The sequence below is a fragment of the Gossypium raimondii genome, chromosome 4 (assembly GCF_025698545.1).
Source record: "Gossypium raimondii isolate GPD5lz chromosome 4, ASM2569854v1, whole genome shotgun sequence".
In the NCBI taxonomy this organism is placed as follows: Eukaryota; Viridiplantae; Streptophyta; class Magnoliopsida; order Malvales; family Malvaceae; genus Gossypium; species Gossypium raimondii.
In genome coordinates this window covers 7,123,357-7,195,445 of record NC_068568.1, presented here as the reverse complement: position 1 = coordinate 7,195,445, position 72,089 = coordinate 7,123,357, and the positions used below count along the sequence as shown (strand labels likewise).

General features: G+C 32.9%; 1 protein-coding gene, 1 long non-coding RNA gene and 3 other non-coding genes across 5 annotated transcripts; 1 reads left to right on the top strand and 4 right to left on the bottom strand.

Annotated features, from left to right (window-relative positions):
• The first annotated feature begins 38,457 nt into the window (after positions 1–38,457).
• Positions 38,458–40,591, top strand: LOC105780987 (adenylate isopentenyltransferase). Its single transcript, XM_012605542.2, has one exon. It carries the CDS (start codon positions 39,099–39,101, stop codon positions 40,149–40,151), a length of 1,053 nt encoding a protein of 350 aa, XP_012460996.1. The 5' UTR covers positions 38,458–39,098; the 3' UTR covers positions 40,152–40,591.
• Positions 40,592–45,147: 4,556 nt separating this feature from the next.
• On the bottom strand, positions 45,148–45,989 carry LOC105781017 (uncharacterized). Its single transcript, XR_001129459.2, has 2 exons — positions 45,566–45,989; positions 45,148–45,343 (listed from the first exon to the last, which is right to left on the bottom strand). It is a non-coding gene; the product is annotated as an uncharacterized LOC105781017 (long non-coding RNA).
• A 902-nt stretch (positions 45,990–46,891) lies between these two features.
• Positions 46,892–47,016, bottom strand: LOC128040663 (small nucleolar RNA SNORD14). Its single transcript, XR_008195469.1, has one exon. It is a non-coding gene; the product is annotated as a small nucleolar RNA SNORD14 (small nucleolar RNA).
• Positions 47,017–47,115: 99 nt separating this feature from the next.
• Positions 47,116–47,240, bottom strand: LOC128040885 (small nucleolar RNA SNORD14). The gene has a single exon (XR_008195690.1). It is a non-coding gene; the product is annotated as a small nucleolar RNA SNORD14 (small nucleolar RNA).
• A 159-nt stretch (positions 47,241–47,399) lies between these two features.
• LOC128040873 (small nucleolar RNA SNORD14) lies at positions 47,400–47,523 on the bottom strand. Its single transcript, XR_008195679.1, has one exon. It is a non-coding gene; the product is annotated as a small nucleolar RNA SNORD14 (small nucleolar RNA).
• Between the last annotated feature and the right edge of the window lie 24,566 nt (positions 47,524–72,089).

The following is a 72,089-nucleotide window of genomic DNA, read 5'->3' as shown; positions in this document are numbered from 1 at the left end:
CTTCTCCTTTCCGGCATGGCCTTCGACAATGAGTAGATCGACCGACTCAGGTGAGTCTTTTCCTTCCCTTTTTACTTTATTTTCGTAGATAATAAATAAAAAATAAATACAATAAAACTTAGACGTAAAAAAATAAGCGGAAATCAAACGAATATCACCTTAAAAGTTCAGATTTTTTTGTATTCAATGTTTTCGAAAAAGAAGAACCCCCCTTTACAATACATTTAGATTGGGCCTTTATAGTTGATTTCTACATATTATTTTTACTATTTTCCTACTCTTTGATGCGTTTTTGCTTCTGCCTTTTTTCTCTTTGTTTGCAGGTGGCATGAAGGTCAATGACGGAAATTCTGGCTTTTTGCCATTTTGGTGCAAAGGAGGCAGAAGGGTGTCAGACGGTACTAGAGGCTAACATGGGATTAGGGTTTCAGTTTTTACTAAAACTGAGTTTAGTTTTTGGGCCAACGGGCTGCCTAGGGTTTTTAGTTTTTGGGTTTGGTAATTGTAAAATTGGGTTTAGGTTTAGTTGGGCTAGTAGTTTATTTTTTGGGGCTGTTTAATTATTTTGAAAATTGGGTTAGCTTTTGGTTCGGGCCCGGGCAAAAATGGCCTATTACAGCTATATTGCAAGTTTGATCTGTTGTTATATATGACATAACTCATATTGATTTGGTATTTAATGGTTAAATGGATGAATTGATGAGTGAATTTGTGATAGATCAATGTGCTTTTGTTTAGGTGTTTAAATTGTGGTGTCAATGAGGACACATTGGTTAGGCACTTAGGGTTAATGTTTTGGCATATGTTAGACTTGTTAAATGTGTTTTAAGGTATAAAATTGGTTAGTTTTGATACGTCTTGGTACCTAAGTTTTGGATGAAAATGTGTCTTGTTTTGTAAACTTTTTAAGGTATAAACGGCTTGGGACATGAGTTGTCACACGACACACGACCTACTCACATGATCATGTGCCTTATTTGTTTTTTAGTGCAGGTTGGTCCTCACGAGCACAGAGAGTTACACAGCCTGGTGACATGGGCGTGTAACCCTAGGCTACATGGTCACATGAGTTCCACGGCCTGGCCACACAGGTGTGTGACCTTATTTAAGACGGGCGCGGTTAGTTACATAGTTTGCGTACACGGGCGTGTGAAATAGCTACACGAGCATGTGGAGTAGTCACACAGCCATGTTCTGAGCCACACGGTTTGGGCTCTATCATACAGCCTGGCCACATGGTCGTGTGACCCCTGTTTTTAAATATTTTCAAATATTTCTATTTTACTTCAAAATGACCCATTATTGTTTTCAAATGATTTTTAGGGCCTTGTAAGCTTGATTTAATGTCCATAAATGTTACCTTGATTTATATGGCTTATTGAATGATATAAGATAATTTGCATAATTGTTTTTATTTGTAATTAAATGTTCAGAATGGTACTGTAATACTCTGTAACTCTAATCCGGTGACGGAGATAGGTTAAGGGTGGTACAAGTTGCTATCCAGATTGGCGTATGAGTTGGATGTCTGGTAGGGCATGTTAGTTGCTAACCAGATTGGTGTATGTGCTTGGTTTCTAGTAGGGCATGTTAGTTGCTAATCAGCTTGGTGCTATGGGTGATGCCATCGGTAGGGCATGTTAGTAGATAACTATGGCAAAGAGCCTTGATCTTGTGGGAAAACACGTATATGTTCGAAATAACGTGGACAAAGACACCGACAATGAGTTGTAAATATGAGATTTGATGTTAGCACAAGGAAGGGTGTGGGAAAAAGTAAGAAAATGTGAATCTGGATTTGTCACATGTAATGCATGTTATGTATATTTGTAGTAAGTTTTGATATCCCAAACAGAAAGATTGACTATGTAGTTGTATTGCATGATAAATATTAAGTCTTAATCTCAATTAATTTGTTTTGGGTGAAATGTATCTATTAGTTGTAGTGCTTGACGTATTTCATTCGCCAAAGGAGAGTCATACTCAGTAGGCGTATAAATGTCAGTCCACGGGTACGTCTGGGATGATAGAGTAAGTGAAGGTAGCTTTTGTGAAGTATCTATTCTGTTGATGTTAGCAAAATTGTTCTTTAGAAAAGTAGTCTTTTACTGTATTCGACAGATGATAGAGTTCGCCAGAGGATACTATCTGTCAGGGATAGGTATCCGCCATTGTTGTATGTAAGAGGGTAGAAGCCTAATTGTCTCTACGGGAAATTTGTTAACTTATTGTTACTTGTATATGTATATATACACCCAATTATTCCTGCTTATGGAATTTGTTTGGAAAGGGTTGAGCATTTTTATTGCTTGAGCTCATTTTGTTTTTTCGAACTTACTCGCTTTCTCTTCCTTTATTCTAGGTGGTACATCGGAGTAAAAGGGCTTGTTGTGAGTCTCGCCTATGTTTATTTTGTAACATGCATATATTTCATTTTAGGTGGGTGGCATGTAGCTCTGTTTAGTAACCAACATTTGTAATAATTTACATCTTTCGCCAAATCACTATTTTAAGAGAATGTTTACATACTCTTGAAGTGTAGGTTAAACCTTTGTGAATTATGGTTCATGAGATCATCTTTTAGTCATCTACGCCAAACTAATTTAAACGATATTTAACAGCCAATAATGCACTTGAAACTTTTGTGTGGGAAATAACTCACCTCATGTTTTATATAAACCTGTCGTCTTTTGTAAGGCTTCCACCGAAAATTCGCTTTCAATTATGTTTTATATTATATGGTGTTTCCTTGATTTGATTGTATTGTGATTTAAAAATTTAGGCTAACACCTAATTTCTATGAGTATATGTCGAAACCTCAATAAAAGTACAAACCAAGTTTAAGCCTATTTTTAGTGTAATGACCGTCGAACCCATAACCGCATCATGGTCGCCGACTAAGACCTCCACTTAGACTTTGACCTATGACCGTATCAAGCATTGTCACCCCAAAATCTGACTTCCATAGGATGGGTTTCTGAGGTAATGGTGCTATGTTGGCATGACATATGAAATGTATGGGTTCTTAATCGCGTTATCGCATCCTCGGCCCGTCAAATCTGTCTATAAACTTTCACGGTTTCACTCCTAAAACCCTAACCTTAATTCCTATGAAAAAAATCTAACCCTAACCCTAACAAAAATTTAAAAAAAAAAAAGGTCAATGAGAGAGTGTGTAAAAACGTTCCCAACAGGACGCACTTTCACACACTCTCTTCAAAACCAACCTATTTCGCTAATTAAAAAAACTGAAATAAAAAATTAATTAAAAAAACGAAATATACATCTAATTTAGCCCAAATTCTTAGACCAAACGACTAAAAGGGTGATAGCACATTTTTTTAATGTTAGCTTTTTTAGATTTTAAAATTAGTACTTTGTTGTAATATAACAAAATTCTAAGAATAAAAGGAAACAAATCAGCCTGTCGATTTTCACGAAAATGGGGGAAAGAAAATTGGATGACGAGAGTATATCTTTTTCTAAGTTAATTTCAACTCCATAATAATTACAGGATCACATCAGTACTCGATATATAATCATTGTTGTTTACCTAGAGCTTTGACAATAATCGGTTAAGAGGCAAGCCAAGAAAAAGAAAAAAAGCTTTAAGTTACGACTGTCCTCTTCTTCTTCTATTATTTGATTATTAAAAAATATATTGAAAGTTGGGACGCAGATTAGGATAAAATTATCTCAAATATGAAAACAAATCTTTGATGAAGAAATTGTTTTGAATATGCAAGAGTATAATACAAGAGAAAGCAGGGGAGTGTGGCTTGCAGTCAACAAAAGGTGATGGGAGATATATGATTGATTATATCCCGTCATAGCAAGTCTTCCTATGCTGGTTTATGTGAATGTAAATATATACAATAATTTTTATCTTGTACCCTCAGCACTTTAAAACTAGTATAATTCCCCTCTTCGCGTGGGATTTTCTGTCTTTTTCAATAAAAAAAAAGTATTTATCATATACAAAATAATGCTAACAAAAATTAATCTTAATAATGAATTCAAAATAATTATATAAGTGGAGTCTTAAGTTGTGGACTACAAGTGAGAGGTTGATTTTCTCTCAGAATAACTTAAGCTTAAATTGTTGTTGTACCAAAATGATTATGTAAGCCAATTGTATACACCTATGAATGCGGATGTACATCTTTTAATCCCTTTTTCTTTTATGAGATAAAACCTCTCCAATGTAAATATATAAGTTGTTTAATGTATGTATTAATTGTAACAGTCTGTTTTTAATAATGTTAGAAATGATAGTTTCAGAATCTCATTTTAATATTTGAGTCTGTAAATATTAAATTATTAACTTTAAATTAAATTGTGATACAAGAACTAAATTATAAAAGCGGTAAAATTAATCACTATAAAATTTTAATTAATCAAAGGACCAAATGAATAAATAGACCTTTATTACTTAGCCAAACGGTGGTGGATGACATCTTGCATCCACCAATTTAGTTAATTATCATTAATTTTATTAATTAAAGTTTAATTAAAATAATCCTAGTTAATTAAAGTTAAAATAAGTTAAATATAAACCAAACCAAGAAGTCATCTTCTTTATTCTTCTCCTCCACCGAATATCAAAGAAAGAAATAGGGTTGAAGCCTTCCAAACTTTCGGCCAATAGTTGAAATTATTTTGAAGTCATTTTCTTATAATTTTTATGTTTTTGAGGTCCCATGAGAATGAATTAGTTAGTCCGTGTATTAATTTATAAAACTGTTAAACTTTTTAAAAACTAAAAATGAGGAGTTCTTAATGAAATTGGTGTTAAATGGTTAGATTTTAAACTTAGTTATGAAAATGACTAGATTGTAAAGTGAAAATTGTTAGTTTAAATATAGGGACTAAAGTGTAAATATTTTGAAATTGGTATGAAATTTCTAAAATTATGGATAGTAGAGAGCCTTATTATGCTGTATTTGAGATCGGTTTTGAAATCAAGGCTTAAATTTGAAAGTTATGGCAATTTTGATTTTAGGGACTAAATTGAATAAAGTGTGAAACTTTAGAGAACATTCAAAAATGAAATTGAACCATCATATGCATGTAATAGGATATTATAAGGTATTTAGAATTGCTAAATTGAAATGAATTATAATATAGGTCGAGAATTGAATCAAATGAGGGAAAATAAAGGAAAAGGCAAATTACGAATTAGTCCTTGACGTTTTGTTTGTTGTTTTTTCTAGGTAAATTCACATGGTTTGTTGTGTTTAAATTTTTATGTATTTAAAATTAGAATATATATATTTGTTTAATTAAAATTTGATTTGTTTACGTTTTGATACAAAAGGTGATATTTGGATTGTTCATATATACATAAATTGTAAACCTTGGTTAATGTTGAATTTAGTATGTGAAAGTTCATATATATATATATATATATATATATATTGTATGTTTTGGAAATGTGGTAAGCCTTATATATGTCATTTGAATGATAATTTTAAATATGAAATGTTATGGTAAATAATGGTTTGGAATGACCAAAGATGATATGGAATAGATTGAACTTATAATAGTTGATTTGGTATATTGGTAGTCAATTAGAAATTATATTAGATTGCATGCTTGGAATTGGTTGAATTGAAATGTTAGATATGGTTTTGGTTTGGTTTTATGCAAGCATAAGTGTGCAATTAGGCACCAATTGGGTAAGTTGAAAAGTTGGCATGAAATAGGTACCAAAATGTAGATTTTTGACATTTTGGCTTAGAGGTGTCGATACTTTAGAAAAGGGTATTGGTACATTGGTGATTTTTCTTAAATGTTCAAACATCAAATTTAAAAATGGTATCGGCACTTTGATAAGGGTATCAATAATTTATGTCTAGTATTGATATATTTGTTTTAATTCAAATTATTTTGAAACATCAATGGCCAAAATGGTATCAGTACCTTTATGGGGTATCGATACCTATTCTGAAAACTTTGAAAATATTATAATTTGGTTATTTTTCATGCTCAAGTCTATAAAAGAGCTGTTGTAAGCTCGATTTAGGCTCTGATTTAATTGTATATCTTAATGTGATTGTGTTTAAGACGTGTTGGAATGCTTTAACGATTTATTTATGGTTTATTTCATGGTAGTTGCTCCAACAACAACTGTAGCATCCTATAACTTAGACCCGATGATCGGGTCAAGCGAAGGGTGTTACATTTAGTGGTATCAGAGCTACAGTTTATTCAATTCTAGGATTGAAACGTAGTGCATTTGAGTCTAGAAATACATGCTACAATACATGTCATAGTGTGATGCCTTCTGATCTATTTGATTGTGTTTTTCTTATAGATTACCGTGTCAGACGAATCAAACTATGTCGTATCTGATGAAGTGGAAAGTAATGTTCTTTCTCCCGATCAGGAAGCTGTTCTTAGTGTGTTCGTTTCGCAAAAGCTAGGGAATGAGATGAGAGATGCCTTCTTCTAAGTGTTAAACCAGTGGGTTATTCCATACTTGAGAGATACCCCTTTAGCTTCACAACCACAATTGCAACCTCTACCCTTGCTCGTGTCTTGCACGATACCTTTTTATCCTCAGAACCCTAAAATGATAAATGATCATTGGCCCCCGATGGAAAATTTCGATAAATGTGGGGCAGATTAATTTAAAGGTAAAAAGAAATATAGAAGTAATGAGAAAAAGTAAGATGGGTCCAAGATGCGAGATTCTAAAAAGAACAAAATAGCTAAGTTATTTTTTATACCTCCACCTAAAAAGTCAAGAGATCTCCAAAGTTACTTTTCCCTTTATTCTAGTATTCTAAGGAAATAAATGTTGGAATGTAGTATCTTGCGATTCTAGGCTACATCTGTGTTTAATGCAGGGAATATTCGCAATGTGAATAAAGCTGTTTGCAAACATTGTGGGAGAAATCACATAGGTGAGTGCAGGTTTGAAAGCAGGGCTTGTTTAAAATGAGGATCCAAAGAACATTTAGAAAGAGAATGCCTAAAAAGAGAAATGTCTAAATAGAGTTACCAAAGGCATCAAGCTACAATAGTGGCTAGTACATGTAGTGTTTGGAGCAGAAGCAAACTAGTTTGCAAATATTGTGGCAAAAATCATCGCAGAGAGTGTAGGATGAAGACGTGAGCTTGTTTTAGATGTAGTTCCATTGAACACTTTATGAGAGATTTTCCAACAAATTCAGGTATTACCAATGATCATATTGTTAAACCAATGCCAATTTCATAGAAGGGTAAAAGGCTAGAAACTTGTAATAATGTTGGAACTAGTTGAAGTGGAACCAGGGGCATGACCGTAAGATCTAAAGCTTGTATTCTTGCCAGATTTTTTGTGATATGAGCCAGAGAGGAGACTATAGCTTCTGATATGATTGTTGGTACATTTTCTTTTTCCATGTTACTGTACATGCTTTGATTAATTCTAGATAAATGCATTGTTGCATGTACTACTTTAATAACTGAAAAGAATATGTCAATAGAGTTAATTGAATATGATTTTAGAGTAAGAAACCTATTAGACTTGAAACCTATTAGACCAGTATGTCTTTGTTAATAAAATATATAAAAATTATCCACTGAGAATTCGAGATCATGAATTTCTTACCAATCTGATGTTGTTACTATTTGATGAGCTTAACATTATTCTCGGCAGAAATTGGTTAAACTTACTTGATGCTATAGTCGACTATAGACATAAAATAATATTGTATTGAGATTTTAGAATGGTGAATTAATTAGTGTTGAGATTGACAAATTTGATTGTTCTACCAATATCATATTAAGGATATCTGCCTAAATGCTAATAAAAAAAGTTATAAAAAGTATTTAGTCTACATTTTAGATATCTGAGTACCAGAATCAAAGATAGAACAAGTTTCCATAGTCAATGAGTTCACTAATGTATTTTTCGAAGAATTTTCAAGTTTATCACCTGAGAGAGAGATTGAATTTGTTATTGACATAGCATCTGGAACTACTCCAATCTCTATTGCACTGTACAAAATGACTCCAATTGAATTGAAAGAACTGGAAGCTTAGTTGCAATAACTATTAGGCCGTGGTTTCGTCCGACTGAGTGTATGACTTTGAGATACTCTAGTGTTATTTGTGAAAAAGAAAGAACGGACCTAAGATTGTGCAGTGACTACCGACAGTTGAATAATATGACCATAAAAAACCAGTACTCATTATCTCGTTTTGGCAACTTGTTTGATCAGTTGAAAGGAGCTACCATGTTTTCGAAGATCGACCTTCGATCAGGTTATTATTAGCCCAATGTTACGAGCCAGATGTACCCAAGACTACTTTCTGGACTCAATACAAACATTATGAGGTACTAGTAATACCATTTGGACTAATGAATGCCCCAACTTGTTTTATGGAATTGATAAACAAAACATTTTAGCAGTTCTAGACATATTTATTGTTATACTTATTGATGACATTCAGATTTACTCGAGGAATGAAACTAAAATGATCAACAATTGAGAATTGTGTTGTAGACATTACACGAGAAACAATTATATGTGAAATTCAACAAGTGTGAATTTAATCTTCGAGAAGTAAGATTTTTGGGACATGTAATATCAACTGATGATATTCATTTTGATTCGAATAAAATCTCAGTGGTTGTAAATTAGAAACCTCCAAAGAATGTTGTAGAAGTATGCAGTTTTCTGGGACCGGCCGAGTATTACAGACAATTTGTTAAAAGTTTCTCGATGATTACTTCATGGTTAAAGAAACTGTTATAAAAAATGTTAGTTTTGTTTGGTCAGAAAAGTTTCAATAAAGTTTCAATTAGTTGAAATCGATGTTAACAGAAGCTCTAGTATTGACTCAGCTTGAATCCGACAAAGAATTCGTTGTTTACAGTGATGCTTCGCTTAATGGATTAGGTTGTGTATTGATGCAAGACGAAAATTTAATAGCATGTGCTTCTCGACTGCTTAAACCACATGAGAAGAATTGTCCTACGCATGATCTGGAATTAGCTACTATAATGTTTGCTCTAAATATTTGGAAAATTTAATTATACAAGAAGAAAGGTCACATTTTCACTGATCTTAAAATCCTAAAGTATTTGTTGACATAGGAAAAGGTGAATCTAAGACATTGCAGATGACTAAAGTTGTTGAAAGATTATGATCTGATTAATGACTATCATCCGAGTAAAACTAATGTGGTAGCTGATGCATGAAGCCAAAAACCTTTGATTGCTTTGAAAGAAATAAACAATCATCTGACTTTGCAATGTGACGATTATATTCTAGCTGAGTTGAGAGCTAAATCGTATTCCTATAGAGATTTCAAGAATTTAAAAAAATGATTCTAAGTTGTAAGCAAAACAAAAACGTGTTGAAAATGGTTAGACTTATGAGTTCAGTGTTGATAATAACGGGAATTGGTGCCTTCGAAACTGTGTTTGCTCACAACAATACATATTCAATGCATCCAGGCAATAATAAAATGTATAATAATTTGAAGAAGTTATACTAATGGCTAGGAAAGAAAAGGAGATTAGCAGAATTGTACATATTTGAGATTGTCAAGTTACATGATGTGCCACTTTCTATCATTTCAAATCGAGAGCTAAGAGTTTCCTCCAAATGCTGGAGTAAGTTACACGAAGCTCTATGCAGGAAATTGAATTTCAGTACAACCTTTCATCCTTAGACTAATAAGCAATCAAAATGAATGATTCAGATATTAGAAGCTATGTTGTGATGTTATATAATTGAATTCAAAGGCAACTGGGAGAAATTTGTACCACTAGCTGAATTGTGTATAATAATAGTTAGCAATCAAGTATTAAGATGGCACCATACGAAGTATTATACAAACATAAATGCAGAACATTGCTATATTGGTTACAGTTGAGGATAATAAATTTAGTAGGGTAAATTTACTGTGTAAAACAATTGTTTTCGAGCAATCGAAGATGGTATTATATATCATTATAGCGTCATTGTCATCGAGCAACCCGAGGTGATGAATCTGTGTATCCATACCTAGTCTGTGTCTGGTTAATAGGGTTTATAATACAAGAATAGGTTAAATGGTAATGAAATGAAACATGATGGCAATATGAAAGATGATATCATTCAATTGAGTTGAAAACAAGCCCCGGGGGCCAAATATGTATGAAAGAGTTATCAGTCTTAGAAATGATTAAAGTGTTCAAGTAAAAAGGGACTTATGAACTAAATGCTAATAAATTGAATGTTATTCCAGAAGATAGTATGAATGCATGAAAAACTATTGTCTTTGTAGCACCCCTCGCTTGACCCGATTGTCAGGTTCGAGCTACGAAATGCTACAGTCCTTGCCAAAACAACTGTAACATCCCTCGTCCATCTTCTTCGCCAAGATCGACTTAAAAAATGCTACAGTACAAAACAAAATCATTACGAACAATTAATAGTCAAAATACAGTAATTTTGATCATATGAAGCATTCAATACTATTTTAAACCTTTTTCGAGTCTCGAACGAGCTTACATGAGCTCTAAGGTTGATTCAGGAGTGAACAAGGATCAAACTGCAACATTTTTAAAAGATTAGTACACTTATACAAAATAGGGGTCACACGGTTGTGTGCCTAGACCATGTAAGAAACTGATGATGTGTGGGACAACACCAAAATTTCATCAAAAGTCACTTGACAGTGTGGTTGGGCCATATAACTAACAAAGGCCGTGTGAAATCTAGATGATTAATTCTACAGTACTCACACGGGCGTGTGGCCAACCTGTGTGACAAATGAGAACTGTGTGATTCTAATGCTTCCTACCTACCAATGGACACACAACTGTGTTACCAATCCGTGTATAACACATGGCCGTGTGGTAGAAAAATATGCCATTTGGTGCCTACTTCATGCCAGACTAAATCAATAGCCCATTTGATGCCCCAATGCACAATTAAACCTACTCAAAACTTGCATAAGATCAACATAAAACATGCCAATTTACCACATTTTAAAGACATTCAATAATTATACCAATATGCCTCAAATGGCACCCAAATCAATCAAAATAACATGAATCAACTCCATATAGTTAATCCAACTCATGCCAATTTAGACTATATCCACTAATATGCACTATATGCAATCAAAACACCAAATTCCAACCACCTATAAATGGCAACATTACCAAAACCAACGATGTGCAAAGTTTAGCACCAATTCCACAATAATGACTCATACATACATTATACAATTTCCACATAAATACCATTTTCAAGATGCACTTAGGGGCATCATACAATCCACATTCAAAATTACCCATTGTCATATAGAGATTAAGGCAATAAGTCTGAAAATCAACATATACACACAACTACACCTATGTACAAGACATGTAGCCATTCAAGTTGAACCTATACAACCACCTAAGTACATGCCACATATAATCGAACCAAAATGGACAAAAGGATACCAAATCATAGAATAGGTAGTGTGAGCTCTAGTGTGATCCAATCAAACTGAACACAATCAACGATGTAGATAGAAGAAAAAATAAAACAACGGTAAGCATACTAATGTTTAGTAAGTCGTACGAAAATAAAATTAAATTACCTCGGCATTAAACAATTAAGCAATTGAAATTACAAAGATACAAGTATGAAATTTCCCTTGGCATCCTTGTGTAAATTCACACAACAAACCAATCAATTAGTTTCGTATCAAAACATGAACATTGAATTCATTCTATACATCATTATACTCTATCATTCCATTGTATACTTTTGAAACATACTAATCATAAAACTTTACCTTGAATTCTAATTTAATCTTTTTAATCATTACCTTTCTATTTAGTTTAACATTTTTTCCTAGAGAACTATAGTAAAGGAACCTCAGATACATAAAACTTCAATTGCTAACACGAGTTGTGAAATATATTGCTCAAACAAGTTGTAGATCAAGACCTTGAACATTACATGATGCTGCTCATATGAGCTATGGAGAATCTGCAACACATCCAAGATCTCAACCATCGATAAATCCCTCCAAACCAACACCTGTTAAATTTAAACCCTAATGGCATGATATTTGTATCTTAATCATGTACTAAGTTCACATGAACCTTAAATCAATTCTTGTATCCTTTCCATCATTATCAAAGTTCCATATCCATGACAATAATCCAGTTCACAATTCATATTCATTCCATATCGCCTAATTATTCTTTCTAGCCACATATATCATACTTTGCAATTTGTTCTTTTAATACGAACAATTACCATTTTACAACAACTAACAAGTCAATGATTAACACAATAATAGAAATATATTAAAAAATTAAATCTCACACAAACTTACCTAAACAACACAGTAACAACTACGATTTCGAGGACCACTCCGTAATTTTTCCTTTTCTACGTTTATCTTTCGGTTGATTTAATTCTTGACCTATATAATAATTCATTTCAAGAGTTTAGTTCCAATAACCTTAAAACCTCTTACACTATGCATATGAAACCTTAATTTCATTTTTCACAATTTCCCTAAATTTTTGTAGTTTAGTCAATTTCATCCCTAAAACGAAACAACCATAACTTTCACATTTAACCTTCATTTTTCAAAAATTTTTCAATTACACCCTTATACAGACCTCCAAATTCAATAATTATAGAAATTTTAAGCAAAATCCATATAATTTCCACTTTAGTCCCTAAACTCAAAAGTAACAAATATCACTTTACAAATTAGTCCCTATTTCATCTCTAAGCCTATAAACTAGCATATTAACACGAAAAGCTTCAAAATTCATCAATGGTAAAATTTTAAAACTTTAACAGCTTTGCAAAATAATACTCGGGCTAGCTAAATCAAAGCTCCAATGATTCCAAAAACATAAAAATTAACTGGGCAAAAATCGACTTACCAATTGAAGGACCAAGCTTGGATGTGAGCTAGGCCTTCTTCTCCCGTTTAGAATTGATTTTGGGGTTTGAAGAAGATGAATAAAATGTTTCCTCTCACTTTCTTTTAGATAAAAATCATATATTATTTTAACTAAATAAAATATAATAAAATTAAACATATTCACCCATTTTAAGGCCACAATCGTCCACTATATTTTATAATGGCTTAATTGTCTTTTGACTCCTTGAAGAATTACTAGTTACACCATTTTAGCACTTAAAAATCAAATGCGATTAACTTTTACCACTTCTATGATTTAGTCCTTATACCTTAATTATTAATCGTTCAATAAAAGTAAATATTAATAAATAATATTTATTGACTTGATCATCAGAATATGGGGTTCTAAAACCACTATTTTTGACACCACTGAAAACAGATTGTTACGACAACTACAGATAATAACATTCACATTAAAATATAAATCATGCAAAAACAACCATTACAAAACATAAGTTCATTATACAATCTTTCTCGGGTCTTATAGGATCTTATGAATGCTATAAAGTTAACCCAAAATTGTATTAGGACTAAATTACAACATTTCCAAATTTCAAAACGACATCACGATGTAAGGAGTTCCTAGTAGCAACGTGACCGTCTATTTTTCCTTGTTGAAATGACGAGGTTCCTCATCATGCTATGCTTCTATACCCAGATCTCGTTGCGACATCCATCGCTTGACGTCGTGATGTAAACTCTGTTTTTGGCACAAAATAGGCCTTTTGGTACCAATTTCAATCAACCAAACCATTTCATTCAACTGGTGCATTTGTGCACATTCAACCTGCATAAAATCATGTTCAATTACATGCCAAATATATTTCATTTATCCAAATGTAAACATCCATTCCAACAAATACACAATTTGACATCAAAACCAAACAATTCAACTAAATCAAGTTTAAGATAATTAACCATGCCATATAGCCTTTCAATAGCATAATTAATCATACCATTTTATCAACAAAGTTGTCTTTCAAATGTCACATTCAAATCATTATCATGTTATCAAAACATGCACTATAGCATATATGGACATTAGCTTTCCAAAATCAAACTTTAACCAAGTTCAAACAACTATCTAGCCCAAGTAAAATCATATAAGTATAACACTTATGTACATGTCACATAACCGAGCTTAAAATGAGAAAATTTCTATTGAATCAATAGTTGGATAGTGTGAATCTTCAAGCTAATTTGACTGACAAGTTCTTCAAACCAACAATAATCATAATAAATAAAATAACGTAACACAATATACCTAACATAGCATATTCACAACAAATAGGTGAGTTCGTCATAAATCAACTCACTTAACAATTCAACATTTAATATGAAGTTTAATTTAGTACCATTCACATAGAATTCACAATTCCATACCCTATACCTGGTCCGATCACTTAACCCGATCTATAAGATATTACAACTATTAAACATCAACATCATTCAATAACTCAACATAAATAATCAACCATTCCGTAATGCAATATAAATACAATTATTCAATAAAATTCAATCAATAACCCAGAAAAAAATCAACACTAATCTAAAACTTTAATGAAAAGATAGGTAAACAATGAAAACTGGGGTCACACAACCATGTGACAAGGCTAAGACCGTGTGGTTCTATAACATGGTTGTGTTGCCTAACTATGTAATAGACTAATGCCGTGTAATCTTGGGTCACACGGTTGTGTCACCAAGATGTGTAATAGACCGTGGTCGTGTGGATCAACTTGCACCTAAATTCAACAGTCCATATGGTTGTGCCCTGCACCCGTGTATGGCACACAGCCGCGTGGTAGGTTGTGTTACAGCCCATGTGCACCTAAACATGCCGTCTAAATTAAGCAATCACATATATGTTCACTTAGTCCACAAGCCTTGCAACATCAACTATTAAACCTATACAAAATGCATCAAATACATGCCAAAAGACACCATATAGCATTCAACCTAAGTGCCTAACCAGTATGCAATCATTGGTACCACAGTTCAACCATTAAGCATTAACTAAGCATAAATAAACCTAACATTTCATGTCTATTCAATCATCAAACCAACATAATTTTCTCATAACCATATGTTGGGAAATGTGATTATATCGTAATAAACATGTCATTGAATTCTATTTATTTGAACGATGAATAAATAAATAAAGTTAATTTCACATTTCAATATTATGTCTTTTACATTTATATCTTTTATATTTTGCATTCATAGTGCAATTGTGACAAACAAATATTAGCTCACTGATTGTCTAAAGCTCAAACTGAAGATAAATGGCATTGTAAAGAATGTTTGCATTACAAGAAAGACAACCTACTTCAGTAGATAATCTAAATGAGTCTATAATCCTGTAAAAAAATCAAAGTGAGCATTTGAATCAAATATTTAGAAGGATTATTATGTCGTCCAGAATTCCAATTGTGGAGATGGCTAATCTTGGTTACTGAAGCAATTGACTCAACGAGTAGAGACATAGATGTACTTGTTGGAAGAATGATACACTGGACTGGACCCAAGATGAATTAATTTTGAATCTTTTTATGAATTAATTCACTTGTGACGTTCATCATATGATTTACCTAAATCCTGAGTTAGTCACTGACCAAGCGTATGTAACTCATGTGATTTGATATAAGTAGAAGCTTATGCTCTAAAGATGATCAAGCCCATAGTTGGTATGTTGGGTACATGACTTGTGTATGGCATGGATTTACTAGCAATAGTAGAATTCATAGATCAATTAAAGAGTTAATGATATCCTCTCATTGGCATTGTGTGGATTGATAAAGATGGAATGTGGCCACGGGTTGCTCATACTTGAACAAGTAATTTATCACAGTCATTTATTGGCAGTGATCATATTAATCATTAAGAAGACATAATGTTGAAAATGAATAAACTAAGATTGTATTGAGTAAACGGATTTAACTCAAAGGAATCAAGGATACCATATGAGGGTAACATACACATGACGAGGCCATTAGACAAAGCATTTGGATGAAATGCTTTCATAAAGAGTATACAATAAGGAGTTTTCAATTATGGTACTTCTTTTGGACTGACTCCACGATTAAGTAATTGTGAATTATCGAAACGATGCTACTGGACATAATTGCAATCACTAGAGCCTAATTGTATATTTCTAATTGGTCCTTCTTCTAGCTCAACAAAAGCTCGATCGGACTACATTTCAATCAGAAGAAAAATATGACTTTGGAAATAATTTATTTGAGTTGATTTATTCGATGTGAAATTAAATTAGGTTATCGTAAAAAAATTTCAACTAGAGATTTTGATTAAAGAATTTTTTTTGAAAATTTAATTTGGAAAATCTAAGTAATTTTTAAAAAAATTAATTTTGATCATGTAAAATTAAATTAATCAAATCAATTAAAATTAATATGGTATTTTTGGAAGTTAATTTTTAAGTCAGACAATTGGATGTAATCTATGTTCTTGCTAGTTAATCATTGGACCACAAGGCGACATGGTTGATGGGTGTGAGAATGATTGTAGCAATGGAAAAAAAAATTTTCCAAGGTTTTAATACAAGACAAATGCATCATACTGCATTCTTGATATGTTGTTGAAATGAAAAATATTTTTTTAATACAAAGATAATAATTATTGAAATCTTTATTTTTTTTCAGTTCAAATATGTCTCCTACTCCTCTTATTAGCATTCTTACGTAGAATAAATTAAATAGGGATAACTTTCGAGAATGAAAATGGAACTTGCTGATAGTTCTCAGCTGTGAGAAACACAAATTTGTTCTTGACAAAACCTGCCCTCCTGTGGCTCAGCCCAAAGCTAGAAATCACTGGAGAGATTTTGACTCGATTGCTCGATGGTATATGTTAGTGAGCAAGAGTAGTGTGTTGCAAAATCAACACGAGAATTTTTGTATTGCCAAAGAGATCATGAAAAATTTGGAGGATTTGCTTGAAGGCCAATTTGTATTAGTTCGACAATCTGCTATTACAAATTTGATGAATTCTCAACAGAAAATCGACACTCCAGTCAAAGAACATATGCTTAAGCTTATGGGATTCTTTGCGGAAGCAGAGGGAAATGGGGCTAAATAGACATGAACACTCAAATTGAAATAGTGTTCAAATACTTAACCAAAGAGTTTGCTAGTTTTAGGGTCGCTTACAACTTGGGAAATAAGGAGCTTACCTTGACTCAGCTCATGAAGGAATTACAGTCCTATTAATTGATGTTGAATGGTGGTAAGCCAGTTCAAGAGAACCTAAGGCAAACTTACTTATGGGCCCCTCGTTCTCTATGGGGAAACAAAAAGCCAAGGGAAAGAAAAAACTGACTAAGTCTTTGGTTCTACCTTATGTGGATAGGAAGAAGGCTAAGAAGTCAAAAGATACTAAAAAGATCAAATTTTTCTTCTGTAACAGAAAAGGACATTTCAAATCAAACTGTAAGAAGTATTTAGATTACCTACCCGAAAAAAGTAGAGGTATGGAACCCTTTGTGGTTGAAGCTTGCTTAGTGGAAGAATCAATTGACAACTGGCTTATTGATTCTAGAGCCACTAACCATGTGTGTGTTTCTTTATAATGGTTCAGCGAAACAAGAAGTCTGCATGACAAGAGTCGCTCGTTGCGGATCAGAGATGGAAGCTATGTTTCAGCCGAAGCAGTGGGAGAAGTTATTTTACACTTTGGTAATTTTATGAAGATTGTTTAAAGAATGTGTTTTATGTATCTCATTATAAGAGGAATTTAATTTTTGTAGCATGCTTATTTTATGACAGTTATACCGTGACATTCAATAAAGGGATTTATATTCATAGAAATCATTCTTTAATCTGTAATGGATGGATGGAAAATAATATTTACTTTATCAAACCAAATAACTACTTGATGATTCAAACTAAAATAGTGAATAAAAATATTAAAACTTCTCACTCTAATGAAGGGTACCTACAACAATTAAGACTTGGTCATACTAACCAAGAAAGAATCACTATAATCGTGAAAGATAGTCCCTTAAGTATGCTTAAGGAAGTTAGTCTTCCACAATGTGAATCTTACTTGGAAGGTAAAATGGCTAAGAGGTTTTTTAATGCGAAAGATACAAGAGCGAACCAACCTTTAGAACTTGTGCACACTGATGTGTGTGGTCCCATGAGCATCAGTGCCCGAGGAAGTTACAATTATTACATGACTTTTAGCAATGACTATTCTCGATATGGATATGTGTATCTAATGCATTGCAAAAGCGCAACCTTTTATAAATTTTGAGAGTTTCGTGCAGAAGTGGTAAAGCAATTAGGTTTATCCATAAAGAATCTTCGGTCTGACCGAGGTGGGAAATATTTGTCCAATGAGTTCTTAGAATACCTCATAGGGAATGAGATTTTATCCCAATTAATTGAGCTGGGCACTCCACAATAGAATGCCATAGCTTAGAGAAGGAATAGAACCTTGTTTCACATGGTTCGTTCAATGTTAAGCTATTTACAACTTTCTACTTCCTTCTAGGATATGTGATACAAACGACTAGCTATATTCTGAATGATGTGCCAATCAAGTCTTCTTGTAAGACACTTTATGAAATGTGGCATGGAAAGAAAATCGTTCTAAATCAATTTAGAATATGAGGTTGTCCAGCACACATTCTGAATAAGGATGCAGAGAAGTTGGATCCATAGACAGAAATGTGCATGTTTGTAGGATATTCAAAAGGAACAAATGGATGATTATTCTATAGTCTGAAAGATAATACAATCAAAGTTTTTACTTATGCTACTTTCCTTAAGGAAAGCTACATGGATAAATTTAAACCTCTAAGTAAAGTGGTACTCGAGGAAATTCGAGAGTGGTAAAACAATTACCAAGTTCAATTCTCCAAAAAGTTGTATAAAAACCTACAAATGATCAAAAAATAGGGGAATCCGTCATAGTGGGAAAGTTTTTAAGAAACCAAACTTCTTCATCTATGATGGTAGTATTTATAATACGGAAGCCAATCATGAGGATGATGATCCACTCACTTACGAGGAGGTTATGCAGGACGTTGATTCCAAGATTTGGAAACAAGCCATGAATGTTGACATGGATTCTATGAAATCCAATACGATGTGGGAACTTGTAGACTTAGCAATTGGGATTAAATCTAAAGGGTGTAATTAGATCTACAAGAAGAAGATAAATGCAGAAGGGAAAGTGGAAACACACAAAGGTAGACTTGTGCGGAAAGGTTACACACAAAAAGAAGACATCAATTACGATGAGACCTTTTCTCCAGTAGCCACTCTCAAGTCTAACCACATACTCTTATCCATTATCATTACTCTCGACTATAAGATCTAGCAAATGGATGTCAAGAAAGCATACTTGAATTGCTATTTTGATGAGTTCATTTACATAGCTCAACCCACTAGCTATGTTGTTAAAGGAAAGGAGCGGAAAGTTTGAAAACTGCTAAGATCCATTTATGGACTTAATTAGGCATCTCGCACATGGAATAAAAGATTTGATCAAACAATCAAGAATTTTTGATTTGAGAAAAACATTGATGAACCTTGTGTTTATAAGCATATAAAGGACAAAAAGGTGGTGTTCCTCGTTTTGTATGTCGATGATAGTCTACTTATTGGAAATTATGTAAGAGAATTGTCATCGGTTAAACTGTGGTTAGATCAATAATTTAGCATGAAGGACTTGAGTGGAGCTAGTTATATTCTTGGAATTCAAATCCTTAGGGATCAAAAGAACAAAACGATAGCTCTATCTCAAGGTTCATACATCGATAAGGTGCTGGAACGTTTTGCAATAGTCGATGCAAAGCCAAACATTCATCTGACAGCATCAGGTTTTCATCTTTCTTTAGATGAATGTCCCAAGACGGCGGAAGAAATAGAGCATATAAGTAAGGTTTCATATGCTTCGAAAGTTGGAAGTCTTATGTATAAGGTGCTTTTCACACGTCCAGATATTTGTTTCGTAGTAGGAATAGTTAGTCGATATCAGGCGAATCCAAGTCTTACACATTGGCTAGTTGTAAAGCATATATTAAGGTATCTTCAAAGAACCAGGAATTATATGCTTGTGTATTCGAGGGGAGGACCTTACTTCAGTTGGATGCCCAGACTAAGACTTCCAAACCTGTAAAGATTCGAGGAAATCGATGTCGGGAAATGTATTTTTTTTAGGTCGTGGAGTCATAATATAGATATGTGTAGAACAAACTTTCATTGTTGACTCTACTATGGAGGCCTCATATGTGGCTGCTTCTGAGGCAACGAAAGAAGCAATATGGCTTTGAAAGTTCTTAACCAAAGTAGAAGTTATTACTAGTATGGAAAATTCTATAACACTGTATTGTGATAATAGTGTTGCAATAGTTAATACCAAGGAAATGAAAATTCACAAGAGAACGAAACACGTTGATTGAAAGTATAACTTGATACAATAAGCAGTAGCCAAAGGAATTGTAGATGTGATGAAAGTAACTTCTGAAAATAACCTTGCGGATCCATTTACTAAGGCTCTTGTAACTACGAGTTTTAATAAACACGTCGAGGATATGAGAATGCGAAACATGACACATTTACTTCACTAGTGCAAATGGGAGATTGTTGGGAAATGTGTCCATATTGTAGTAAACATGTAATTTTTTTCTATTTAGTTGAACTATGAATAAATAAATAAAGTTAATTTTAAATTTTACTATTATGTCTTTTATATTTTGCATGCATAGAGAAATTGTGACAAACAAATATTAGCTCATTGATTGTCTAAAGTTCAAACTGAAAAGAACATTTACATTGTGAGAAAGACATCCTACTTCAGTAGATAATCTAAATGAGTTCATAATCTTGTAAAAAAATCAAAGTGAGTATTTGATACACATACTGAAAAGGATTATTATGTCGTCTACAATTCTAATTGGGGAGATGGCTAGTCTTGGCTATTAGAGTAGTTGACTCCGTGAGTAGAGACATAGATGTATTCATTGGTAGAATGATGTATTGGACTAGACCTAGGATGAATTAATTTTAAATCTATTTGTTAATTAATTCACTTGTGACGTCATGGCGTGATTTACCTAAATCCCGAGTTAGTCACTAACCATGCGTATGCAACTCATGTACTTTGATATAAGTGGAGGCTTATGATCTAAAGATGATCGAGCCCATAGCCGGTATGGCGGGTACATGACTTGTGTATGGCACGACTTTACTAGCAACAGTGGAATTCATAGATCAATTAAAGAGTTAATGATATCCTCTCATTGGCATTGTACAGATTAATAAATATAGAACGTGGTCACGAGTTGCTCGTTCTCGAACAAGAAATTTATCACAGTCATTTGTTGACAGTGATCATATTAATCATTAAAAAGACACAATGATGACAATGAATAAAATAGGATTGTATCCAGTGAATGGATTTAACACACACATGACGAGGTCATTGGACAAAGCAGTTGGATGAATTAATTTCGTAAAGAGTACACAATAAGGAGTTTTCAATCATGGTACTTCTTGTGGACTGACTTCATAGTTAAGTAATTACAAATTATTGGAACGGTGCTTCTGGACATAATTGCAATTACTAGAGCCTAATTATATATGTCCGATTAGTCCTTCCGCTAGCTCAACAAAACCTCGATCGGGGCTGCATTTGAATAAGAAGAAAATTTTACGAATTTGAAAATTATTTAATTGAGTTGATTTATTCGATGTGGACTTAAATTAGGTTGTCGTGAGAATTGTCCAACTAAAGAATTTGATTAAAGAATTTTCTTGATAAAATTAATCTGGAAAATCTAAGTAATTTTTGGAAAAAATAATTTTGATCAAGTAAAATTAAATTAATCAAATCAATTAAAATTAATATGATATTTTTGGAAATTAATTTCCAAGTTATACAATTGTTACAATGAGTAATTGAACTTGAAAATCGGACCTCAGATCATAAATTGTGCTCGGGAGCCCAAAATCGATACCAATACCCAAAAATTGGTTGAAACGAGCCTGGTATTTGAAATTGGATTGGCGGTCCAATCGGTGGCTAGATCGGACCAGCAAAGTCGTCATTGACCTTAACAAATTGGCTCGAGGTGCCGTAAGGGTGTCACAAGTGCATCACCGGACACGACAGTGCTGGTGGCTCTGACGGTGGCGTCCTAGTGGCCGGTGGTGGTTGGTCATCAATGGTTGATGAGTGGAAGGGTTACACTCCTACTGGGACTAGAGAATTTAATTTCAAATTAATTATTCCAAAAATAATTTTATTTTAATAGTTTAATATTAAATTAAGTTTAATACTTATCTTAATAATATTTTATTAATTTATTATTAAATTGATTATCTTAATATTAAATTTAATTTAATATTTATCTTGATAAATATTATATTAATTAATATTAAAGTGATTAAGTTTAATCATAGTTTAACTCTCTAAACTCTCCTTATATAAAGAAAGTCTTGGGTCATTATTTACACACACTTGAATTCAAGAGAAAGTTGTAGAGAGAAAATTCTTTGAAGAGATTATTCCAGAAAATTCCTAGAGATATTTTTCTGATTTACAACTTGACCCAAAAGTTTAGTGAAATTTTAAAATTACCCCACTGGTCAAGTTGTAAATCAGAAAATTTTAAAATTCCAGAATTTTTTTTGATTCGAAGTGAGCCTACACTCGGCAGACATGAACTTGAGGATAGCAGAGAAGACTACTAGGACGAAGTGTTCATACTAGACGAATCGGAAAGGTACAATTTTGATTAAGTGTTTATTACTTTAGATATCACAACCAATATATTGTTTTGGAAAAATTTTTAAAACTCTTCGTTTTCCCTAAATTTATTTTTCGTTGCAGTTTCCAAACTCGTTTTTCCAACACCATATTCATCAAACCAAGTTCACCAACTAACCAAAAACATAAGCAACATTTCATAACCAAGATAACATGATAGATATCAAATAAGCTTATACCAATACAAGCCACCAAAAAACCATTAGATTACATGTTTATACAATTATTTCATATACCAAATGGCACAAAATATAACCAAAATACTTATAACATAGAATGCCAAAACTCTATTTACATGCCACTTATAACTGAGCCAAAATAAGTAAATAAATACCAAAAGAGTTGACAGATAGTGTGATCTCCAAATACGATCCAATCGACAGCTCGAATTCAACAATCTACAAGGAATAAAACAAAACGAGGTAAGCTTACTTGAAGCTTATTAAGGTCGTATAAATAAACATCACATACCTATCAATAAAACATACAATTCAAAGTTTACATATAACTAGTATTCCTTGCCATGTTTCACATTTCCCACCATACCAGATGGTTAGATATGAACATATAACATCATCAAAATCTCAAGCTAGCATATATTACATACCAAATCACAAACAACAAGTACATAAGCTTTCATGCCATCAGATTTCATTTCTATAGATTTTATTAACGGTTTTGCCCGAATAACTACAACAGATTAATTTGGATACACGAGGAACTAATGCTCACACAAGCTGACAATCGAGACATTAACCATTACACAATGCTGCTAACACAAGTTGACGAGAATATGAAACAAATGCTAGATTCTAGCCATCGGTATGGTATCCACCACCGATAAATAGTACCTAATAATATAACACTGGCACAAAGTGCCTGAAAACTATAACACCACTACAAAGTGCCTGATAAGTATAATCACCGGCACATAGGGCATGAAACACCGTAATGACATGTCATTTGTATCCTAATAATTCACTAAGCTCCCATGGACCTTAACTCGTATTCCATAATCTTTTCATGTTTATAACATTATACCATATACATTCCATAGGATAAAAAATTCAATTCAAACATATATAATTGTCATACTTTACAATTCAACCATTTATTTCCACTTTCAAAACTTACCTTAATTAACCATTCTAACTATACATATATGTACACATATTTAATTTGAATTCAAACCATTAATAAGTATAATAAACCTAATAGGAACTTACCTAAATAAAACAACTACTAACACCAAACCAAGGATTACTCGACGACTTTTTTTTTCCCGCGAGTATCAACCAGTTGAACCATTTCTTGATCTATATAACAATTTAACTCAATTAACCAATTCAAATACCTTAAAATATATAAATTCATGTATTTGACCCTTTAACGATATTTTACATTATTACCTTGAACTTTTACATTTTATTCAATTTAATCCTTAAATCGAAACTTACACAATTCTCACAATCAAACCAAATTCATGCTAGTTGAATTCTCTCCTACACATTTATAGCCCGAATTATAGAAATTTCGAAAGAATTTCATGCTAAATTTAATATTTTATCATTTTAGTACTTAAACTTAAAACTATCCAAAATTCTTTTACAAATTAGTAATATTTAACAACCAAGCTTATAAACCTATCATTTAACTTCAAGAACATCAAAATTCATCAATGGAAAATTTCAAAAAAATTAAGATTTTTACAAATTAGTCCCTGGGTTAGCTAGATTAAGTTATAGTGATCTCAAAAACATAAAACAATACTAAAAACAGGCTTGAAAAACATACCATGCAAGTGAATTGAAGCTTCACTGTAACATACCATGCAAGTGAATTGAAGCTTTACTGTAACTTAGCTTAAACATCTATGGAAGTATCAATTTTATCAAATGAAGAAGAAGATGATAACCATTTTCATCTTTTGTTTATGTTTTAATTATTAAATTATTGTTTTTCCCTTTTGCTTTAATTAAAATTTCATAACATATCATCCTTAAACCGTCCACTATAACTAAAATGGGATATTTACCTCAGAAAACCCTCCAATTAAGTTTTCATAAATATTTGGCACATATAAACTAATAGTGATTAACTTTTACAGCTTTTACGATTTAGTCATTTTTCCTTAATTAACTAACCAAACGTAAAAATTACCAAACCAAATTTTAATACACCACTCTAATAACCTTTTAAATATTAAATAAATAATATTTACCAACTCACTAGTTGGATTGCTGGTCCTGAACCACTATTTCTGACACCACTGAAAAACAGGTTGTTATGTTAAAATTGGTAGGGTTTCTTTGTATAGAATTAGAGGGAAGAATAGAAATGGTTAAAAATTTGGAAATATGGGTTTATGGGATACTTGTGAAAATAAACTTGTTTTGGCATTAAGAACTAAATTGAATAAAATGTAAAAGTTTAGGCGCTTGTGAAAATGTCAATCTGAAGTCATATACATTAAATGGATTATTATAAAGTATTTGGGCTAATAATTAAAATAAATTATTGTTTATATCAAGAGCCAATAGATAATTGTGGAAAAGAGAAATTGTTGATTAGTCTCTAACATTACGCTTTTTGTTGTTTAGCATGGTAAGTTCATATGGTAATATTTTTTTGCATGTTAATTATGTTTTATTGAATTCGATATATATTTTGATTGTTGAATCAAGCTTGTAACATACCATTTTCATTTCAATTTGAAATAATTAATTAGCCCGATGAACTTTAGTAAATAAACTCGAATACATGAGTAACTACACTATAGAGAGCATCGTAATGCTAAAAAAAGAGCACTAAAGTGATGAATATAGAGCATCAAAATGCTGATCAGAGAGCACCAAAGTGCTAAACCCGTACAAGTGCGCAAATAACCCTATTGGCATGCCAATCGTATCCTAATTGTTTACTAAGTTCATACAGGCAGTAATATTGTATTCATAACATTTGAATCCCTGTAGTGTTATCATATGCATATCATCCCATTATAAAAAAAATTCATATTCAATCGGGTAAATATAACACATATTACCATTTCTTTACAATTTAGTTCATGTCTCACCTTTTTGTACTAAAGCGTAACCAATTCAAATTTTCACTTAAACATAAACAAATTCATAATTCAAACATATTTACATTACTATTACATATAACTACACCATATGAACTTACCTACCAAAAGCGCAATAACAAGATGTAAAGGTCTAATCTCTAATTTTGCTTTTCCGCAACTATCTTCTAGTTAGTTCAATTCTCAATCTATATGATAATTTATTTCATTTTATCAATTTCAAATACTTTATAACATTCTATTTTATGCTTATGATAATTCAATTTTAATTTTTAATGTTTACTAAAGTTGTGTTTTATTTAATTTAGTCCTTAAAATCGAAATTGTTATAACTTTCAAATTTGAGCTTCGATTTTAAAATTGATCTCAATTACATCCTTCTACAACCTTATGTTATCTATATTTATAAAATTTAACATCAATTTCAAAATATTTACACTTTAGTCTCTAAGTTCAAAATTAGCAATTAAACTTTACAAACTAGTCCTTTTCATTTCTAAGCTTAAAATCTAACATATTAAAACCAAATTTATCAAGTATTCAACAATTATAACTTTTAGAAACTTTAACAATTTTACAAATTGGTACACGGGCTAGCTAAATCAAGCTCTCAATACCTAAAAAACATAAAAGTTACAAGAAAATGACTTTTATACTTACCAAATTAGAAGACCGAATGTTGAAAGGAAAACCCTGGCTTCTCTAGGGCTTTTTTGAAGTTTTAGTTGAAGGAAAAACAAGGATGGAAGATGACAAGTTTTAATTTTAGTTATATACCTTAATTAACTTATAAATAATCCTAATTATATTAATTAATCCTTAATTAATATACATTAAACATATTTGACAATTTTAGTGGATGATAGTTGGCTATCACCACTGTTTAGCTATTATAGAGTGGGGAAATCACTCAATTGGTCCTTTAATTAATTAAAAATCTATAGCGATTAATTTTTACTACTTTTACAATTTAGTCTTTATACATTAATTAACTATCCAAATAAAAAAAATTTGGACCAAACTTTCATTAAACTCTATAATAACCTAGTAAATATTCAATAATAATATTTGCAAACTCGCGTATCGAAAATGAGATTTTGAAATCACCATTTTTGACACCACTAACTTTCGAGTCGTTACAGTGTTAAAATGAATATGAGCTTAGACATATAAAATGATTGTAAATTTTCATGAACAGGCATGAGATAAATTATTTCTTGAACATATGCATTTGTATAAAATTGTTTATATTGTTTTTAATTTTATAATTACCATTGAGCGATTCACTCAGCGCATGATTTTGTTTTCTCCGTACGCAGGTAATTTAGATTCCTAGTAGATCGTGAGGAGGTCTTCTCGGTAGCCAGAAATCTACCCCGACTCTACAATTTTTTTGTATTTTTTCTGGTTTTGTTAATAGTTTGGAATGTACCTACCTAAGTTGAGTCAAGCTTGTTACTTACTATGTCTATATATATACTTGTGGATTTAATAGTAGATGTAAGTATTTAGCTAATTGAATGTGGCCTATAGATAGTTATAATTTTGGTTTTATCAACTTTCCATGTTTTATGTTAATGACCAAAAATAATAAGTTCAAGTATGTTTGAGGTGATTGAATCTTATTAACTAGTTAGCTTATGGTTGATAAGGTATGATGAGTTGTTGATTGAGGTTTTACTGTGATTTAAATTAACGTTAGCAATGGTATTTGAATTTTTTGTGCATAACATACATGTTTAGAATTGGTTTGGAAAGTACTAGGTTTTACCCAAAGGAAATTTTGCAGAAATAGTATGTGACATCGTAACGAGAAATGACCTATAATGTCACGGTGAGACAAGGAACTCCGTCATCTCAATGAGGCCAAAACAGTAAGTGGCATCATGACATCATGACATGACAAACTATTTAGAGACGTCAAAATGAGGGAGTAATAACATCATGAAATTAACCTTATAATTTGATTTTTTTACAATTCAATCTTGATTCGATCTTGGGTTAACTTATGAGCTTTCGTAAGCTTGTATAAAACTCGGGAATGATTATATATTGTTTTGCTTGCGAAACAAGCTTAGGGTTTAATTCCACTCAACTCAATCTAACTAATTCTAGAGCAAACCCTAAAATATTTGTTAATTAATTCCACATCCACTTGTTAATCTCTTTAAGGTTTTAGTTACACGTGGATCTAAATGTAAATATCTCTAATTTAATTTCAAATATTAACAATAAATATTTAAAAGAGTAAAATATAGAAGAGAATATTTGAAGCCAGAGATATATATTGCTCGCAGAAACATAAAATCCTGTAACAAATGTTGAACAATTGTTGATCGGATGCAAAGAACACAAATGATTGAAGAAATAAACTAAAATTGCAATTGAAATTGAAAGGAACAATTTTTTTACAGAAAAATCCTAAAATAAAACCCTAATCTCAAAAGTAAACTAAAATCAAGGGAAGAAGCCCCCTAATTAGATCCTGGCATTAATATTTATAGGATTTATGTTAGATGACTTTTTAAGACCTAATACAATTGACTAAAAATAGATGATTGAAGCTATACGAACAAAAACACCGTTGGCAGATTAAGTGGCCTTGTCGCAGCAGTGTCGCGACATCGAAGGCAAAATACTCTTTTCAACATTTAAGTTGGGTTTCGTGACATCACACAGCTGGTGATGCTCCTTAGGTGGTCTAAAGTTGGTGTTGCAACATCCAAGCTGGGTGTTGCAACATCGAGGATAGTCCACTAACTCCTTAGCTTGAATTGATGTCCTGCACACTTAGTTAGCATGTTACTCTTCCTTTAGGCTCGGATTGTCCCAAAAGATTATAAAACACTCAAAATTGCTCATTTTCTTAACTAAATACTAAAATATAAAATTAACTACAACGATACCAAATTAGTAGAAAAAGACGTTTGCCAAGTGTTAGAAAGGACATAATTTTCCACAACAAATTATGGTAGATCAGTGGCAGGTCCATAGTGCGAAGAAATATCCAGCAGAGTTGTGCTACTGATTGCACTATGAAGGCCAAATATGAGGTATGGAAACAGTTATGACACTATAAGAATACATGTATAGCTAAACACCAAAGAAACCACATGAAGTCAAAACACATTGATAGAAAATATAATAAGGGAGATGGTAATGATTGACAGGATAGTGGATGTGGTCAAAATATCACATATGAGGACAAACCCAATAGATTTGTTTGCCAAGAATTTGATAGCTAGAGATTTTTGAAAAACATGTAGAGAACATAGGAATGTGAAACATGACTCGTCTACTTTACTAGGACAAGTGAGAGATTGTTGGATCTGGTGCCCTGAGTTAATTAATTTTATCTATGTACACTTGTATTTTTTTGAACAAATTGGTCTAATAAAATTATCCATGAATTACATTAATATCCTTTGTATATTGTCCTCAATGGTTTTTGCACGCAAAGAAAAATGGAAGCAAATATTAGCTCACTAGTTATCTAATGTTTAACTAATACTAAACAATATTACGTGGTTAGATTTTAATACAAAAAGACAACTTGTATTAGTAGATGAACCTCAACATGTCCTAATTCTATTCAGAAATGAGCAAACCAATTGAAATTCTAATATGGCATCTATCAAGTCTAATTGGGGACATAATTTGTCTTAAGCATTAGAGTGGATGACTACCAAAAGGTAGATACATAGATGTGACTGATTGGACTGGCAGTACATTGAACAGGACCTAAGTAGAATAGATTTTAAATTCGTTTATAGATTTACTCACTTCTGATGCTCATAGTCTGGCATAGCTTAATCCTGAGTGAATGGTGGATAATGTATGCGTGACTCATATACTTTGATGTAAGTAAAAGCCTGAGTTCAAATGGATGAGGAACCGAAAGTTGGTGCTTTGGGTATATAACTTCTGCAATATGTAGCACCATTCACAATAGTGGAATTCATAGTCCAAGAAATAGGTAAATGGTATCCTCTAATTGGCATTACATTATAGATGAAAAAGTAAACATGGCCATGAGCCATTTGTCTTTGTGATGAATGACTTAATTACTATTTGATAGTATTTGACTATTCATGAAGGAAGATGTAATGATTATCGTGAGATAAAATAAGATCATATTGGGATAACAGATTTATACCAAAGAGATTAAAGATATCCTATAAAGGTAACACACTTATTAAAAGGCCATTTGGACAATCCCTGATTGAGTAGCTTTTATAATGATATGTAATTAGGGAGAGCTTAGTCACGATACTATAGTGGAATGACTTCGTGACTAAATGAGTTTATAATTAATAGGAAAAAAGTTGGAACTTAATTGTAAATCATTTGAACCTTAATTACATATGTCCAATTGCTCCTTCTGCTAGCTCGTTGAAACCATAAATGAATTGCATTTATAATCAAATGAACATAAATCAATAAAAATGATAAATTTAGATAAAATGGTTACATTCGAAATAAAAGTGCTTTTTCACTAAGTATAAAATGACCTAAGAATCAATTTAAGTTTTTTGAATTATTATTTAATTAAATAATTAAAGTTCAAAATTAAATTCAATTAATTGGTCATTGAGAATCGATTGAATATAAAATGAAATATATTTTTGATATTTTCTTTTATGGTAAAGTTGCATTGACTATAACGAATTAGAATTGGGTTGAGAAAATTATTTAATTGGTAAATTAATTTATTTAAATTAATTTTATAAATATTATTTATTTTTGAAATAGAGAAATGTGTACTAGGTTGGATTAAATTACAAAGTGTCGGGTTAAAAGTCTAAGAAGCACATATAATTGAACCTAATATAAAAGAGACCCAAGTGTTATTTGTATTCTACAAATTGAACAAACATTCTTTTCTCTCTCCCTATAAATAGATGGCATTGGTAGGGTTAAAAACATAAGTTACATACAATTTTGCGATATTGTTATTCCACCCAAAAATATTCAAAATCTATTTTCTAAGTATAAATTCAATTTTTGGGGAATAACAATTCTACTGATTTCTATAGAAAGAAATTTACTTTCCTATTGAAAGTAAGAAAATTATTTATGGTTTTGTGTTTGATACATGATTGTCCGTGCGCACACTTAAAGTGATTCCTAGTATGAGAATAGCAGAGAAGATCATTTAGTTGAAAGCTGGGAACATCTAGGATTCGTCTCGTACAAAGCACATTACTTTTCGTAAAAAATTTATTGCTATCAATATCACAAACCGGCTTAGTTTTCAAATTTTTAATTTTCCACTATGATAGAAAATTATTTTTAAATCAGATTTTTCCAACTATCCGTGCTTTCCAGTAAGCGTAGTTTCGAACTTCAAGCATAAGAAGGCGAGATGTAGAACAACCTTCCCTAGCTAGAATCTAGCTACACCATAGATCTCCACTAATTACTTTAAGTGGTAAGATCTGATACCGATTGAAATTAATAAACTGTTGGTAGTGATTAAACAACGTGTTTAGAATGAGTGACAGGGAAGTGGACACATCTCTAGCACCAAATCTAGAAATGGGAAAAACACACAAGACACACAAGAATTATTTACACAATTTGATTTCTTTACGTCTACAAAACCTATTTGTCACATCCTAAAAATCGGGTTAGAATAAATTATGTTAGTGACAGGAAGTTTTCTAGTTCTGACTTTTAAAGTTATGTTTGAATGATTATAGGAAAAAAAGAGTTACTAGCCTGGCAGTTAAGAGCTAGTGAGTTCACCTTTGAAACCCAAGTTTGAATCCCTTCCCTCGCATCATTGTTATTTGTGCAATTTTGCTCCAAACCCTAGTATGTGTTACACCCTATTTTAAAAATAAATGCTGTAAAAGTTTAAACAAGAGTGAGATTTGGCTTAGTGGTTAAGTAATGTAGTTCCTAGAGACCTGAGTTCAATTCCCCTCGTTTGAATTTCTTTTTCAGTTGAGCATTGAGCCATCCATATTCTAGCAAACTTGTTCAAATTTCAATATGACTCAAACACTGAAAATCTCAATATTTTATTTGATTTTTCAAAAATGCTATTTTTTTTAGAAAAAAGAGATTAAAACTAAATTGTTTTTGAGGTTTTCTTCTTCTTTTTTCTCTCTTTTTCCTTTCCTTACCGTCCCACATTCTCTCCCACTCTCTTTGCTCTCATATTTTCTTTCTCTTTCTTCTTCTTGTGCCTCCCAAATATTGTGTCTCTCGCCATTGTTGTGCTGTCGCTTTGCATATTATTTTTGCTGCCATTTTTCCAGCCACATCATTGATATCTTAAATCACTAAATTGGCCTCTTTTCTTCCTTAAAAATCTCCTTTGAGCCATCATAACCAGCCTCTTCTTGCTTCCATTAAACCTCTATTGTCGCCTCCTCTTATTCACTCGTGGTGTACCAATTTGTTTCATTTTCTTTCTCAATTCTTTTTCTTTTGCTTGTTGTTATTTTCTGTTGTTTTTACAACTATTTTATTACTATTTCCAGCCTCTAAACTCCATCCTCTCTACTTCCAAAAATCCTTCCTTGTGCAGATCCTACATCGATCCCTTTGTTGTCACCGTTGGAGGTGTTGTTGCCCTTGGAGCACTATTGCTTTGGCTATTTTTTTCCCTTCTTTTGTTGCCCCTTGCAGTACTGTTTTCTTCACTTTTTCCTTGTTTAAACAGCCCATCACCTTGTGATTTTAGTGTGCATTCAATTTTTGTTTAAATAGTCGTCAATGATTTAGTCTTTGGGAAGCGTAAGTGTTGTTTTTCATTTACATCTTGTGTCATTTTTCTCCTCTATTATGTTTTTGATGATTTTTATGTCAAAGGATCGAATTTAAACTCCTCGAGTCAGCAGTGACGACAAACCTAATTGCATTTTCGTTTAGTAGTGAAATAGTGTAAATTGATTTGTCGAAGTTGGATACAAAGTGCAGCTTATGTAGTAAATTGATTTGCCAAAATTCCTAAGGCTTACTCATACTCCATCATTACCCATCTGATGGATCAATTCTTTCACATCACAAGGCAACTAAGCTTGCTCGTGGCTTATCCTTTACCACTTATCTTAGCGGAGTATTAGAGCGACTACTTTGGCTCTAAAATCCTACTCCAATGGTAATAAAGGCTTTCTAACTTACTCAAGGAGGGTTGTTACTGAATAGTCCTATGACTGATTCTTCCTTATTGCAGACTACTACCTATTAGTAATAGTTGGCATCTATTCTCATCTTGGGACTACCAAAAGACGTTTCCTTCTCCCGATGCTAACAAGTGCCCTACCATCATTGGTGGGTTTGAACAGTTTCTTACCACTCATTAATCCTCATAACTTCCCATACTCCCCCTTTCAATTATAAATAACCTGGACATGGTGGAGAAGTACATAAACTTGCAAGTCTTTTGCTTGATCCGTCCTTAATTTATATTTCAACCCTTTCTCTTATCTTTCTTTTTCTCCTCTTACCTCTTCATTGGGGTGCAGTTTCCACTCATTATCCCAACTCTAAAAAATTTTAGAACTACTTTCCTCAACTTCTATTTTTCCTGGCCTAACAGCCTAATATTATATAAAGGGTTTTCTCATTACCCCAGGAAGTCCATTTTCCCTACCTTGTGGTCTCGGCGTGAATCGAGGGAAGGTCGACCATGCACTTCCACTAGCTATTTCATCATCTTATGGAGGAGAAATTCTAGTTTTGCTTCCAGTCAACCTAGAATGTGGAGAAAGCCTTTTTCAAGAGTTGGAGAGGTTTCTCCCTTGCACCCAATCCATTACGGCTCATTCTATAGCATGGAGGAGGGACTATATCAGCATCACTTATCTCTCTTTATCTTTCCTGCCAAAGGTTCACCTATCCCCTTACCAAACCTAGCATAATGGCCTTCCTTGTCAGGCTCTAACATTACAGCCTAGCATCTTCACTACTATGCTATTCTTCTAATACAAATCCTACACCTCTTCCGTAGGATTACTAATGCCATCATTGGGTTCTACATTCCCAAGGATCTGCGGCGGCGCTCTTACTTCTTGCTAAAGACTAGCCAAGAAGAAGCAAAGACATCTTCAACGTGGCTATCCACCCTAGCGGCTAATAGAGCTACACTTCTTTTGTATTTTTATCTAGTGAAATTTCCTTTCTCTAATACTTGTACTTTCATTCTATGCACTTATTTATAACTTTTTCCGTACTCAGTTGCTTATACTTCCTTGTATCCTTTTAAAATGTATTTATTGGTAATTTTTACCACCATAATTTCTCAATTATACTTCTACGTATATTTCTTACATTCAACTACTGGTACTTACATCTTTGTTCACCAATCTAAGTGCATACATCCACATATCACATATTTTATCTGAACCATATTGAGGACTTGAGGGACTTAGCCAAATCGATCGCCATATACATAAGGGTACTTATTTCCAATCTTTTAAGTCATCAAAGGACTGACTAAACATATGTTTTGATACCACCAAATTTATAACACCCTACACCCAACCCGTCCGACGGATCCGAGTATAGAGTGTCACAAACGAACCTATACTTAATTAAACTAACTTAACTACTATAAAGAAGACTAAAAATAAAACCAATCTAATAATGAAATTTAAAATAATAATTCATACATCTAAGGCCTTAAGCCACTGAACACTTAATTATCAAGTTTTTGTATTTAACCAAACTGTTTGGTTAGACCACTCTAAAAATCTTAATAACGACTAACTGTCCAAAAAATCCAAATTTTAGAGAGGTTATCTAGCTTCACTATTATTGATCATGAGGTGAAGCCTCTAATAGTACCCTCTTTCTATGTGCATGACTCTAATTGTCTATCATTCATGCGCTCAACAACATCTTGCTTGGTCCCTCCTCAAAGTCCCTGATCATCCCCACAAGTCCTACGAACATATAACAAACCCTTATAAGTTCTATTCAATTTAGTGAGTTCCTTTACTGTGCCATAATTTAACCCCTATTATACGAGGGTAACAAACATAAAATAAAATAAACTTAAGTTCACTCCTTGCTCGCTTGATATGAGTATTCTACATCAGGGTGGTGGATTTCACTCGAAAATTTGAGCTACTCGACTCACCGTTATACCTTACTTAGTTGTATGTTGGTCTACCATCTTATACCTTAGTAGTAGCACTCTCTTGTCTTCCCGCTGAAGGTTTATAAAGCCATACCCTCTTTGGTGGACTTTCATGGTTGGACCAGTCCTTGGTAGACTCCCTATTTCCTTACCATAGTCCCAAAAAACTTGTTGGCATTTCCATATCATGCTGACCTTTAGTAAGCCTCACCTCTTTGACGAACCCATAGATTATCGTTTTGACAACTATGTGAGTCTACACTGTTACTTACTTGTTTCCTTCCTATAGAGTTATCCTTGTGGCAATACACCCTCAATAGACTTCCCTCTAAGAGGAATGGTCTTGATAGACATTTTGTCCTCTAGACAGAATCCTTATCTTGGGACAACACTTCTCTACCCTCTTACGAGATTTGTTCCTCGTGTACTACTTTATTGAGCTCCTCCTTGGCAGCTCTTCATTTTGTATCCTTACTTGTGATCCACGAATATTTCCTTTCTTTATTTCATTCACCCACATAGGGGATATTTGTTGGTCTCTAACCTATATAAGTAGGCCAACTCTCGCATGTCCTATCTTCCTCTAAACCTTTGTCCTTGCCTTATTAACTTTTACTACTTTTGGAGGATTCTTCAAGGTCTGCTTGCAACTACTCACACTTTCCTTTGCGTTTTCTTCTACGTGCATGAGTTCCCTTACTTGGCACACAGGCCTATACTCTTCATTTGAGGTCCTAGCTTACTTTCTGCATTTATTGCCTGACGGGTTCTACGGGTTGTCATGGTCAAGTTATGGTCTTATACCCTTCTTGCATTATTTCTCACATCCCTGTAAACTCACCTCGTGTTTACTGTCCTGATAGATTACCTCTATTTTGTATTTACTATCTCGATAGACTACCTCTATTTTATGTTTACTGCCCTAGCGAACTATCTTTATTCCATGTTTATTGCCTTGACGAACTATCTCTATTCCGTGTTTACTGTCCCAACGGACTATCTCTATGGATGTCATGGAGTCTTTCATCCATGGTTTTACACCGATTCACCATCCTGGCACATTATCTTTTAATGCCTCGGAGTCTTTCATCCATGGTCTTACACTGATTCGCCATCTTGGTGCACTATCTTTTGATGCCATGGAGTCTTTCATCCATGGTCTTACACTGTATACCTTATGTCATGTATCATGCTGTCATGGCGTTTTTCATTCATGGTCTTACGCTACGTACCACATACCAAATTGTCATAACATCTTTCATCTTTGGTCTTACTCCATATATCATCGTCACAATGTTGCCTCGAAAGACCAGTCGGTATCGTCATCGTGGTAAATACCATTCCATGATTCATATTACTCAAATCCTCCTTCTATTACCTCCTTTACACCTCCTATCTTTGATGTTCAAACACCACAGTGTTCCCTCTGCAAGGCCCGGAGCTTCATCCAAAGCGGTAACTAATGTGTTCTCTCCTTATTTCCCTTCCTAACTCCGTCTAACTCCTTGAGGTTTCCCACAGTAATGCAATGCATGCTCATATCATCATATTTCATACTTGTGCAAACATGGCATGCTTAATAATGTAGACCATAATAACAAGTTTAGAGCTTGGAACTCATATGTATCCTTATTAATCCCACAACTTAGCTCCCTTGAACGCCAGAGCTTCCATTCCCCTAGAAGCTAAGCATTACAACCAAAAATCATGGGTTATACTCAATATTCTTAGTTTAAACTCATTTTCTAGAAACATGCAAAACCCTTAAAATGATTTTGAAGTCCATAGCTTTATTTCCTTAACTTCTATGTACACAGAAAGGCTTAGAATCTTACTAGCTTCCTAGTTTCCCTACTTCTCTAGCTCCTTCCTCATAAAGACTTCTCCATGAAGAAGTTTCCGTGTCTTCTCCTTCTTCGAACTACAAAGAAGATGATGATGAAGAGAAAATGAAACTAAGTCGAAAAGAAAATCATCCTTAGGAGTCATCTCCCAATTATTTATAGCCATTCTCGCTCTATCACCAACCTTAGGAGAACCGTCTATTGCTAATTATGATGTCTCCCACTAAGGAATTGACTAGTTCCATCTTAACCGAACCAGAATTGGATCTCAACCATGTCTGATTTGATTCTTAGCTTCCCCATTTCTCTCAATATAAGCTTCCAGCTTGCGGTCTATTTCATTTTAGTCCCTTACTTATTTTAAATTTTGGGTTTATTGGAAATCGAGTGTAAGTTTAATTATCGTAATATAATTTTTTTTAATGATTACTGTTTAGACCTGCTACTGTAGACGGTACTTTTAGATTTAATTCAACCTCCCTCGATTACAATCTTTAGAGTACCTCCAGTACCCTCGTTGTACATTTACTATATTACAATTTGACCCATATATTTGCAGACACCACTACTATGTTTCTATATCTTTTTGTTGCAATATATCCAATTTTTGCATGTTTGGCAGCCGTCATTTGTGCTGAGCTAACTATAGTGCAAATTTGTCTCTCTTTTGTTAATAAGATAAAAAAAAGGTTTACCTATCTCAGGGGTATAAATCCATAATAGGCATATAGAAATTATTATATGTCAAATAACATCAGAAGCATTGGTTTCAAAACAAGAGTGAAGCCAAAATATTTTTTGAAAGGGGGAATTAAGTTGTATATATTTTTATGATAGTCTTTTTGCTCTAAATCTCTCATTGGATCCTATTCTTTTGTTAGTAGAAACGAAAATTTAGTTGCTGATAGGATTGATGTGTATACTTGAAGAGGAAATGGTCTCCGGCCACCTGGGTGGTTAATTTCCCTGCTGATTGAATTCGAGTTTCAATGAAAAAATATGTATAGAAAATAATCCATTAACATTTCGTGTTTTTTTATTAGATACAAAAATATATAGCAGGATGAAACTAGCATTTGGAAGCAAACTCCATCTTAATCAGTTTGGTGAACAACCAAGTGATGAAATGTGTGTCTAAATAAAACTGCTAATAATAATAATAATAATTTGAAAGCTAATAGAATCTCTCTTAAATAATATTCTCTATCACTGGTACAATTATTATTAAGATGAAATCCAAATCTAAAATTTTACAGATAATATGGGAAATAAAAATATTAGGGAGGGAAAAGCGAAAGAAATCTAATTTAATTCTAATATAGATTTTAGCAACACTTCTGACTTTAATTTAATTCTAAATTTATAAGAACAATCTTATCAATGTGTGTTAGCTGCAAAATGTTCCCACCTGATTGCGGAATTAACACATGAAAAATCTCGCTCTCCTCTCTACCTGGCAAAGATTCCAGCACAATTCTATATTTTGGAGCTCGTGGGATTTTTTTAATTTTCTCTTCATTTGATACAATTCAGATTACAAGATTTGATATGCTTTGCTTATATTATCTTGACATTTTCTAATCCAAGTAGGAAATGATATATTTCCAGTGTAAATTCTTTAATTTTAGGATTATTAAAATAATTTTTATTTTTTGAAAAGAAATAAAGCGAATGCAATTGAGAGACTATAAAGCAATATAAATAGAGCGCTAGATTTGGGTATCGCAACCACACCAGCTCAAACTTATATAGAGTAATTCCAAAAGGGCCTTTGATTGGCACTTGAACAGCTCAAAATTTCATTTTTATAAACACTTCCAGCTTTTCCACCTGCTATTTATTATTAATCTTCTCTATCAGTTTTAACAACAATCTTCAATCCCATTCCTTTTTCTTCTTCTTCCTCCTCCTCCTCCTCCTCCTCCTCTTCGATTGTAAAAGGTTGATATTTTGTCACCTCATGAGGTGATGTAGATCAAACCCAGAATGCCGAAACACTGAAACTAATAAATTTACATATAGGCCAAAAGCCATTGCTTGAGAGTTTCTTTTTTCCTCTTTCTCTGTCTGTTGCGCTGTTTTTGTGTTATTGGTGGTTAAAGGTTGATATTTTGTCACCTCATGAGGTGATGTAGATCAAACCCAGAATGCCGAAACACTGAAACTAATAAATTTACATATAGGCCAAAAGCCATTGCTTGAGAGTTTCTCTTTTCCTCTTTCTCTGTCTGTTGCCCTGTTTTTGGGTTATTGGTGGTTAAATTTCAATAAAACTAAAGGTACACGCAGAAGGGTTTCCGTATTATACGTCCCTCAACAGCTCATCAAAACCCATAACCAGCCTGTCTTCCTCATGAAACCCACTTTCTCTTCATTTCACTCTCTCCATTCTCCGCTCTTTCATCCTCTTCTTTCCCTGCAACGGCGTCCACGGTGCCCACGCATGGACTCCTCTTCACCCCCTCACCATCACTCCAATCAAAACAAGACCAAAATTATCGTCACCATGGGTGCCACCGGCTGCGGAAAGTCCCGCCTCTCCGTCGACTTGGCCACCCATTTCCCTCACTCTCAAATCATAAACTCAGACAAAATGCAACTTTACAACGGCTTAGACATAACAACCAACAAAATCCCTCCCCACGAAAGGAAAGGGGTTCCTCACTTTCTGCTGGGGGACTTGGACACCATCGACGCCGACGTGTTGCCCTCGCAGTTCCGCTCGGCTGCGGGTTTAACCATTGCCAACATTGTTTCGCGTGGAAACTTACCGCTTCTTGTTGGTGGGTCCAACTCTTTTATTCATGCTCTCCTTGTGGAAACCTTTGACCCACAAGTGGACGTATTCACCGGGCCAGACTCGGTGACTCATCTCCTAAGGTATGATTGCTGCTTTCTTTGGGTTGACGTGGCTTGGTCGGTACTGTCCGACTATTTGTGTGAACGAGTGGATGAGATGCTGGAGTCGGGGATGCTGGAGGAGTTGGCTCAATTCTATGAACCAACAAAAGTAGGTGTCCGGGTCGGGTTAAGAAAAGCAATAGGAGTGTCCGAATTCGACGAATATTTTAGAAAGTACCCTCCATGGGAAAGCGAGGCAAACGGAAGGATACCAAAGGAAGGGTGCGATCAGGCACGGAAGGAAGCGTACGAGGAAGCAGTGAGACTGATCAAAGACAACACGTGTATATTGGCGAAGAGGCAGATAGGGAAGATTATGCGACTGAGAAAGGCAGGGTGGGACCTAAAGAGATTAGACGCAACCGCGACGTTTAGAGCGATGATGATGAAGAAGAAGAAAAACAAGTCGTCATCAGCAGCATCGTCGGACTTAGAATGGAGGGATATATGGGAAAGGGAAGTGATGGAACCAAGCGTGAAGGCCGTGAGGCGATTTCTGCAGTAGGTTTGTCCAGCTTTTTTCCAGCTAATTTTATTCTTTCTCTTTCTCTCTTTCATCTTTCTATATGCACACATAAACGTACGTTGGAACGGATTAGGCAGAGTCCAAATGGAAGGGAAATGGCGACCAATTTTGGACGAGTAGGCCGCCTTTGGTTCCACTTAGTGCCAATGGTGAGGCCGTTAGGTGCTGGGGGCTAAGAGCTATACCCCCCCCCCCCCAAAAAAAAAAAAACAACAAAATTTTGTAGGTAAACAGATTTTGTGAATTTTTTTTTAGTTGCTTTCTGCTAATGTTAGAGTGTAAGTAAAATGGAATGATATTTTGGCTCGTATGTTGTTATGATTAAGGAATGTGAGGAATTGGAAGAGACCAAACTGTTGAAATGGGAGACTATTTTATAATGGCTTCATTTTATCAGAATGGTACAAAAATGCCTTTTATTTGCTTGTTCCTTTAAAAATCCTATGCAAATGGTTGAGTCGCCAATTAAAATGTTGTATTGTCTCTCCAAGTCCACTGTTCATAGGCAGCAAAAAGAATGAACACATACTTTTTAACTTATGTCAATTTGGCCTTTCATACTTTATAGTTTTTGGTCATTATTGATTTCATGTAAACCTAATGTATCAACAGCTCTATTTGGAATCAAAAACCTATACCTAGGTTGCCACGTCGGATGACGTGAAATTTACATCCAGCAGTATGATTCTAATCAATGACCCACATTTTTAACCAAACCATAAGCATCAACCCAACTGCTTTAACCAAATAAAAAGAACCCTAAATAATCGCCACTTCAAGTAACTTGAATTGCGGAGATAATTGGTTTGCCAGAACTTGATTTCAGCTACTGTTTTCGTAATGTGTATAAGCAATCGAAGGAATGAATTAGGTCTAATTACAAATTTTCCAAAACTAAACATATATATAAATGTAGATCGAATTTTTATTCAACAAAAATAATTCAATTTCTGTCTTAAGTTTCAACAAAGGAGATAAATATATTATCCTATATTTTTACTCCATTTTCAGTTGGTAGCTCAAGAAATAGTTGTCAACTTGATCATTATATATATATATATATATATATATATATTATATCATCCAAAACATACCCAAAATATAATTTTCATTATCTAATTGCAGCCCTGGATCCTTGGAACACCAGAGCAATGGTCCTAATGCTCTGTAATCTATTTTTTTGACGAGAATACCTTATTTCCAGTTTTGTACTAATAAGAAAAAAAGGCCCCTTTCTCTCGTCGGCTGAGCTAAGCTTAACTAACTGCTGCCATAAAACTTTGGGAAGTCAATTCTGGTAATTAAATGTCTTTACATTCTTTAAAATGATGGAACGAATTGTCAATTTTCTGCCAGAGCCAGAAATTGCAGATACACACAGTTTCTATTACATTTATTTTGTAATTGAAGAGTGAGTCCATATCAACATACCAATTATTGATGGGTTGAATGGAAAGTTATCTATTACGGTAAGATTTCGAGTTTAAATTTTATCTTTCATTTATAAATTTATTAAATATCGAAACGAAAAAATGTGGGAGTCTTTTAATAAATTATAAGGCCATCTACCAAAAGTAAGCAGTGAGAAAGATGAGCTCTGGTTATTGACCAGATTTGGATGCTATTAGGTCCACCGTGCAGCTGCATCCAATTGCCTCAATAACATATGATATGTATGGGATTTAAAATAAGTAGGCAATTTGAGATTAGGTTCATCACATGCCACATTTATTGGGATTTAAAATAAGTAGGCAATTTGACAAACATTTCACTAAATATTAGATTATTACATATTTATAATGTTAATGAAAATTTTATATGTAAAAAGAATTGTATAAAAAATAGTAAATTTTAAGTGGAATGATAAAGATGAGATTTTAAGACTTTTGCATTTTAGTTCAAGTTTTACTTGTGTGAGTTTTTTTAAATTTATTCTATTTTATATAGAATATTACGGGTAGAGATGAACAAATGTCTAATAAAACTATTTTAACTGTCACTTCATACAAATCAAAACAAAAATATAAAATATAAAAATACGACATTTTAAAAAAATAATAATTTCTTAATTAAATTCTTCACACCAACTCAACCTTAAGATGACATCACCAGCCTAATTTCTTAAAGCCAGCTTATACAACCTTCGTCTTCGTGCACCATTTGGCTGCAGCCGAAATTAGAAAAGCAATTAAATTATGCAGCAGCAGCTTGGATTAGGATAATTATTGGCATGAACTCATAATTGCCTTATTTTTTTATCCCCTCCACTGCCTGACAACCAGATGTTCCATTAACCTATTATTTGCAAATATATATATACACTGTATCCGTATGCATGGTCTGCACGTAGAAGCCAGACATCATCTGTAACTTGATTAATCCCTGTTTTCAAATCCAATAAATTAAGGGTTAAGGGAATGTTTTGGTTATAACCAAACCACTTGAAGCTGGATTGCCTGAAACAGGACCTGCTGTATTAAACTTGAACATGCAATGCAACCCCATTTGCAGTCATTGTCTGAAAACTGGAACATGTATTTCCAAACACCCACTTTAACCACATACTCAGTAAAAGCCACCATCAACAGGTTTCAATCACATTCAATTCCTCCTTTTTTTCAGTTTTTGGTTCCCATATTTTTATAAATTAGTACACTCACTTGGTTCAAAAAGGGAAGTCCAATGGCCGAAAGTGGAAACCGACAGCACAGGAGGAAATGCTGTTGCAAAATAGCATATCGGGTCTTAATCATAGGGCTGAAGTTAGGACCTTAAATTACTCAACTGTGGATCTCAAGGGATGAAGAATTGAAGATTAATAATAGCTGTGCAGGAAATAGTTTATGTCACCCACCGCATTAGCTTTGTGAGAAGTGCTCTTTGTAATTAGGTAAAAGAAGTTCTCATTCATCTTTTGGCCTAACAAAGCGGATGGATTGACTTTAGCCTAATACTGTGCCATTCCTTTCATCATCTCTAATAATAGTAATGATTTCATGTTTAATTTACAACTCTTTTCCACAGTGCCAGTACCCTTTTTCTTAACCATATGAACGACAATTAGGAAAATAAGTGTTTTTTTGGTTGCTAACTGGCCGACAATGGCAAGGATTTATACCAGTGAACACCATGTTTAATTGTTTTTCTTCTGCTAGAAATGCCGAATATGTCGGTAAGAGTTTATCATACATACTATAAGCTTGTTAAAATGACGATATCATAAATCTTATATTATGATCATCAGCAACTTTTGTCGGTAGATTTCATGGATTATAAGGAACTATCATTATTATCTGTACATATTCAATATTGAACAAATATTTCAAGCAAATGTATATTTTTTTTATGCAATGTTATTATAATTGGAGCTTATAAATTTCCAAATTGGCATTATATTTATACAGTCAAAGTCACTTCCAGCTTTCAACTTGCATCATCCATATCTGCACTGAATTGCTTGGTCCATGTGCAATGTGAAGAAGAAAGTAAACATGACACTTGGGAATGAGCTCGGGAGAGAAAGGAATGCCACTAATTAAATTTTTGTAGGTGAATATAGAGGTCCCGACTTGATCAAATTAGTCCCTCTATTATTAAAAAGAATCAAATAAGGTTAGTATAGAGTTATCATTTATTGTTTAGCAAAATTAATATTTTTAAGGCTTTTATGGTTTTGTAAATGAAATTTTTGTTTAGAATTGATCTGCAATTAAACATAACAATTTTCAAGACATTTTTATACAGTAAATGTTAGCTCTAGTACAATTTGAATTTATTTGATTCTTTTAATAGTATAGGGCTAAATTGATCTATTTAATAATAAAGAGGCTAATTTAAAACTTTTCAAATACTTTAACCATATTTCTACGTCTCTAATTCTATTCAAATTCATTTATTTAAACCAAATTTGACGAAAAATTTCACTAATCCAAATTTGATTCGCTTTTAAGTCAAAATAATTTACATCTAAATTGAATCCAAAATATTTAAATTCGATCCTCTTAGATTAAATTCATTTTCTTTTAAGAAATTAATTTAAGAAATACTAATTATAACATAAGTTATTAGTATATATGGGAATATATTAAGGTATGAAGTATGCAGCTACAAATTAGTAAAATGAAAAATGAAGATTGGTGTATTATATATTGTGTTAGGTTATTATAAATCAAAATTTTAATCATAGTTGTAAATCAATCTTACTATTTTTATTTTAAATCAAGCCATTAGATTGAATAAATAGTGTAATACTCAATTTTAGCCAGGACTCACATATGGAAACATAATCTTCGAGGATATGCAATCTTAGATATGATATGCAATCCTCACTACACCAAAACAGGTTTTTAGCGGCGTTTTTTTATGCTTTTAAGCGCCGCTAAAAGTATTTGCGGCGTTTTTGAAAGCGCCGCAAAAAATGCCGCTGTTGTTAACGCCGCAAACGTTTGTGGCGTTTTTAGAAATAAACGCCGCTATAGATTAGGAGCTTTAGCGGCGCTTTTACACAAACGCCGCTATAGATCAAGACCTTTAGCGGCGCTTTTCCCACAAACGCCGCTATAGATCAGAACCTTTAGCGGCGCTTTTACACAAACGCCGCTATAGCTCAAGATCTTTAGCGACGCTTATCCCACAAAAGCCGCTATAGGTCGTGACTTTTAGCGGCACTTTTCCTACAAACGCCGCTAAAAACATATATTTAAAAAATAATTTTTTTTCAAATAATATTTATTTCTATGATAAATATTATATTATGTTTTAAAAATTTAAATTTTCTACGAAAATTTTAACTTTAAAACTAGATATAAAAATTAATGAATTTAGAATTTAGAATTTAAAATAATACATTAATAACACAATTAAAATCCAAAAGTTAGAACTCTTAAGTAAAATAAATATCATGCTTATAATGCTTATAATGCTTATTGAATTTAAATTTAGAATTTAAAATAATAAATTAATAACTGTACAAATGTTTAGAAAATATTAAAGAATCTTTCATATCATACTTATAACAGGGATGCTTTTACAAATATCATGCTCCATAATTAGTGTAAGAAGAGCAAATCCTTATATAGATGGCAAATCCACTTCTGTCAAAATGAGATCTACATTATGTGGTCTTCCTTTCAGCATCTCCCATGCCTTCAAGCCATCAGGAACAGTAGCAACTACTCAAAAAGAAAACCCATTTTCAGTCACAAATGTACAAGTTAATATTGCAAACAGTTTCTTATTTTAAGCAAGAATCAACAGGCAATTTTCCAGCCCCCCAAAAATGTAAAAATAATAAATTGAACCACAATCCATAATCAAATATTTGTTATTTACATTTAAGGGTCAAGCGAGCACTTATAGTACAAAAATAAAATATCAAGCTGAAGCCAACATACCCGATAGTGCACTTTGATTCTATCACCTTTGTGAGTTTGAAACTCGCATGATTTGGGCTTATGCTGTGAAAAAGTGAAGAAAAAAAAGACATAATAAGACAACAAGCAACAAAGAATGGCAATAAAAAAGGAAACAATTTCTAATATATCAACAGAGTTCGAGTGCTGCAATTTAAGTTTTAGCTACTAGTGTTCAACTTGTAAGTATTTAGCCGAATGAAAATTTCATTGAGGAGATGTGAAAAAAATGATAGCTGCTAAGTTACAAATAAAGCTTTAATCCTATATTCCTATTCCTAGATTAAAACTTTAACAATAACTTATAATCCTAACCATCCATCCATATCTCCAACAATCAATAAATAAGACTGAAACAATATAATATCATAGTAGCAGCTCCTGCATTACACAAGCATATATATAATACCAGCTGGGAGAAGCATGTAGTGGGAAATATGGAACAAAAACACTACCATGAAAAGAACGAAGATACTGATAACACAAAGAAATAGAACACTCAATGAGAAAAAAGGTGCAACAAAGCTAACATCGAATGTTAAATTTTAGATTTTCTTCCTTCCTTTTCCCTTTTTATCAGCACATTACAGGGTAAAGAAATGGACTGTTAGGAGAACATGAAACCAAAACATGCAAACATTCAAAAATTCCACATAGTGTTGGTAAAACATCATGTATAAATTATAAAGTAATATCACTTTTAAAAAAAAAAAAGCAAATTTTACCTCAAAATGGTTACATCAATTTGGTTTGGTAAGACTACCTCAGATAGTACCTTTGAGGAGTCCGTAACCCACATTGCATCAGGAGAAGGTTGAGGCAAGCACAAAACAGGGGTGCCCTCAGCATCAAGAGCAAACCTTACACCAACACCAAAGGGCCACCCATCTTGAGCTAGAGTTGAAAGGGCCCCTATAGAAGACAATTCCATTATGGTCCTAGAAACCTTGGCGGGAAATGGCTTGTGGCTGGTTTTGTTGGTGGGACTGAAACAGTGGAGAGCGATGAGCATAATTTGAAGGAGGGTTTGGATTTTGCTTGAAGGAATTTGGGTTTTGGAGGGAAGGGTGGAAGGGGAAAGTGTGTCGACATGACTAAGCAAACAAACATAATTAATCTTAATTATTATTCGGTTTTGGAGGGAAGGGTGGAAAATAAAAATCACTTCCCATCTAATGGAGTAGATTTAGCTGAATTCCCATCTCTCTTCATCATATACAAGTAAACAAAAGGAATTAAACATGTATTTCACTCAAATCAGGTTATCTTTGGTTTCGGTATTATATAAATCGACAAGTAAATTTTATAAGTTTCAGACATCCAAGGAAGGAATAAAGTAGCACAATCTCTCAAGCTTGGCGAAGGCAAAAGCTCTTAGGCGGCCACTGCGAATGTTTTTGAGAAACAAGCCTTTGAATTTGTCATCAGCAACACATATACATCAATTTAAAAACTCATTTTCACTGAAAATAGCTGGATTTCAATCACAAATTATATTTAAAAAGTGAAACAATTATAAAGATATAATAAAAGGTCTCAGACATCCAAGGAAGGATAAAAGCAGCACATACTCTCAAGCCCGGAGAAAAGCGAAAGCTCTCAGGTGGCCACTGCGAATGTTTTGAGAAACAAGCCCTACAACTTATCATCATAAACCCATACACATGAAATATATTATCATTTGACTCAATTTTATGAATATCGTTTATCAATGGAACTGAAAAAAAAAAGGGAAAAATATACAACCAGATTTCTGAGAAAATAATTTGATTTTCAAGCGCAAATAATGAAAAACAACTATATACAAGTCATAAAAGGTCTCAGACATCCAAGGAAGGAATGAAGCAGCACAAGCTCTCAAGCCTGGCGAAAGGCGAAAGCTCTTAGACGGCCACTGCTAATGTTTTGAGAAACAAGCCTTTGGATTATCATCATAAACCCATACACAACAAATATATTTTCCTTTGACTGAATTTTAAGAATATCGTTTATCAATTGAACTGAAAAAAAAAAAGGGAAAAAATGTACAACCAGATTTCTGAGGAAGTGACTGGGTTTTCAAGCACAAATAATGAAAACAACAATCATATAGAAGTCATAAAAGGTCTCAGACATCCAAGGAAGGAAGGAAGCAGCACAAGCTCTCAAGCCCGGCGAAAGGCGAAAGCCCAAAAATAAAAAACCTGGTAGAGTTCTCGAAAAACAGAGTCATCGTTGGCTTCGGTCAAGGACTGCAGCAAGAACCGAACATTAGCGGCTTTTTGGCTATAAACACTGCCAAAGCTCGCATATTTTATAATTTTTTATATGCAATTATCGTATATTGCATATCAATTTTAAACTAATAATCTTTACAATTTATTATGTCTCTTTTACAATTATATAAGACCTTATTTAATATATAAATTAAAAAATACTAATTAATCTAAACCTTAAACCCTAACTCAACCCTGAATCTCTAAACCCTAAATCACTAACTCTTAACCCCAAACCACTAACCTCTAAATCTTATTTAATATAGAAATTAAAAAACACTAATTAATCTAAATTATAAACCCTAACCCTAACCCGACCCCAAATCCCTAACCCCTAACCCCTAAACATTATTTAATATATAAATTAAAATACACTAATTAATCTAAACCCTAAATCCTAACCTAACACTAAATCTATAAACCTTAAATCCCTAACTCTTAATCTCTAACCCTTAACCCCTAACCCATAAACCTTAAATCACAACCCTTAAATCAGAATCCCTAACCCATAATCTCTAATTCCATAATTTATAAACCTTAAAATTGCAACTCTTAAACCAGCCCTAAATCCTAAATTAACCATATATATACCCTAAACCATATATATTAAACACTAAACTATAATGATAATTAAATTAAATATTTTAAAATTAATACTATCGTATCTTTTACAATTATATTTGAAATTATTTAATATATAAATTAAAAATCAATCAATCATGTACACAAAAAATTTTAAAATTATTTTAAATAATGGTATTTTAATTTCTTCATTTTTAACAAATATTTTTCTATGTTTTTTTAGTTCAAATTTATCCATTTTCAACAAATATTCAATTAAAAATAAATTAAATAGTAAATAGCAGATAAAATGTTTTTGCGGCGCTTTTTTAAAAACGCCGCTAAAGATCTGAGCATTAGCGGCGCTTTCTAAAAAACGCCGCTAAAGATATGAGCATTAGCGGTTCTTCTCAAAAACGCCGCTAAAGATCTGAGCATTAGCGGCGCTTTCTCAAAAACGCCGCTAAATATCTGAGCATTAGCGGCGCTTTTTTTAAAAACGCCGCTAAAGATCTAAAAGGTACAAAACGATGTCGTTGGGCTTAGACTTTTTGCGGCATTTTTCCAAAAAACGCCGCTAATGCTAATTTTTAGCGGCGCTTTACTGGAAACGCCGCTAATGCTCGATCTTTAGCGGCGTTTTACATAAAGCGCCGCTAATGCTCGATTTTTAGTGGCGTTTTTTGTCCAAACGCCGCTAAAAATGCCGCTAAAAGCATGTTTTGGTGTAGTGCCTAGATATGATATATGCAATCTTAGATATGATATGTAATCTTAGAAGATGTGATTTTGTAATCTTAGAGATTTAATTTGTAGATACCCTTTAATCTTCACCGTTGATGTAATTGATCTGTACCGTTAGATTTGGGGAGGCTCAGCTATAAATAGAGGCCTCTCCCTTCATTGTAAAAAAAAAAGGAGGATAGAGGAGGAATAAAAAAGAGAACGATTGGCAGTTTTTTTAAAGGTGGCTTACTATTTTTTTCTTTCGATTATTTTTTTTACTTATTTACGATTTTAAAAAAGGGAGAAGGTGATACCACTGCGAATTTTATTTATTTATTTTTATTTAGCCCCTCTGCCTTTTAATGTTTTTGTAATTAAGTTTTTTTTATTTTTTTAATTTACCCTTTTATTTATTTTTATTTCAATTGGTCTAATTTGAGCAGGCGTCGTTTAGAGGAGAAGGACAATTTCCTTTCCAGCCCTCTGCATTCTTTTGCGTTCAATATGGTCCTTGAGACTTCAATTATTTGCTGAATTTGCCTAGCTTTTTATCACATTTTAAAATTATTCATTTTTAGAATTAATTAATTTCAAAATATTTTCTTTTTCCTTTTTTTAGTTTATATATGTAATTATTATTTTATGATTTATATATTTATTACCTTATATATATGTACGTATATATATATTATACTTTCTATACATATTTTATAATTTCTATATATATATATATAATCATTATCTTTATGATCTATATATTTATTAACTTATATATATATGTACGTATATATGTATTATACTTTCTATCCATATTTTATAATTTCTATATGTATATTTTTCTTTATTCTCATGAATGTATTATATATATAAATATATTTTTATATAAATTTTTTTCATAATTTCAATGTATATATTATGTACTTTCTTTTCTTTATTTTTTATATGTTTGTTGATTTATGTTTTCATATTTTTTTATTTTGCTCATTTATTTGATACTTTGCATGTCATTGTTTTTTAAATTTTGTTTATTTATTTGTCTATCTTATTTCTATATAATTGTCGTATTTATTATTGTTATTTGTTATTGCGACATTTATACACGCATTCAATATAACATTGCATTTTTTTACTCAATTTTAAAATTTTCAAAATTGAGATAATGCTTGTATTTAGGATTTTCAAGGAAATTGAGCCCTAACGTATTGGGTTTCGATTTTCTTCATTAAGTCTAATAATCGAGCATTTCTCTTTAATCAAAAAATAAGAACTCATTATTGGGAATTCAACACGTTGTGTCCTAACGTATTGGATGCGACGCATTGATTTCTCGAAACGAAGATTTTTTCTAAAAAATAATGAAGGAAATATTCCGAGTTTGGGATTTTAAAGGAATTGTGCCCTAACGTATTGGACCGCGATTTCTTAAATCTTGAATAAATGGATATTCTTTTACATTTTTTTTATTGCACTAGTATTTTGCCCTAATTCATTTTTGGGGAAAATTACAATGTCGTGCCCTAACGTATTGGGTGTGGTATTTTCTTTCTCTGAAATGATAAGGGCCTTAATACGTAACATTTTTAAGTTTTGCTAAGGATTACGTTTTTTTAAATTTTCGACATTAAGACAGTAATTAATTAACTAGGTACCAATTTTTGGGCGTAATGAGGGTGCTAATCCTTTCTCATACGTAACCGACTCTCGGATCCATTTTTTCTAAAACTCGTAGACCAAAGCTATTTTTTAGGTGATCCAATCACACCTCAATAAAAGATTGGTGGCGACTCCCATTTATTTTGTTTTTTAAAGTCGACAACCTAAAACTTTTATTTTTCAAAAAATGGTTTCGACAAATAGTATCATTTTTTTGAATATTTTTATAAGCAAGTTTTCCTGTATTATTAGCCTAGTTTCCTCCTTTAAGCTAAACCATTCAATTGAATAATTCATTTAAATTTTAAATTGACAAATTGGATCTGAATAAATTGAGTGCCCAACTTGAATAATAGGAACCTTATTTGGACTTATATAACTGTACTTGAATAATGTAATTGTGAAATCCGACACTTAATAAATCGAAAATAATCTAAATTCAAATTTTAATCCAAGCCTAAATATACTCAAAATCCTAAAAAGAAGTTGGATTCAAATGGACTCTCAAACGCTCTCCATTGCTGGTGCTAATGATGACATATGAGAACTATTTGAGCCAAGAAGTGTAGGTGGCAGAGGTGCAAAGAAAGTGAATTTTAGGGAGGAAGAACCTCCCAGTGGTGGCCGAATAGAGGTGGACCGAACTGGAAGGACAAGGATGTCTTTCAGGGATAAAATCCTTAATCTCTCTCAAAGACAATATAAACGGTCAAGTGACAGGTGAAGCCGATGATATAGAGCTATTAGAGAGTGGTGTTATTAAGGAGATGGCAGACGAGGTGCCTTCTCTCAATTTTTTTGAGAAGATCCACTCCTTGTTCCAACGAAGCATGGAAAAGCAATAATTGTCAAACTCCTTGGGAGAAATATAAGGGTTAAATCCCTTTTGAATGAAGTTAGGTTCTGTAGAAATCCTTTTTACCATTGAGTACTCTCTTTCTAAAAATATTTCCCTTTTTACCATCACCAAATGTGACTCTGCCTTAATTCTTTTCTTGGAAATCTTTAAGGCAGCTCTTGTCCTTAATCATGTGCCTGAAACACTCATTATCGATAAACCATACATGCTCAGTAGTGGCCTTTAAGGATTGTTGTGCAACAATGAGAAACTTTTCATCCTTCCTTCTCCAAACAAGCTTCTTCTGCCTTCTATCAATTACAGCTCGAGTTGCAATAATAGATGCAACAGGTTGCTTTCCCCTTAGCTCCTTCAGAAACATGCAACACCTAGGTTTGATATGACCAGGGTACCACAAATAGTGACATACAATCTTATAGTTGTGCCTATAATGATTGCCTATGTGGACAATCTCTAGCTTTATGGAACACTCAACTTGATTAGTAGCTACATTGGCTTTAACAAATATTGTTAAATTCACCGTTTTGTCACCTTTGTCAACATACCCCATATCACTTTTTCTCTCTTTCCAACTATAAAAATCTCATCTAATTTTTCATTTCTTGATCCTGGCCTTTTCAAAACAAACTAAGCAACTACCAATTCCTTCAAAGTTGCTTCAAGTTTGCCGGTCTTTGCTAATAGTCCGATTTTCAATGGTACCGAAAAATACAGTTTCGGAACCCTATTTTCGTAAACCGGGTATGTAATTACAAATAGGAATATTTACGAAACTAATATAAAAATATATTGAAGGATGGTTGAGTAATTTTATCGATTTATTAGTTAATTAAAGCTCAAGGACTAAATTGTAAAAGTCCAATAGCTATTGAGTTTTAACTAACCAAATGCTTGAAGACCTAAATAGAAACTAATCAAAGGTTTAAAATGTTAATTAAAACATTTCTTTAAATACGTGGTGGTGGATGATGATGGTAATGTGTGATTAAAAGTTAAATTATGTTAAGTAAACCATGATTTAATTTATTAAACAAGGTTATTATCATTTAATTAAAGTATAAATAGGAAAAGATAGTGGAATTCTATCATCTTCTTTCCATTCACTACTTTCTACCACAGAAAAAGTTTGGACGAAGCTTTCAATCACTTGAATATCCGGTCATACAATTAGGTATGAATTTCAAGTAATTTTCTTGGAATTTTTACAGATTTGTGATCAAATGAGCTTAATTTAGTGTACCAATTTGATTAATTGTTAAAATTTTAGGGAGTTTCCGTTGTTGATAAATTGATAGATATTGAGCTCAAATTATGAAAAGGACTACATTGTAAAGTTAATCTCGTTTGTTTGTTAAGTTTGTAACATTAGGGACTAAGTTGAACAAATGTAAAACTTGTTATGAAATTATATTAGGAATAGAAAGTACAAGGTCTTTAATGAAAGTATGTGAAATCGAGTTTTAATCCGAAGCTAGGAATTGAAAGATATGTTTATCTTGAGTGCATGGACTAAATTGAATAAAATGTAAAATATGTGAGAAATAGATAAATATGTTTAATTTATGCTCATGCATCTTATAAAATTGTTTGATAATGTTTGGTATTTGATATATAAAATATTTGTATAGATTAAGAATTTGATCAAATGGAGCTAATAAAACAAAAGAAAAATTATGGATTAGTCCTCAAGAATCCAATTGTCTTGTATTTTGAATAGGTAAGTTCATACTGGAACTTACTATCTTATCTTGTGTCATAAGTATTTCTTTTTCTTACTTGAGATATATATATATGTTTGAGTATAATTTGAAACGCTAATGAATTTGGCATACATGGCTAGTAATTGATTGAATTAAAATGATATGTGATAATGTACTATTATGAGAAAGTACGTGGTATAAATGTGAAAACCTGAATGATTATAGGGTATGGAAATGTAAATGTGATCATTTACAGGGTATGATATCTAAATATGGGTAGTTACAAGGTATAAACATGTAAAAATGATTGTTTACAAGGAATGGTAATGATATATATATAATTGATGTCTATGTGAACTTAGTAAAAGGTTTGGATATGATTGGCATGCCAGTATGGTCATATGTGCACTTGTAAAGGATATGTGATTGTATAGAGATTATTACAGGTTATATCGAGATCCAGCATCTGTTGCGGACCATCGAGTATTTATGTCTCTGTAGAGACTTTGGTGTGGTGGAGGGATGTATTTGAAAATGTTTATACGTTTGATGCCTACAAGCTTTGCATTTCGTTGCATTAGTGTGGTGTAGTTTAAGCTCTTACGAGCTATCTGGTGTGGTGTAGTTCACCCATATATCCGAGTTTGTTTTACTAGGGTTCCACCGGTGAAACATTATAATTGAATTTGGAAACTTGAAAATGTAATGAAATAGATTTGATAAACCAATTTGATATGAAATTCACTTGAAATTGATATAAACTTATTGATTAATGATAGAATATGACACTTAAATGAATTATGTGAAATTGGTTTAAACTTATGGATTGACGATAGAATATGACATTGAATGAGTTATGTGAAATTGGTATAAATTGGTAATGTTTTAAGTTTTTCTTATAATGTTTGATGTTCATTAATACTTATGCTCACATTGTTGTTATTTTAAATGCTATGTCCTAGTAAAATTTCTGCCAAAACTATGGTAGTTATTATGCTCACCTTTGAGCAAGGTAAGTAGGTAATTTTCCATTTAAACTTACTAAGCATTAAAAATGCTTACTTTAATTGTTTCTCCTACTTGTAGATCGTCCACTTGCAGAACTTTCAAAGTCAGATCTTTGTGGACATCACACTTTAGTCGAATCAGTAGAAATTTTTCATTTTGGTTCTTAAGTTTATGGCATATATATAGGGTCATTGTGTTTTGTAATGATCATCATTAATTGTGATTTCCTATGTTGTGTTAATGGCTAAGGCTATGTTATTTCGTAAGTTTCATATATGGTCTAGTACAAGTCTAATTTGATCATATCAATGTCTTTTGAATCCTTGATATTAAAGCTTACATGGACCTTATATGTTTGAACTTGGAAATATGGTAATTTGATAGGTTAAGATTGGTAAATAGCTTGAATGAGTTAGATTTTGTTCATATTATTGGTGCCAATTGAGCATGTATTTTAAATGTGATATAAACTCAATTTGGTATGGTTTGGTTTAATTTGATGAATGGGTGAAATTGGTATAGGCGTGAAATGTTGTCTTGTTGCTTTTGGAAAGGGCATAAGAATGTGAAAATGTGATTGATAAGGCGAAACCAAATAAGGGATTGAACTAGTAGGCAAAGTCGCGACACCAACCTCAACATCACGACATTGAACTCTTGAAGTCGCAACACCATCCCTTGGATGTCACGATGCCAACCCTTAAAGTCGCAACATCAAACCCTGAGGTCGTGATGTCGAATCGGTATAGTTTGAAAACTTTACAAGTTAGTCCTCAAGTAGTGAAGCTTGCTTATTGTCTTGAAGGTCGTGACATCGACATCAACCTGAAAAGTTTTTAAACATTAAATTTTAGTCTTCCGAGGGCCTTAGCTTATCAAAAGAGCTTTCATAAGCTCGTATAAACCCTGACTCAAAATAATGTTATGATATAATGGTATAAAAATCCTGTCAATAAATTTAATTTTTTGTATTAGAGGAAATTGTGATGTGTTTAGATGAAGTTGCTCCGGCAATGAGTGTAGCATCATGTAGCTCAAACTCAATGATCGAGTTAGGCAAATGGTGTTAGAGTCTTGTCACTTGAGGGAGAATCTTTCTCCTAGATCTTCATTGCAAGTGTTTGGTTTTCCTATTTTAACATGGAATTTTCTTTAGTTAATTCCTCATTTATTTTGCATACTTGATCTCATTTATCTAGCATTGTCTTGTAAAATATATAGTGGAATTGGCATCGACATTGTAGTAGATGTCTAAGTTAGTCGCAATTGCTAGGGAAACTTGAGAGGTACAAGCTACAGAGTTGCTAAGATGCTCCTCATCATCTTTTGTTCCATAAAATGAGTCATCATCACTCTAAATTACATAAAGGGGCATATTCTTCTTCTTTTTCAACGTATTAGAATATTCAACTAGAATATGTTCAAATCCTTAGTACTCATAACATTTTATGCATTTCCTTTTCTCCTTACATGCTTCTTTACTAGTTTCTACTACCTTCCTTTTACCCTTGTTAGAGTTATAATTGGCATAAAAAATCATGCTTTTCCTCATTAGCTTCTTAAATGCCCTGATAAAGTTCTTGGTAAGAAAAGCTAATAACTCTTGTAGATCCTTCACAGTAGTTTCACCTTTAGTTATAATTGGAGATGCAACTTGCAATGCAATGTTCTTGTCTGCTTTGCCTTTACTTTTATTAGTCCCTTCAAGATTCATCTTAAAGGTTTATGTCGCGAACATATATATATCCACAATTTGAGCTAAATCATACATAACCTAACTTATACATCATGCATACCATTCCATTATACAAGCCAAGTCATTCATCAACTTGACTTATTCAACTACTCTATTTCTATAGTCTTTAGCATCTCAATTTCTTACAAGTTCATAATCACTTATAAACTAACATTGAACAAAGCCCAAACCATACATTAATAGGTCACATACAAAATTCAATACTTAACTTCAAACATACTTAAATATACTACATAATTATCCACTCAAATATGAGTATATGCACAACAAGTGAACTTATATACATGCCACAACATTAGACTCAAAGGTGATGATCTACAAGGAAAGAAAAAAACTAGAGTAAGCATTTAGAATGCTTAATAAGTTCAAATGGAAATCACTATGCTTACATTATTATTTCATAAGCATTTAACCTGCCATAATTTGGCATAAGGATAACTATAATATGGAACTCAAAACATCAATAAGTGAGCATAAGTATCCATATGTATTTGATAACATAAGTAGTTCAAAGATATCATTTCATATCACCAACACATAAATTATCTCAAAGGCATGTTCCATTACTAATCCTTAAGAACAAAATAATTTCACATAGTACATTTTCAATGCCACCACACATTTTAATCCATACATTGTACCAAACTTTCACATAATTCAATTCAATGACATATTCCATTATTTAAATTTAGAACTATATCAAATACATTTAATACATTTACAACTCAATCCAATAAATAATAATTCAATTTGAATATTAAGTTCAATATATCACATTTACAAATTTCCAGTTTTGTTCATACCGATTTGCCCGATGAGCCATAGTAAACAGACTTGGATACATGGGTAAACTACACTGCATCAGTTGCTCATCCGAGCTGAGTAAAAATATATCAGGTTACCTGTCCGAACTAAACCTATATCATGACACATCAGGTTACTCGTCTGAGCTAAACCTGTGTCACATAATACTTGAGAATCCACAACGAATATTGGATCTCGTTAACATCTGTAATATATCCCGCACAAGCGCAGGCAATACCCTATTGGAATGTAACCAGTGAGGGTTTGAAGGCTTCAATGGGGATTCTGTTCGTAGGGATAAGCTGTATACAAATGAGAGGAAAGTTAGGGACTTATGGGACCCTAATCGTAAGACTTGGAAAGAGGATAGAGTTATCGAGTTATGTGGTTGTATGTTGAGGGATCAAATATGTAATATCCCCACTTCTCATAATGGCATTAAATATGGTAGAATCTGGTTTCATAAGACGCATGGGATTTACACGTCGAAGTCAGCTTACTCCTGGTCTTTACTTCAGAGAATTGGGTTCGGTCCCCATAGAATTTTTTGGAAAATAATCTAGAAATTGAACATGCTCCCCAAGATCAAAGTTTTTAGTTGGAGACTTGGCTATGATTTATTGCCCACTTATGACAACATTGCTCGTATCAGGCAAAATTTTTCCAATACTTGTCCCAGATGTAATAACAGTGAAGAAACGATCATCCATGTAATGAAAGATTGCCCTGTGTCTCGTGAGATCCTTACTCTTGGCGACTTAAATAATAAATTGTTGGAAGGGAATTATGATCGTTGCACCGACTGGCTAGAAAATTTCCTTTGCGTGTTGGATGCCAAAACTGCTGCTGATTTCTTCACCCTCCTTTGAAATATCTGGATAATAAGAATAATTTGGTTTTTAATGAAAAAGGGGGTGCGGCTGGAAAGGTTTAGGAAAAGGGAAAAACCCTTACTGATGATTTCAAAATATACAAAATCCCAGATCCACGTGTTATCCCTCTTATTTCAACAAATAAAAAATGGATGAAACTACTGATCGGCTATGTTAAAATTAACTTAGATGCGACTATTTCAAACGGTGGCGTGGGGTATGGTATCATTCCCAGAGATTCAGATGGTTTTGTTATAGGGGGATGTTATGGCTTTAAATACAAATAGCTGGACGCAAACTGGGCAGAAATGAAAGCTTTTGTAGAGAGTTTGAAGCTAGCAGCTACTTTGAACGTACCAAACATTATCTTCGAATATGACCGTGCAAATTTGGTTAATAAAGTCAACAAGCAAAATGATGATTTGACTATTCTTGGTCAGTGCGTTAGAAGGGAATGCAGGGGCTTTAATAATTTTGATTCGGTCCAAATGAAATGAGTTAACTGAAACAGCAACCAAGTGGCAGATTTGCTTTGTAATTTGGCTATTAAAAAAAGATGTAATTTGTTTTTTAAAATGGATTATCCTTTGGAAATCCATAACATTGTAATTCAAAATGCTATTAATTGAGTTTGGACCCTTTGGGTTGTTTTTATAAAAAAAAAAAGGCCCTATTGGCATGTCAATTTTATCTTAATCATTTACTTAAGTTCACACGAGCATTAATTTTCTCATTTTTCAATATTAGCCCTGTAATTGTTTTCATTTACATGACACACCCTAAAAAATGGGTCACATTTTATGTTTCCATATCCTGAAATCATTCTTATTTACATTCATACCCTATTTTATTACATAATAACCAATCACCACATAATATTTCAAAGTCAGTCCCTATCTTGCCAAATATGTCAAATTCCATAGTATTTCATCTATATAGAAACATTCATATATTAAATTAAACACACGTATACACATATAATAAAAAGAGGGATAGTAAGTTCCATACAAACCTACCTATTCAAATCACGAAATATGTTGATTCTTCAAGGACTAATCAACAATTTTAGCTTTTCCTCGATTAACTCAGCTTTGATCCAATTCTTGATCTATACAGTTATTTTATATAACCAATAAATACTAAAAATTTTCAAATTATGACATAATGTGAATGTACCTATGTGAACTAACTTTTTTGGTATCCCTAAAATTTTACATTTTATTCAATTTAGTCCCTGAACTCGTGATAGTCATAACTTTCAATTCCTAGCTTCAAATAAAAATACGATTTCTTATATTCTCATTAGGGACCTTATTCATTCTGTTTCTAATATAATTTCATGACAAAATTCACATTTATTCAATTTGGTCCCTAATGTAATAAAGTTAACAAACAAGCTAAATTAACTTTACAGTCTAGTCCTTTTCATAAACCAAGCTTAAAATCTATCACTTCCAAGCCTAATTCTACAAGAAATCAATAATGAAACCTTTCAAAAACTTTAACAGTTTTATAAAATGGTGCATAGGCTAGCTAAATCAAGCTCTCATGACCTCAAATCTATAAAAAAATTAAGAAAAAGGACCTAAATACCTTGATTTCTCCTTGGTTAAATGTTTGGATGCTTGGAAGGGTTTTCTTTTTGTTTTGAACAATAGTAGGAAGTGAAGGCTTATGGAATATAACAAACTTCCACTAATTTTACTTTATATACCTTAATTAGTTTTAGTTTAATTTAATCAATCTTGATTTATTAGTTAATTAAGTTATAATTAACTTAACTCAATCACACTTAAATCTAAGTGGAGTGTGTTATCATCATGCATTACCCTTATTAGAAAATGGTCTATTTACCACTTTATACATTGATTAATTGTTTAAGTCTCCAAGCCATTTATCAATTAAAAAATCTATCGCAATTAGACTTTTACAATTTAGTCCTTAAACACAAGTAGAAATTAATTAGGATAAATTTCTAGACCAATCTTTAATATATTTTTATATTATCTCTGTAAATATTCATATTTAATATTTATAGGCTCAGTTTATAGAAATGGTGTTCCGAAATCATATTTTTTGGTACCATTAAAGGTTATGTCGTTACATAGGATCTATTATACTTGGGTCTTGTCCAATGTATTGTCAGTCCAATTAGTCACATCTATGTCTCTATCTTCTAGGAGTCATCCACTCCTATGCCCAAGGGGCAAAGCATCTCCCCAATTGGACTTGATAGACGGCATATTAGTCTTTCAATTGATTTTCTCATTTTCGATTAAACTAAAGACATGTTTAGGTTCTCAATTAATATAAGTTGTCTTTTCATATTACAATCTGACAATACCGCTTAGTATTAGTTAAACATTAAACAACTAGTGAACTAATATTTGCTTCCATTTTACTTTGCATGCAAAAATCATTAAGTATAATATAGAAAAGATATTAATAGTAACTTTTCCTTTACCTTTGACCGTGGCGTGCAATTCATCTCCAAACGTTACTTGTCCGTGAATATTCTCGTCCAACTCTTGAAATAAGTCTTTTCAGCCACACATATGATTGTTGGCACAATTTTCAAGATACTAAATATTTTTACTTCATTTTTCACTTTCTTTATAACCGAGGAATACACTAGATTCCACATTTTCTTCTTCTTTAGTTGTTGCTATATGATTTCTCTCCTCCACCTTGAGAGTTGTTCTATACTCATAACTAAAATGGTCATATTTATTGCAAGTATAAAATTGTATCTGAGATTTATTTCCTTGTTGAAATTTACCTCTTCCTCGACCTCAGCCTTGGCCTACAACTCCTCGTCCAGGACTTGATGTCTAATGTTCTTCACTTGTTTGGCCTCTACCATATGATTGATTACCTCATCCACGTGTTCCTCATCCTCCTCTATTTCTGCCTCTATATCCTCCACAGTATCCTTCATGATTGCTGTACCTTGTCCAAAATTATCGTTAGCTCCACTTTCATTGAAAGACAACTTGCTTTGCAAGACTTGATCCAAATTTCTAGTACCATTATTTGGTTCATTTTATGCTCATGGGCTTTAAGGGAACCCACAAGTCCATCAGTTGATATTTGTGACAAATCTTTTGATTCTTAGATGACAACAACCACATAATCAAATTTGCGTGTCAATGGCACAATATTTTTTCCATTACTTTGACATCATCAAATGTTTCTCCATCCCTTTTCATTTCATTTACCATCGCTTTAACTCGGGTGACATAATCATCAACACTTTCTGAATGTTTCATTTTCAACATCTCAAATTCAGCTCTAAGGGTTTGTAAATGTACCCTTTTGGCCTTTTCTGCTCCTTGAAGGGATTTTTACAAAACTCCCCACGCTTCCTTTGATGTCTTCGCATCTGAAATTTTTTCAAAGGTTGATTCATGAACACCTTGAAAAATAAAGAACAACGCCCTCTTATCCTTTTTACGAGCTTCTTTCAATACTCTTTTTTCTTTGTTTGTCAAAGTCACTTCGGCAACTGCATTTTTGGGCTCGACATATCCTTCTTTAACAACGTCCCAACAATCTTGAGAACCAAGCAAAGCCTTCATCTGGATGCTCCAATTGTCATAATTTATCTTTGCTAATTCCGGGATCTGCAGTTGAATCATATTTTCCATTGTGACGTTGACACGAACCTAGCTTGGATACCACTTGTTAGAAGCGTAATGAAAAAATAATAGCTCAAATACTAATTTTATTACACATAAATAACACACAATGCAAATATTTTTGTTTCTCTATACTAGCTACTGCTAGTTTTTTTTCACTACTCACTCACAACACAACTCTCACTCTTTTTAGTTTTTTTTCTTTTTCCTTCTCAACACTCATTTTTTCTTCTTGTTTTTTTCTCAACACACAAACATATTTCAGCAGCTACTATATTTATAGACTTATTAAACCGATTTAACTTTATCAAGCCTTGTCATCTAAGATTATTCAACTGCTGCCATCATTATCCTTATCATTGATTTTTCATAATTCTTCCAGAAAGTTATCATTATCATCATTTTAGTCCTACTGCCACATTAATAATTTTTCAAGCTGCAAACCAATTTTGACAGCTTGCTATCCACCTTGCAAGTTAAACTTTTTGTTGCCTCATTTACATACTTAATACTTAAGAAACCATTAGTAAGTTGCACGTTACTAAGCCATTTTATCTACATGTTTAGTCGACTTTCAAAGTCGGTTTGATCTATAACAGAATGGGGGAGTTTTTACTCACTACCCAACATTCATAAACTGAAGTGACCATGTTTTACAAGCACAACGAGGAACAATGAGGTTTGTCCTTTCATGCCTCCTTTAATTTTATTTAATTACTTGATGCTTGTTTGCTATCACCTGGAACACGTGTAAAGATATTTTCCTTTTTTAATACAAACTCACTCATTATTAGTGCTCAAATTAGAGGGGTTATAAATAAATAAGGCACTTAGGGTTAAAAATATAGAGTTAATATTTGATCATATTATGAATTAGAGAAAGTTATCTCAATAAAAATAAGGTTAAATTATTAAAATAGTCACTTTTGTTTGCCACAGGTTATACTTTAGTCTGTTATGTTTAAAATGTTATATTTTAATCACCTACGTTATCATGTTGTAACATTTTAGTCACTGAACGTTAATTGTCGTTAAGGGTGTAAGGTAAGCTGACGTGACATGTTAAATCATCATTTCAAACAAAAATTTAAGGTTAAATTATACAATTGGTCCATATACTTTTTTCGTTTTGAGCAATTTAATTTTTTCTTTTATGTTTTTTGAACTTTCCTTTTTTTTCCATTCTCTTCTTCTTCTCCCTCTATTTTCCTCCTTTTTCCATTTCTTTTAACGTAGTTTTTCTATGTTTTCATTTTTAAAACTAGTCCTTATACTTTTATTTTTTTGAACAATTTAATTTTTTCTTTTATTTCTTTATTTTCCTTTTCCTCTTCTCCTTTATTTTTCTCTCTTTTATATTCTTCACACTTGAAACATAATCTTTACCCACCAAATAAACCAAGTCATTGTTTCTTTTACATGATTCTTAAATTGAATTTCACTTGAAAACTAAATATCAATCATTCTTAATCAAATCTTGATTTGAATATAACCTAATTTTAAAACTAAAATTGGATATAACTAATCAATATAAAAACCAAATCCTTAATCAAATCTAAACATAAATTGAATTCTTTATCCAAAACAATTTTTTTCTGTTTCCAAACTTTTATGAAATCGTGTAGATTATTTCTTTCCTTTTTTTAATTTTTTGACGAATAAAATTAAGCAATCAATAAAATTGATCTAAACCTTCCTGGATATTCCCAAGCAAGCTTGATTGAAAGCCAAGCATAGATGAATCGAAGAGAGAAAGGGAGCATGGAACCAAACTGATTTGGGTAAATTTGAAGGTAAGTTTCGTATGGTGGTCGTTTTAGTCATTGAAAATGTAAAGCTCGATTGAAGAATCCGTGAAACAACATAGTTTGGCGAGAATGTTGTAGGTAAGTAAATAAGGTGGTCATGGGGGTCGGTTTGGAGGTTAAGGGAACGGGCTCGGAAAACTTTGTTGAGGATGGACTACCATAAGTCACGACTGGCAAGGCCTTCGAGTGAGGCGAGCTTATGGACTAGGCCATTGATATATCCAAATTGGTTCGTTAAAGCGATGATAGACAATGAGGGTTTGTAATTGTGGGGTGAGAATATGTGAAACAAGTTTTATTTAGTTCAGCTTTCGCCTTTTCTTTTTTCATAAACATAAAAAAAGCTTTAACAAATGGAAAACATAGAAAAATGTTAGAATTAAGTGACCCGAATCCTTTTTTAAATCAAATACAGTGGTAAATAAAATAAAAGTAAAATCCCTATAGAATTATAGTTCCTTTATTTTATTTTTAGAATAAGGTTTTTTAAACCTTATTAAACTCCATCTATTTGAAATTGATTAGAATAAGGTGTTTCAATCTTACTAGAATATGGTTTTACAAGCCTATAAATAGACATAGTCTACTCCTATTGTAATTATTCAAATTTGACAGTGAATTTTCTTCTCCTCTGCCTGTAGTTTTTTTCCCGAAAGGGTTTCCACGTAAAATTTGTATGTTCTTTATTTTTATTTTTATTTTCTTTATGATATATTGTTATTACCGACATTCTATTTTTACAAATTGGTATCAGAGCTTCCAGGTTGTTCATCTCAATCACGGTAATGGCGTCTTTCAAGTATGAAATTTCGCTGTTGGATCGCAACACCAGATTTGCATTGTGGCAGATAAAGATGCAAGCATTTCTTACATAGATGGACTTAGAGGAAGCCCTGCTAGGGGTAGATAAGATGCCTTCAACATTGACAGAGAAAGAGATGAAGCGCAAGGACCGAAAGGCGTTAACACAGTTACATCTACATCTGTCTAACGAAATTTTGTAGGATGTGATGAAGGAGAAGACCACCACTGGATTATGGAAGAGGTTGGAACAAATATGTATGTCAAAAACTCTAACTAGTAAGCTACATATGAAGTAGCGTCTTTATGCTCATCATTTGGAGGAATGTGTGTCTGTGCACGAACACTTGATAGTGTTTAAAGAAATTCTCTCAAATTTGGAGGCCATGGAGGTTCAATATGATAAGGAAGATCTAGGGTTGATTCTACTTTGTTCGTTGCCCCCGTCTTATTTAACCTTTAGAGATAATATTTTATATAGCCGCGAGTCTCTCACAGTTGATGAGGTTTATGATTCTTTAACCTTGTATGATAAGATGAAGTATCTTGTGGTTAAAACCGACTCTTAAAGAGAGGGTCTCATTATTTGTGGGAGACAAGATCGGAATACTGATGATGATCGTGGAAAGACACAAGAACAGAATCCTCGCGATAAATCTAAGGGTAGATCGAAGTCTTCAAACAAAGGTAAAACTTGTAACTTCTGTAAGAAGAAAGGGCACATTAAATCTGAGTGTTATAAACTACAGAACAAGATCAAAAGGGAGGCTGCGAATCAAAATGGAAAACAACCAAAAAATTATGGTAAGGCTGATGTTGTAGAAGACTACAGTGATAGTGAACTTCTAGTTGCTTCTGTCAACAATTTTAAAGTGAGCGAGGAGTGGATCTTTGATTCAGGCTGCACCTTCCACATCAGTCCCAGTCGGGATTTGTTTACAACTTACGAAATAGTGTCTAAATGTGTTATTTTGATGGGAAATAATGCTTCATGTAGAATTGCAGGTGTTGGAACAATTAAAGTTAAGATGTTTGATGGAGTTGTCAGAACACTTAGTGACGTACGACATGTTCCAAAATTGAAGAGAAATTTAATTTCATTGAGTACTCTTGATTCAAAAGGGTACAAATACACAGCTAAAAGTGGGGTTTTGAAGATTTCCAAAGGTTCCCTCGTTGTGATGAAAGGGTAGAGAAAGACTGCCAAGTTATATGTTTTGTAGGTTATACTGTTACTGGTGATGTAGCTATCGCATCCTCTTCCTTGTCAGATGATGATATTACTAAACTTTGGCATATGCGCCTAAGGCATTTGAGTGAGAATGGCACGGCAGAATTGAGCAAAAGAGGACTTCTTAATGGGCAAGGAATTTGCAAACTGAAGTCCTGTGAGTACTGCGTTTTTGGAAAGTAAAAGAGAGTTCTGATCTGTGGGGGCCATCTAGAGTGCTTTCAAGAGGTGGAAATAATTATATGCTAACTTTTATTGACGATTTTTCCAGAAAAGTGTGGGTGTTCTTCCTGAAGTAGAAAAGCGATGTGTTTTTCGCATTTAAGTCTTGGGAAACCATGATTGAAAAATAGACGAGAAAGCAAATAAAATACCTCCGTACAAACAATGGCTTAGAGTTCTATTCTGATGAGTTTATTAAATTGTGCAAGTTAGAAGGGATCGTGAGACACTTGACAATTCGTCATACTCCACAACAAAACGGCATTGCAGAACGAATGAACAGAATGATCATGGAGAAAGTTCGATGTATGTTGTCAAATTCCAACTTACCCAAGTCATTTTGGGCCAAAGCAGCCTCTACTGCATATTTTTTGATCAACCGATCTCCATCCATTGCCATTGAGAAAAATACTCCATAAGAGGTATGGTCTGGTAATCCTGCTGACTATTCTGATTTAAAGATCTTTGGTTGTCCTGCGTATGCTCATTTTGATAATGGAAAATTGGATCTGAGATCTATTAAATGTGTTTTTCTTGGTTATAAAGCTGGCGTAAAAGGTTATAAGTTATGGTGCCCTGAAAATAGAACTAGAAGATAAATTAAACCTCCAAAGAAGTATGCCAAGGCTGATCTAGTTGCTTATGCTTTAAATGTGGCTGAAGATATAGATGCAAACCAAGAGCCATCTAATTATTCTGAGGCGGTTAATTGTGAAGACTCAGAAAAGTGGATGTTTGCTATGTAAAAGGAGATGGAATCACTACACAAAAATAAAACATGGGATCTTGTGAAACTTCCTAAAGGTAAAAAGGTTGTTCGTTGTAAATGGGTGTTTAAGAAGAAAGAGGGGACTCCAAGAGTTGAAGAACGCAGATATAAAGCAAGGCTTGTTGCAAAGGGCAACATTCAAATTCCAGGAGTGAACTTCACAAATGTGTTCTCTCCAATTGTGAAGCATAGTTCGATTCGAGCTTTGCTTGGTATTGTGGCCATGCATGATTTGGAGCTTGAGCAGTTAGATGTAAAAACTGCATTTTTGCATGGAGAACTTGAAGAGGATATTTACATGCAACAACCAGAAGGTTTTACAATCTCAAAAAAAGAGGACTATGTTTGCTTGCTAAAAAAGTTCTTTTACGGTTTGAAACAGTCACCAAGACAGTGGTACAAGAGGTTTGATTCCTTTATAACTTCTCATGATTTTAAAAGAAGTAGCTTTGACAGATGTGTTTACTTTAAGAAAAATAGTGATGGTTTTTTTGTGTATCTACTCCTTTATGTTGATGACATGTTGATAGCAGCAAAAGATAAAGGAGAGATAAGAAAGGTCAATGCCCAACTAAGTGAAGAATTTGAGATGAAAGATTTGGAACCAGCAAAGAAGATATTTGGTATAGAGATTCTCAGAGATAGAAAAGTAAGTAAATTGTACCTAAGTAAGAAGGGGTACATTGAGAAAGTTCTTTGCAGATTCAATATGCAAAATGCTAAGCCTGTTAGTACTCCTTTAGCAGTCCATCTCAGACTCTCATCGGTTTTGTCTCCACAATCAGATGATGAGATTGAGTACATGTTACATGTTCTATACTCTAGTGCAATGGGATCTCTCATGTATGCCATGGTTTGTTCACGTTCGGATTTATCATATGCAGTTAGTGTAGTTAGCAGATACACGGCGAATCCCGGTAAAGAACATTGGAAAGCAGTTCAGTGGGTTTTAAGATACTTACGAGGTACTACCAATGTTTGCTTATAGTTTGGAAGAATTAGAGATGGAGTCATTGGGTATGTTGATGCTGATTTTGCTAAAGACCTTGATAGAAGAATATCTCTCACAGGTTATGTCTTTACAATCGGAGGTTGTGCTATCAGTTGGAAAGCCACTTTGGAAACTACAGACGCTTTGTCTACCACTGAAGCTGAGTACATGGCGATTATTGAGGCTTGTAAAGAAGCTATTTGGTTGAAGGGACTCTTTAGTGAACTCAATGAAGACCTTCAAATTAATACAGTATTTTGTAACAGTCAGATTGCCATCTTCCTTACAAAAGATCAAATGTTTAATAAGAGAACAGAACACATTAATGTTCGGTATCATTTTGTTCGTGATATTATTCATCGTGGTGATATTGTTGTGAGCAAAATTAGTACTCATGAAAATCCTGCAGATATGATGACTAAGTCACTTCCTATAACCTAGTTTGAGCATTGCTTAGACTTGGTTGGTGTTCATTGTTGAAGTTAAACCCTTAAGAGGTTTTATGGAAGAGGTGGAGAACTTGTTCGTTGAGAGTTCGCGATGAAGAACTTGTTTATTAAGAATTCATGTCAAGGTGGAGATTGTTAGAATTAAGTGACCCGAATCCTTATTTAAATCAAATACAGTGGTAAAATAAGATAAAAGTAAAATCCCTATAGAATTATACTTCTTTTATTTTATTTTTAGAATAAGGTTTTTTAAACCTTATTAAACTCCATCTATTCGAAATTGATTAGAATAAGGTGTTTCAATCTTACTAGAATATGGTTTTCCAAGCCTATAAATAGACATAGTCTACTCCTCTTGTAATTATTCGAATTCGACATAGTGAATTTTCTTCTCCTCTACCTGTAACAACCTAAAATAGGGTTTAGTCGGAACAGTGGTTTTGAGACCACAAACTCGAAGTAGAAATATTTAATTTATGATTGTTTTAGAGTCTATGGTATGTTTGGGTGATGGTGTGCAAATTTTGTTAAGTAATTTTTATCGATAAAGTGCCCAATTTTATTATTGGGATTAAATTGTATTAATTGCAAAATATGAGCTCTAGAACATAAGTACTTGTTTTAAATGGGGGTTTAAATTAGAGGTCTTTAAATGGCAAATAGACCATCATATTTTGTTATGGACAAAACTAGTCATGGAAGCGTAAAAATTGAAGGTTTAGTAAAAAGGGCATTTTTGTCATTTGGGTGTTTTAAGGCATAAAAGACAAAATTGAAGCCCAAAAATCTACTCATTCTCTTCTCCATGTTGCCGAAATTTTCAAAAATCCATGGCTAGGGTTTCAAGATTTTTCAAAGTTTAATTGTAAGTGCATTTGAGTCCCGCTTTTAATGTTCTTTTTATTTTTTAGATCCTAGAAACTTAACCTTTCTATTTTTACCATTTACTTGCATGAAAAATGAAGTTTAAAATTTGACCCATGCTAGATATTTTTGCATTTTTATGTTTAATGGTAGAATAAGGGTGCACGAGGTTAGAAGAACGATTTTTGCTAAGTGATTTTCGTTGAAAATGGTTAAAACGGGTTAATTAGTAAAAATTGTAAATGCTCCTAAAAGTGTGAAATAATAATAATTTGAGGTTGCTTTAGAAGAGAAAAAGGTTCGGCTGACCTTGAATGTTATGAAAATTGAATAAAAATCATATTACGAGCCTAAGGGCAAAATTGTAATTATGTAAAAGTTTAGGGGCAAAATTGTAAATTTTTCATCGTATGATTTTTGTATTAAAATGAGTAATATGAGTGATAATTAAGTGAAATGTGACATTTTAGATCAAAGAAATTGAGATTTGGACCAAGTACAGGGAAATGTCAATCAAAATGATCGATTCGCGTTGAGGTAAGTTCATATGGTTAGTCTATAGTGATTGATTATTAAATTTGAATTGAGATGACGTATTATTTTATATATATTTGTTATCTAATCATGACTTTATGCAAGTATGAGATTAGATTGAAGGATCAATAGTGAGAAATGCAGGGTCAAGTGCATTCATATTACAACTCGTGATGAATTGACGGAAAGGACCATGGTTGGACCATGGCAGTGAGTGTGACAATGTAAGACCATGTCTAGGACATGGCATCAGCACAGACCGAGGAGTGCTAGTGTAAGATGATGTCTGGGACATGGCATCAGCACGGACAGAGGAGAGTCAATGTAAGACCATGTCTGGGACATGGCATCGGCTCGAGATGAGTGCCAGTGTAAGACCATGTCTGGGACATGGCATCGACACCGATATGTGATCCCATGTAAGACCATGTCTGGGACATGGTATCGGCTCGAGATGAGTGCTAGCTTAAGACCATGTCTGGGACATGGCATTGACACCGATATGTGATCCCATGTAAGACCATATTTGGGATATGGCATTGGCGTCCTACCAGGAGTACGAGATATCCCGAACATCCCTAATATTACAAGTAATTCAACGGGAAATTCAAGGAGTATGATCAAGATATGTAAGAGTAGGATATGTGAGTATCATGACTAGGCACAGGTATGTACACGAGACTCATAAATAATGTGCTCAGATTATGATACATTATTGATAAGGATGCAAACGAGTAAGATGTGTCTATGATCACTTGATTGTTATGTGCCAAGATATAATATGCTTTGGTGTAAGTGTGTATAAATGAAAGTGAACACAAAGAATTAATGAATGAGTGAAATTGACATTAAAACAGTTGTGGGTAGTAGCATTAGTATAACTTTGAAAAATCACCAAAAATGGTGGAAATTGAATTAAAGGCTAGGTGAGATATGAAATTAAATCTTAATAAGTCTATTTTTCCCGTAAAAGAAATAGAGTAAGCAAAAGAAGTGTGAATTATGAGATATTTGAATTTTAGTGAGATAGAGTCAAAATGAGTTTCGGAATCCCATGTTCCAACTTTGAAAAATCAGTAAACATTGTACAAAAATAATTATGGAGTATAATTAATATGCTTGAAATCATTAATAAGTCTATTTTCAAGTGAAATAAACAAGAACATCAAATGAAATTTGTATGAGGAGAAACTTGATTCGTAGTGAAGAAGTGTTAGAAATGTTGGACAGCGAAACAGGGGTAAATTTAATGAATAAACTGTATTAATTGGCTTGACCAAAAATTCTGAAATTTCTTTAGTAAGAAATTATGTGAGTCTAGTTTTAGAAAAAATTAACGGTTCTTCATTCAGAACTCTGTAGCTTGAGAAATAAATAATTAGTGACAGTGACTCAAGTAGACAGATTAATGTGAACATTAGTAATAAGGTGTAAGCATGTGATATAATGATTATATCATCTTAAGAAATTATTGTGAGGATTTGTCCACACAAGTTTATTAATTTCTTATTATTTGCATATGAACTTACTAAGAATTTATGCTTACTTTCCCTCTCTTTTCTTTTGCCTTGTAGTATCGCCAAGTTAGCTCGGGGATCGGTGAACGTAGGAGATTCGCTCACACTATCAATTGGAACACTTGGTATATCTAGATACATTAATTTTTGGGTTATGGCATGTATAGTAGGCTTTGTCGTTTTTTCATAGATGTCATATTTCTTATGGCCTAAAATGTTGGCCCTTATTTAATAAATGTTCTTTTTGATTAAGGCTATTTGGAGATGGCCAATATTGATGGTTGTTATTCTCCTATGATGTGGTTATTCATGTATGTGGTAATTGCATATTTGAGATGTTGAGGAGGTGGTTTACAAATGATTTCATGAATGACGATGTGTATGGGGATGTGTATGCAAAATTGGATATCCGGATGTCCAATTATAGTATGATACATGTTGATGAAATAAATACAAGAGAGTTTGTGTTTTAGAGTGGGAACTGGCTTGGAAAATAGCCAACTTCCAGACCACACGAGCGCGTGACCCCTGTTTTGACAAAAATTTTCTAGATTTTTCCAAAAGTTTCTAAAGTTCTCGGTTTAGTCCCGAACCATCCTAAAGGATGTTTTGGGCTTTATAAGCCCATATAAGAGACAAAATGCATGTGTTAGAAATTTTTTAAATTTGACGAAATTTTATGACTCGGTTTTACATGTTCAAGAAATTTTAAGTCTGGTAACGCATCGTACCCTGTTCCGGCGTTGGATACGGGTAAGGGGTGTTACACTGCCTGTGGTTTTTTTCCCAAAAGGGTTTCCACGTAAAATCTGTGTGTTCTTTATTTTTATTTTTATTTTTTATTTTTTCTTTGTGATATAATGTCATTACCGACATTTTATTTTTACAAAAAAAACTACGTTAAAAGAGATGAAGAATGGAGGAAAATAGAGGGGGAAGCAGAAGAGGACGGAAAATAAAGAAAAAAAAGAAAGTTAAAAGAACATTAAATTGCTCAAAACGAAAAAATATGTTGACCAATTGTATAGTTTAACCTAAAATTTTTGTTTCAAATGATGATTTAACGTGCCACATCAACTTATTATTACACCGTTAACAGAAATTAATGGCTCAGTGACTAAAATGTTACAACACATGAACGTAAGTGACTAAAACATAACATTTCAAGCATAAGTGACTAAAATGTAACCTGAGATAAACAAAAGTGACTATTTTGATAGTTTATCCTAAAAATAAAGTCGAAGTGAATGTAATTCTTTTTTTTTTACCGGTCATTATCTTAATAATTGACCATCTATAAGTTAGGTAAATTATTAGTCACTTAATTATGGGTAAATTTTATTTTGGTCACATAATTAAAAGAAAAGTTATAATTTAATCGCTAATGTATTCAAAATTATTTTTTAGTCATCCAACTGTTCAATGGCTATCGGTGATAATTTTAGTTGGTATAATAATAATTTTAGTCATCCAACTTTTATACTTTCG

Excerpts from the sequence above, each read along its gene's own strand:
- LOC105780987 (XM_012605542.2), top strand. The coding sequence starts at position 39,099 with ATGAAACCCACTTTCTCTTCATTTCACTCTCTCCATTCTCCGCTCTTT.